This window comes from Telopea speciosissima, chromosome 10, assembly GCF_018873765.1.
Source record: "Telopea speciosissima isolate NSW1024214 ecotype Mountain lineage chromosome 10, Tspe_v1, whole genome shotgun sequence".
Lineage (NCBI taxonomy): Eukaryota > Viridiplantae > Streptophyta > Magnoliopsida > Proteales > Proteaceae > Telopea > Telopea speciosissima.
The window spans coordinates 59,157,308-59,218,255 of NC_057925.1; the positions used below are offsets into that span (position 1 = coordinate 59,157,308).

Here is a 60,948-nt window from a genome sequence, read left to right on the forward strand (position 1 = left end):
TTCCAAAGGTGATTTTGCAATCACTTCAGTCAAACCAAGCAAGGTCAGGCCTTTATCTCTAAGGAATTTATCCTCAAAGAATATAACATCCCTAGATTCTATCACCACATTGGTTGATAGATCCAAAACCCGATCTGCAGCACTGTCTTCTGCACAACCTAGATATACACAAGTGTTTGTTCTAGTTACCACCTTAGGTCTCCTAGGGTCTTGTATCCTAATATAAGCTATACAGCCTCAGACCTTAAGAGTGTCATATCTACAGGGATGATTATGCCATAGTTCATAAGGTGTAGAAGTCAGTTTTGAATATGGTAGTCTATTTAGAATGTGATTTGCAGTCAACACTGTTTCTCCCCAATAGCAAAAGGGCATGCCAGCTGTCAATAACATGGAGTTTAACATCTCTGTTAATGTCTTGTTCTTTCTTTCAGCTCTGCCATTTGATTGAGGTGAGTAAGGAGCAGTAGTTTCAAGGATTATGCCTGCAGAGGCACAGAATTCCTTGAACTTTGTTAATTTGTATTTTCCTCCCCTATCACTTCTAAATCTTTTAATTTTCAAGTTCAACTGATTTTCTACCCTATTCTTGAAAATTTTAAAATTTTCAAATGCTTCATCTTTAGATTTTAACAGGTATAAATGACAATATCTAGAAAAATCGTCTATAAATGTTATCAAATACTTCCGACCTCCTCTAGTTGTGTAGCTTTTAAAGTCACAAATGTCAGAATGTATAAGTTCAAGAAGTTGAGTGCTCCTAGAAACCGGTCTGAACGATTTTCTAGTTGTTTTGGTTTGAGCATACACTTCACATCTGTTAAATCTAATTGAAGTGTCTAATGGTAAATTATGAATTTTAACTAGTTTGAGCATTTTCCTATAGTTCACATGTCCTAACCTACAATGTAGTATTTTGAGATCAAGTGAATTATGGTTAACCTGGTTTATTGTTTCATTAGCTAAACTCGACCTAAATATACCATTCAAATTATAAGCACATCCAAAATAAAAGGAGTTAACAGACAATGTTACTCTACCACTACTAAAAGTAATAGACATGCCAGCATCAAGCAAAATTCCAATGGAAATTAAATTCTTTTCAAAACCAGGAAAGATTTTAACATTTTTCAAAGTTAATATTTTACTTGATGATAGAACCAGGTTCGCTGTCCCTTGTTGAGCCACTTCCACGATGTCTCCATTTGCAACAGTGACAGTCTTTGCTAATTGAACAACATCAGTGAGCAGGTCCTTGCTATTGCAAACATGACAAGTCGCTCCAGAGTCTAACCACTAATCTGAAGATGTACTGGCCAACCCCTTACCCTTGCCAACCATGGCAACAAAGTTAGTAGGCTCAGTCTTGTCCACTAGCATGTGAACTTCCTTCTGTGGTGTGTCAGTATTCCCTTTCTTAGGACCCCTACACCCAGATGCATAGTGACCCCACTTTTCACAGTTGCGGCACTTGCCCCTCTTTCTAAAATTAGTCTTTTTGGCCTCCAACTGTTGGGGTTCTTTCTTAGGTGGCTTGGACTGCCTAGGATATTTCTTGGGTTATGAAACCAAATTGGCAGATGCTTGTTGTTGTTTCACCATCTCCAAATTATTCCTGGCTCTGTTCTCATCTTCGATTCTAATAAACCGTTTGAGATCATCCAGCCCCACTTGTGTTTTCTTTCTGTGCATCTCAATTTTAAAGGAATGCCAGGTAGAGGGTAACTTAAAGATAATTGCACCCACTAAGAATGCATCAACAACAGGGATGTTTTCTTGGTTCAATTTTGTTCTCAAGTTCTCAAAATCTATTACTTGTGGAAGTATCTCCTTATCTTCTTAAAACTTGAAGTCCCTAAACTTGTCAACCAAGTGAGTTTTTGATAGGTCCTCTTCCTTTTTGAATTGGGCTTCTAGGTTTTTCCAAATCTCTTTTGCAGTCTCATATTTACTATAGGTCTCTGCCAGCCTATCTTACATGCAGTTCAATAGGTAGTCTTTGCAAAAGTCCTCATCACTTATCCATTGGGCTTCAGTTAGGTCCGTACAATCAGAAAATTTATTTACTATAGTGTAGAAAATATTGAGATACTTCAGTCCAAACTGAGTCATCCTTTTCCAAGAACTGAACTCAGAACCACTAAAGCTTTTCAATTTGATCATCTCAATTGGAACAGTGTGTTTCTCCATATTTATGTGATTTGTTTATATGCCCAAGCAAAAATTCAAATAAAAAATAAATGCTCAAGGAACAGTCACACCTGAGAGGGAGAACCCTGGATTTAGAAGACGGAGGAAAGGATGGTGGCGGTGCAGCGACGTTGATAGTCATGGTGGGTACCCTAGTGTTGGCAGGCACGGGTCACTGGCTGCTGTTTGATGACGGCTGGCACTGATCGCAACCCGTAGGTAGTGACCGATCTAAAAAACAAATCAAAAGTTAAAGCCTTTTGTCTTCTTCTACTTTTCCTTTGTTTTTTTTTTTTTTTTTTTTTTTTTTTTGAATAGTCAAATCAAGGAAGTAGAAAAGAGCTTTGAAAAATAGAAGCTCCTTCCAATAACGTACTGTACTCTGTCAAAAGGTAAACTTCAAAACTTCTTTTGATTTGGTTTTTTTTTTTTTTTTTTTTTTCAAACCAATCAAATCAAAATGGATTAATTGCTTTTGTCTTTATAATCAAACAACAAAATAAAAAACCTTTGATAAAGGTTTTCTGCCAAGGTCCGCAAACGTTGCAGCTTTGTTTTAAAACCAAATCAAAACAAAACTTTGAGAAACGAAAGTTGTGACGCACGTTCGAACAAAGTCGTGAAGACAAATCTCCAAGCTTCATTGATCGTTTGATAAAGAATTACCTCTCAAACTGGAACCGTGATACAAGAGCTTTGATCGATGCTGTCTTTGATAAAACAGTAACCGTGATCAGATTCTGTGATCACCAAAAGGTCGATCAAATAAAAACTCTAAAGTCAATCAGAAAACCAGAATTGAGACGAAGTCGAACGTGAATCCGAAATCCAAAGCCGATCTTGATCGTAGAGAAATGAAAATCCTAATGCTTTAAGATTGTTAAGGTTAGGGTTTAAGCATAAGGTTGCTTAAAGCATTACACCCTGAGTATCTAGTTTGGAATACCCAGACTGCTGCCTCCAGCTAGTATATATAGAGAAACTAGGGTTTAGGTCAGATGGACTAATTACTAGATTGTCTCTCACAGCCTGGACATAAACACAAGTAAAATTATATTAGAACATATGAAAAAATATTACATAAATATCCTTACAATATATACCCATAATTTCATTCCAATATCATCGTCTCATTTTTGGGCCAATTCACAAAATAGCACCCATCCATCCTTGCCGCATTGAATAAATGCATTCCTTAGCTCTGTTTCTTCAAAATAGAACTTGGCCCTGCGAAGGGTCAAAGTACTTGATTATCCCACCTTCAAGGAGATTGGTTTACTACACGGAGGGAACGGTATTTCTTACAAAGACCTATTATACTATGATAAGTTCGATTATATATTGTTAATCAACCTGACTGAATATAAACATGTCCATGCCTGGCTTAAGAGGCCCTATGGTGTAGTACCGGTGGGGTCTTAAATTGGTGGGGATTGATTAGACTTAATCGAAACTGATCGAGCCCTAGGATTTTTAGTTCACGATATTAAAACATGAATATCAATCAATTCCAAAATCAAGACAATGCTAATATATATCTGCCGGATGGACACAATATCGGTTGAATCAGCCAAAAAAATGTTCTTCTTTGAATTTTTTACCAATACCATAGAGAAGTATCGATATCATATCGTCCATAGCCAATACCAATATGGATAGGCCGATCAAATATGAATCGGGAATCACTGGAACAGGATACCGATACTTCAAGCTATGTCAGGCCCACCAGTTGACACCCCTGAAAGAATTAGCATAAATTTGCATTTATGATAATAAACTTTTGTTAAGAGTTATAAAAATTTTTGGTAGCAAGGTTCAGTGGTGGATGGGTTTGCTGTGGACATTAGGATTTATCAACCCTAGGTGAAAAAAATCTTGTATAGGGGGGGGGGGGGGGAGAAATTATCATGATAACAAAATAGAGTGGATGAGTACATTAGTCTATGTAGAGAAGTCTGGTTGCTATTTGACTTTTGTTCAAGTGGGTAGTGAGGGGTAACTCTTGCTATGTTTCATCTCTTTAATGGCGTTGGGGCATGTGTCTTGTAAGTCCCATCTTTTCACTCTCCAAAAGCTTTGATTCAAAAATTTAAAAAAAAAATCACGTCACCAGCCTCTAAAGATTATTGAAGTTACTGTGATCAGCTAACAAGTGAGTTGAGACTTGAAAACCAAAATCATCATTGAATAAAACAAGAGTCATAGAAAAACGTGAGGTGGACTGGAGTCTTGATGAGCTCAACTTGTAGCCTTCACAAAATCATCATTGAATAAAATTAGGGAAATCCACTGTCATAGAAAAACGTGAACTGAACTGGAGTCTTTATGAGTTCGACTTCGAACCTTCCTTGTAAAACGAGAAAAGGTTGTATACTTGCAGGTTTCCTTCTGGCTCTCCCATTTTTTCCCTCCATTAAAAGTTAACACTGAGAGATCAGAACCATTTTTAGTAACATCATGATCTTTGAAGGAGATCTCAACTTGATAAAGAAGAACCAACCTCCGGTTGCAGTCTTCCGTTGATGATCTCAACCTTCTATAAAAGCGAGAGCTACCTTAGACGAAAGCTGTTCCCATATGCCTCTTCTTCTTGATCTCCATCTCTCTTTGACCTGTGACCTGTCTCTCTCTCGTCTTCCACTTGTTTAATACTAATAATAATTGGTCAATTCTGTTTTAGGATGCACCAAGACAATGCGGGGCAGAGTGGAACGTAGAGCGCAATCGTCGAACAGGCCCCCTCCACAGATAGGTGCTGCCTATAACATGTATAGTGTGGCGAGAAACTCTACTCACCTCAATAATTTACCCATTTTTCAAGGTAACCAACAGATCGAACAATTTGCAGAAGACGTAAACAACCTAAACATGATGCAGTTTAACTTGACGAATCGACAACAGCAACTTCTAGTACAACAATAACAGATCTAAAATGAATAACCAATTGCAAACTGTTATGGGGCAACAACAAGATTTTATAGACCAACAAGAAGATCTCACAGAAATGATGGGCAATATGATGGATGCATTAGAAGATATTCGACAAAATCAAAGTATCATGCAAGGGGAGCTTACAAATCTTCTCCAACATAGAATGCAACGGATGAGCATTTGCAGGATCTCGATGATGGAATCAACCGGAATTTTGTGATCTTTGATCACAATTTGAATGCATTCGCCCATAACCGCCAGCATTGAGGAAATTCTAAGGCCCGAATGCATTGGCTTCGAAATGCGGAAGGCAATTTATGCGAGATCAGAACCATTTTTAGTAATATGATGGTTTTTGAAGGAGATCTCAACTTGATGAAGAAGAACCCACCCCTGATTGCAGTCTTTCGTCGACGATCTCAACCTTCTATAAAAGCGAGAGCTACCCCTTATATACTCTGAAATTTACAACTTTTTAGTTTATTTGGTGAGAACAAGTTGCACCCTTTAGTATATGTTATGCTTTCTGGACATCTTAATGGAATCTACAATGTTGTGCTCTGTATAATATTTTATTTACTTATGCCAAACTAGGAGATACAATTACACACACTTTGCAGAGTTTCCGCATCAACAACAATACAAACGTCATATTTTCCTCTCTGTTTGCAAGGCAGAGGCTATTCTTCATTTCTTCTCCTTTCTTCGCTTATACCTCTATGAAATCTTTGCTCTGCAAGCCAAGGTAGTGGCATTCAAAGATTCCCTCTCTCTCTCTCTCTCTCTCTCTCTCATACTCTTTTCTTCATTTTTTTTTATACATAGGAAGAAGTTTTTATGCACGTCCTGCATTAATTATTGTTAGATGGGCATTTATGCCCATTCAAATTGACCATAAATCCCCAACACGGCAACACCCCTCTATTGAATGAATGGTGCATGGAATCTACCGTGCACGAACTCCTTTCCCTATATTTTAAGTATCTCCATAGGGAAGCTGTTTAGTGGCCTCGTCGTTCAAGGGTTGCTTTCCACAAAAATATCCAAGAGCACTAGTGTCTTCTACAAACGAACAACAAATTCATAAAATGCCACATGTCACTCTCTCAATCCGCACTGCGTAGCACTGTGCGATTGGAGAATTGGAGAGGATTTTAATCCGATGTGATGCTACCTTATCTTAATACGTGTTGAAGTTATCAAGAGTGACCTCCCACTTTGTCCCATGCCTTCCTCATGTGCATCCTGCTTCCAATTAGGTGTCAATTTTGAACCCGAATCAATTGGACCGGTTGAAACCAATGAAAAAACTATGTTTAAAATTGAATTGGGCCAGATTGACCAAAACCCGATAAAAGTCAAAAAACATTATAAAATCTAAGGGCAAAAGATTGATATTAGGTTGTGTGGCCATTGCACAAACACGCTTAAGGGGCATCAACATTGGTGGGATTTTTTCATTTTAAGGGTGGGGGTGTCATTTTGTGTGATCATGTGTCTGTGTGTAGGCTGCACACAGCTTGACCGGGTTTTTTTGATTCTATGGTTCATTTGGGAGAGAGATCTGAGCTTCAAGAAATAATGAATGGTCATATTAATACACTTTTTTCCTTCCCCAAGAATCTGACAATACTGTCTTATTTACTTTGCTCGTTGGACTCCTAGGAATTCTTTTCGATCAAAGTGGAATGGAACATGTTTCTTTTTTATTTTTTTTAATGAAAAATTGAAACCAAAACCGTAACAACAAGATAATGGATCTAAGTATCTAACCGATGAGAATTTGTCAAGTTAACCTGATATAAGACTGACAATCGGATCCGTAATCGCATCTTAACAGTTTAGTTTCAATTTGCCTTAAGGACACCCCTACATCCAGCCAACTGCACTTATCCTTTCAAGGACATCTATAGCCGTTTAGCCGGCTGATCCCAAAGGAGTCCCCCTGATTTCCTCGGAATCAAAATATTTCTGCAACCATCAGACTAGGATCCTCACAACTCTTAACCATCAGCTTTTGGGTCAAGCTTCAAGGGGCTACTAGCATTCAATGGGTCCTAGCTTGACTAAGGTTTTTTTTTGGGGGGGTGCTGTTCTTTGCACCTGTGTGCAGGCTGTGCCCAGGCACATGAGGGTGGGTGCAATGACCACCCTACCCCCTGGGGGTCTACCATCATTCAATGGAGTCTATATTTATTAGACAATACTGTCCATTCTCATTGGCCCCCCACCGTTGGTGTAGGGGCCACATAGCCTAGCATTACAGTAAAGATTTAAAAAATTTAGGGAATTGGATTTAATAAAAACTGTATAAAAACCAAGAAAAAAAAATCTCATTTATGGTGGATCATATGATTATGTTAGATCAGCAAATCTAATAGGTGACACATCAATGGAGTCTATATTTATTGGACAATACTGTCCACTCTCATTGGCCCCCCACGTTGGTGTAGGGGCCACATAGCCTAGCATTACAGTAAAGATTTTAAAAAATTTTGGGAATTGGATTTAATAAAAACTGTATAAAAACCAAGAAAAAAAATCTCATTTATGATGGATCATATTATTATGATAGATCAGCAAATCTAATAGGTGACACATCTGGAAAATTATCGCCTCCAGTACTGGGGGTGGTCCAGTGCGCATCATGCTGCGCTGCACGATGCGCACAGGACGCCCCAATACTGGGGGCGATAAAGATCCAACACATCTAAGGCAACCCCATCTTTTTAAAGTAAAAAACTACCAATCATCAATCCATCTATCAACAATACAACATATAAAGTATATTGAGTGAAGGAATAAATGTAGAAAATGATTAGAAGACTTAAAATAACAAAATACTTCTTATAATAAAAATGTGTGCTTGGACATGGAGATTGAAATTTTCATTTCCCTCATTTTTCTCCTGTATTGCTCTCTCAGTCACATTGATTGCAGTTTGAGAATCCTAATATGTTGATTCCTGTAAATATTTGAGTTTTTGAGTCTTCTTCCCTCTTGTATCCTTTTACTCCTATTTCGATCTTGAAACCTTTCTCTCTATCTTTAAGGGGATTTGGGTTGGCGCAATCTGGTACTGTTAAGGGGATCAGAGCTTGAAAAATGAGCCAATGTCTTCGACGAACAGATCGTCTTCAGTTACGTAAGAAGTTCAAGAGAATGGAGTCTGTTCTATAAATTTTGGGAGCTCTGAGGCCCTAGAGCAGAATTACAACCTTACAAATGTAGGAGCCATGACCTGTCTCCTCCAAGAGTGCATCGCCTATCAGATTTGCAACTTTACGGATGGGAGACAAGAACGAAGGAAAAGAAGAGGAAGAACAAAGAGTTGCTGACATTCAAGCAAAAACCCTTATTTGTTATGTTTTGTTGTCACCATTTTGCCCTCGTAAACTTAAGTGAAGCTCATGTTTCTCCGAAAATTTGAAGAAGTGCTTTTCTTAGGTGAGAAACACCAATTTGGTGTTTTGCAAATGTATGTTAAAAGTGTGCCAAGTGCTCGGTTTGTTTCAAAAAAAATAAAAAATTGAACCGGCATACCATTTAGATTTTAGCATGTTTCTGTTCCAAAAAAACAAAAAAAAAACACTAAAAACATTAAAAAAGAACGTTACCATACAGAGCCATTTAATGTAGCTCATAACTCCTACACTGTATTGTTTTTCAGCCATGTTCCTCGTGCAATTCAAGCTTTGCTCTATTAATGCAACCCAGCATAGTGGCAATCTGTAGGAGTAGGGGGTAGGAGCAGGGTGGGGTGGGAAGGCGACGAGAAAGTTCGTTGCTGCATGGGGAGGGGAAGGGACGGGTGGGGTGGCAAGAAGAAGCTACATCAATCGGATCTTTGCTTCCCATCCATTTTCATTCCAAGTATTTTTCTCTTAATCTTCTCTTTATAATACAATTAGTTTGAAAATTTGTAGTTTTTGGTTACCTGGGCTTCTGGTTGAATTGATGTTGGAGATTGATGGCACTGTAGTTTGGCTAGTATGTGGTTTGTTAGAGTTTGATATATTTGGATGCCAAAAGCGGTATTTGATCATTGAGACTTCTCCTTGAATTATGACGGAGATGGATGAAGATTCTCTACTGCTGCCTGTCCGGCTGCCGGCGTGCCTCCTCACATAAACTGGGGCGCAATGACCACCCTAACTCAGAGCCACAGAGCCATGCTTCCTCGGTCCTCCCTGTCATCTTAGGCCTCCCATACCGTCAGAATTATATAGGGCATGGGGACAGCTCAAATACTATACTCATATGGATGTTAAAGTTTAGTATTTTACAATATAGCAAGCTCAGTTTATTTTAAAATGTGAAAAGTAGATAGAACAGCTAAAGTTAGGTGATTGGCTAGGTGCCACTTGGCAGTTATTAGACCTGACTAGCATTACTGCCACATCACCAGCTTTGGGATCCGGCTCCTCTCCAACGCACTTGTGCGCCGGACGGTGTCCAGTGCACATCATTCGACTGGGGAACTCTGATCCACATCGTCGCAAGCATTCTGATGCAGTGGCGTATGGATCGAGGCCTCCCCAACCGGATGATGTGCACTGAACAGCATCCCGCGCGGGAGAGGAGCTCAATCCCCAACTTTGTTCTCTTTTATGTAATAGTTTTAAATGGTTCAGTTTTGGTTAAATGGATTGGTTCGATTAGTATTGCTTAGGGGTAGAACTAAAGGAAAAAGTTCTCTGTCCGGGAGAGTGGCCTATGTCAGCACTCCCATGAGTCTATCTCTCTCCTCCTCATGTGAAAAATCATCTCTGCCCCGTTATTTTAAGGAGGAGAGAGATAGACACATGGGAGTGCTGGCGTAGGCCACACTCCCGGACAGAGAACTGCTTCCCATAGTTGTAAAAGCAAAACCTGATTCATTTATTAAATGGTTTCAGTTTAATATTTTTATTAGGTTTTTTGTAAATTTTTTTTTTTCAAATGGTTTCTTTTCTTTTTAATTTTTTTTTATTGAAATATACATAGACTTAACATTGAATTGAATTCTTAATTGTTATATGTTTTCTTTTAATAATTGTAAAGTTATAGCTATTTATATGTTTTTTCATAATTATAAGATTGTAGTTGTTTATTGTTAATTCTACCCATACATGACTTAACTTACAATGTTTATATTAATCGATTTTAAATGGTTAACTTACTTTGTTAATACTAATCGATTTTAAACAATTTTTTGTTGGTTTGAAATGGCTTGGAGCGGTTTAAACCGTTTAACTAAATGAGCTCAATTTTGAAATCCAAATCGAACCATTTATTTAACAGTTTCATGGTTTCAATTTAAACAGCTCAGTTTGATTTTGATAGACGGTTTCAGTTTAGTTTTGACACCCTTACTTCTACGTGCCTTTATTATTATTATTATTATTATTTTGGATAGATCCTTCTACATCTCTTAAGCAGGTGATATTATATCTAGCTTGGGAATGTTGTTTCCTATCCTGCCAGCATGGAAGAATCTCTTACACCACACTAATTGCAGCACCCTGAATGGTTTCTTCAACCAAGGACTCACAACGGTCAAGAAGGAGAGAGAAAATGAATTACAAAAAAAAAAAAAAAAAACCCCTATGAGAAAGGGAGTTCGATTCCCTATTTTTATAAGGTCAAATGTTTTCTGTGCCAAAGGTGTAGACTGCACCCAAATACATGGGGGTGGGTAAAATGCCCACTCTCCCCCTTGAATGATAGGCCCATGCGTTTGGACGCAGGGTGCGCTGCAGCACAGAGAACATCCACCCTTTGTATAATTACAGGAAATTTCATGAAGACTCCATATGTTCCATATAAAAATGACACATAAGGCAAGATTTCAAGCATAGTGTTAATTTTTAGTAATTAATTTATCTGAAAATTTTCCTTGTAATTAAGTGGTTTTAAACTGGAAATTAACAACAAAACATACACAAAACAAACACCTAAGAAAACGTAGGAGTATAGGAAGAGGTAGACATCCAATGTTGTTTTAAAGTGAAGAGTTAATTCATAGAAAATTATCATTGAAGAAAAAGAGTGTACCTGAAGCCTTCCTCATCAGAAAAGTACTGTTTCGGAGCCCGAGGATTTGAATTAGATTTGATTTCATGGGAGGGAGGTTTGGTGGGTTGCATGGGCAAAATCCACCATAAATGCTTTTTTCTGGTGAGAGAGAGAGAGGAGTTCTTCTTTTTTCGATCAAGTCCTTATTCACACAGTTTTTAATAACATAATAAATAGGAAGAGGTCCTCCACTCAACAACCCTAGTGGTCTAACAGGTTTGTAGTTCCAAAAAAGTTGCAGACTTGCAGACCAGGCTTCCGCGTTCAAAAGGTTGCAGACTTTTGCAGCATATCTTTTCCTTTTCCCAGTTTTTTCCATGTATTCATTAAAAGTTAAAACTGTGAGAGAAGAGATCAGAAAGAGAATCATTTTTAGTAACATGAAAATCTTTGAAGGAGATTTCAACTTTATGAAGAAGAACCCTAAACCCACCCCCGGTTGCAGTCGACGATCTCAATCTTCTATAAAAGCAAGAGCTATCCCTTCTACGAACACTCTACAAGATGAAGAAAAAAAGAGGGAGATGACCTTTACAATTTTCTTCTGTTCTTTTCAGATTGGTGAAGGCTTACTTGTATTGGAGCTGTTGATCATTAATTTTTTGGAAGGGGATAGGAGGTAATAGTGAAAAGGGAGAAAGAATGCTGAAATAATCTATTCGCAAAAGACTAGATTTAATGCATTATTCCTGATTTTACTTACCTGGCTTCTCTATCCTGTGACCTGTCTTTCTCTCGTTTTCTTAACTCGAGCTCTTTCTTCTTAAGTAGTTATAATAGCTTTTCAAATGTAGTACTAATCTTGTTGTTCGTTTGAGTTTCGGGATGAAAAACAACGAACCCAATCAGTTTGGCCTAGTAAGGGTACCGGATCCCAACGACAATCAACCTAACATAGCTGAGTTGTTGGCGTGTATAAATAACGTTGCTTACTTTATGCAAGGTGTCGCCAGGAATTGAATTCGTCTGACTCCCAAATCTGCCGGCGTTCATGAAAATCTCGAATATATTGTGCAAAGTCACACTGCAACGGCTAGGCATGTCAATGATTTTCGAGAGCAAAAATGGTAAACATGAAAATGTAAGGAATCTGGAGCATAATTTAAATGCATTATCTTTTAATGCCCAGATGTTCAAAACTGGAAATGTGTGTGTGCGTTGGTTGAGAAACAGGCAATCCCCACCACAAAATTACAATGGAGCAACAATTCAAGAACTCAAGGGGATCCCTTTACTACTATATTGGGATTTTATGGGCTATCAATTGATGGGATTTTTTCTGAACAGCAATCTCGTCTTTTACATAAATTAGGTTTATTGTATACCGCATAGATGTTTCGGTTTATCTGTTTCAAGAGCTTTTACAAAACATGAATCGAAATGTAAGTAATCTGAAACATAATTTAAATGCATTATTATTATCATTATTATTTTTTTTTTTTTTTATAATGCAATACCCACTTCAATTGTCCCAGATTTTCAGGTAATATTTTTTTCGTGAATCGCAGGGGTTGAGATTTCACTGCAAATTTTGGTTGATCGTGTTATGAGGTTTTTACTTTGGAATTTTGGTTGATCGTGTTATGAGGGTTTTAATAATGGCGGGAAATGGCGTTCACCCTTTACCCATAATTTCATTCCAATCTCATCTCATTTTGCAGACTCTGCACCATCCATGATTGTTCATTCCCCAAAAACAGTAATGAGCAGCCACAATCTGAAGTTCATATACTGTGGAAATATGAGCAAAACATGAATTTTAAATATAAATAAATAAAGTATCTTCTGATTTGTATTATCTTCTACAGTTGAACACTACAAGGAAACTACAGACAGAGGGAAACAGATTTTGCAATGGTACTGAATCCGTAGCTAAGAACTGACACGCCCGAGACATAGTTAAGACGAAATTCAAGTGTTAAGTTAGAGATCAGAAGTGGTAGAGGGTTTCGAATTGAATAGTCTGTTCTCAATCTTTTTCTTTCCAAATTCTTTTTCACATAATTGTTCCAGAAGAAAACGGAAGAAAGAAGTGGGGCTAGGGTTTTGCGAAGCCACAAAGTTGGTTTGTGGAATAAAAATCGGCAGTCCCCCCCCCCCAATACCCTTCCACCCATTTCGGCAGTTTCCCCCAAAAAAACTCGGATCCGGGATGAGGAAGACGAGGAGGAGGACGGACGGATTCCTTCTTCTTCTATCACCGATCGCATCGTTCCAGAATTCAACCCATTTGGGTTTTCTTCCCCCTGCGGTGCCACAGGAATCTAGGCTTCTGCGGCATCAATTAGAGAAAGAGAAAGATGAAGATGTTGATGATGATAAAACTGGGGTGTCTTCTCGTTGACGGATCGCCGCCACTTGAGAACGCAAGGATAATCGTCGCATCTGAAGAACAGGATTTCACGTTCGAAGAAATCAGATAGATCTGATACGCAATAGAATACCCGATTCTCGTCAACGAAGAAGGTGGGTTTCCCGCAAAAGTGACAGGGGTTTCCTGCTAAAGAGCCTTCTCTGGGTCAGAAGGACCCCCAAGAATTGCCGCTGCAATCCTCTTGTGCCACACCATCCCCGTCCTTTCCTTTCTCCTTCATTCTTCTTCTTTTTTGGTAAAGCTCCTCCTTCCTTCTTCTTCTTCACCGATTTAGCCGGTTAAGGGTTATATATGAATCAATGGCTAGGATGTAATATAAAAAAATCAATGGTCTCGATTGAATTGGTGCGTTTAGCGTTGCGTTTAGACGGCGCTCTGCGACAAGAATACCTGACCAGAACCAATTCAACCCATCCAAAATCGGACTACTTAGAAATACTTAGCTCCACAAAACTGAATCTTCAGGACCGTTTGGTTAAACAACACGATAATGGATCTAAGTATCTAACCGATAAGAGCTTGTTAAGTTAACCTGATATAAGACTGAGAATTGGATCCGAAATTGAATCTTAACAGTTTAGTTTTAATTTGCCTTAATATCGAACTAGAATCAATTCAACCCAACCAAAATCGGACCGACACAATTGACATCCCTACATCCAGCCAATTGCACTTATCCTTTCAAGGACATCTACAGCCGTTTAGTCAGCTGATCCCAAATGAGTCCCCCTAATTTCTTCAAAATCAAAATAATTCTGCAACCATCAGACTGGGATACTCACAACTCTTAACCATCAGCTTTTGGGTCAAGCTTCAAGGGGCTACCAGCAATGGGTCCTAACTGGATTAAGGAGAGGGGGGGTTTATTTTTTTGTGATCATGTGTCTGGGCAAAAGAATCACTAGATCAAGTAGTGTTCATTTTCATTTTATGTAATAAAGGAAAAAGAACCCTAACAGGCAACATTGTCTCTGTGGCTTGCAGCCTGACACATGGGAGCATAAAATTATCACCTTACCCCCATTAAAGGTAGAAATTCCATCCCTATTTATGTTTCCACGTACCCATTGTCCCACGCTGGTGCAGGGTCCACGCTTTCCTTCAAGGACCCCTCCCATAAGTTGAACTTTTGAAGAATCTCCTGAATGTGACGTGTTCAAGTGATGTCATGATATTTTTTTTTTTTTTCTTCTTCTTCTTCTTCTTCTTCTTCAATCTTCCGTGTTGAGTCATGAATGAAGGTGGTAGAAGGTAGTGGTAAGTGGTAAGGGGAGAGCAACGTGGTGCCAGTGGTCATCTCAAATTTGACAGCGTCGTCGGAGAATTCTCCCTTAGCTCACTACGTGCTAATCTACTATTCATTGAATTCTATCATCAAACTTGGAACTGTGGGACCCAACAGAGACTATTTATTTTCCTGCCCCACCATGAGCCGCATATTACATCTGTACCGTTGAATGAGTGTAATTGTCAATCAGGTCCTCTCAGACTATTTTCAAACTGGTAAAAGTGGAATCTTCCCATTGGTCTTTTAGGTGAGACCCACCATGCAATTTGGAAGGTGGGGTCCAGTTCATAAACGTGTCTTTAATACTGGTAGTACCTACGCTCTTGGCAGGCACGTGGCCGGAGGAGGGAAAGACGACCTTTTGCAGTTTTCAGGAGCAAATATGCCTAATATCTTGCTTACCTGGCACAAGCTAAGCGATGCCTGGATGACACGCAAGCATAGACTGAGTGCCCACGTGTACGGCACGACGATGACAGAGAGTGACCGTTCTGAATGGACAAGAGTCGGTCAGATTGGGCGGCTAAAAGCTGGACGTGTTGCAGGGGATAATTTTACAAAGAAATGTCCCGTCACAAAACGGTGGGCTACTTAGGATGGTTGAAATTACACTCTTGTCCCTCACCATTGTAACATTGGACCGTATATTTTAAACACAATTATTTACAACTTCGGTGGGGCCCTTCTGGGACTGCAAATGTGTTCCTCGCCGTACTTGGTACTCCCCTTCACTAATCAGCAATACCTTAGCCGGCCCGACCATAAGCAACCGTTAGGCACATGGGTTGGACTAACTTGAACGGACCAACACCAAATTGGTAGGGGTTTCAAACTGTCGGTTTGGACCGTTTTTTGGTGAGGGCTGAATCTGTTTCGGTCTGGAAATGAGTGAGACTGAAACCAAAATGTTAAGGAATTGAGGTTTCGGTTTGATACGGTTTTGATTTATTTCATTTTTTTTGTATCAGATTAATACCAATTTAGATCAATTTGTTTTCAGAATTGAATAACAATAAAATCTTACATTCATAACTTGTAGTGAAGAAAGATTCGGTAAAAACACTTTTGAGTCATTTTCTCCAATTCAAAGAAATAAACAATTAGAAATAAAGAAATTGATTTGATGTATCCATGTTGTAATTAGAACAATAAATAAATAAATAAATTGTAATGGGAAAATAACTAAAATTAAAATCAAATAGGTAAATAGAGTTTGTAAAGAAATCATTTTGAGAAGAAATATAAATAATACTAAAATCAATGGATACCTAGTCAATAGGAAAATAATTAAAAATGAAATAACAAAATAAACCCTACTATCAAATCATTCATTTATCGTCTAACTAATTTTGAATAGTGAACAAGGAGATCAATAGAAGCATTGTTACAAATCGATTTCTCTATTCTAAACCTCATACTCGTTGATTTGTAACAATTCCCTTTACAACCTGAAATCTTCTCAGTAACATTGAAATCAGTGGATAAACAATTCACTTATTCATAACCTAATACTCAATGGTTTGGTTATCAATTTCATTTTGTTCAATTTTTTGTCTAGATATGAATAGATTCGGTGCAATCCGGTTTCAGCCGGTCGCATCATACACTAGACCAAAAGCGATTCGATAAGGATTGGGACTGGGAGTGATTGTGGATGAACCGGATGGGTTCAACCGTATCAGTGTATCATCCGTGGTGCATGCATGAGTGCATCACCATTTATTATTATTATTTCATTTTGTCTAGAGTTAAAAGTTGGAACACGTCAGATCTGATGCAGAAAGCAGAAAAAGGTTAGTGAAGGGGTGTAATGGTAAAATCAGTGGTAGGGAACTTCTGATGCGCGTTCCAAAGTGGCCCATTATTCCATAGCCATTACCGACCTTTGAATCCCATAAAGAACCCCAACCCCCAACTTTACCCTGCGTTCCCTAGCCAACCCCCCTGGCCTCCAAGCTTCAATCCTATCTTTCCTCCTCCTTTCAGATCGAAAATCCATCAAACCCAGAAAGGAAAAATAATGGCTCAAAGGGAGAAAGAAGAAACCGAATTCAAGGTCCATGAAACCCTTACCCTCTGCACCAACGGTTGTGGTTTCCCTGGTAACCCAGCCACCAACAACATGTGCCAGAACTGCTTCAAGACCACCGCAGAAGTCCTCAAGCCCCTCAATTTCTCCTCCTCCTCTTCCGTCCAGGATAAGAAGAAGCTCAGATCCTCTCGATCGCCGAGGAGATCTGATTTTGAGTCTGATCTGAGGCAGACAGAGACTCGGAGGGAACCAACGATGCTAGAGACGACGATGGCTGTGGCGGCGGCGGCGGCGGCGGCGGTATATGCGGAGGGGACAGCTTCGACGAACAACCAAAGGCGGGAGCTGAATCGGTGCTCCGGTTGCCGGAGGAAGGTAGGGTTGACGGGGTTTCGTTGCCGTTGTGGGGATTTGTTTTGTTCCGATCATAGGTACTCTGACCGCCACGTGTGCAGTTACGATTACAAGGCTGCTGGTCGTGAGGCCATAGCTCGTGAGAATCCGGTCGTCAAAGCCGCGAAGATCGTTAGAGTCTGAAAGATGAACCAGAGAAAATGGAAAAAAAAAATTTGTATTTTATTATTTAAAAAAAAATCGAACTTAGTTGAACCAAACGATTTGGAGACTTTATTATCTTGGAATCGTTATCTCCTCCACCGAGAGAGATTGTTACGTTGTGGACCAAAATCATATGATATGATGTTGAGATTCTCTCTAGTTTGCGATCGATTTTGTTTATTTCCTTTTAGAGTTGACGAAGTGGATGGCATGAGAACATAAATTTGAGGAATGTAGGGGGTTATAAAGGTCATTTGAGGATTAAAGGTATAGCTTTTTGTTGAGATAAGGAGAACCGTTCAAGTAGCCTGACCTTTTAACAGAGTAGCGTTGAAAAGCTAACAACCATTCCCACCATATCTCATGCCTTTATTGCCCTTTCCCATTAAATTTTATAAAAAATAATTAATTAAAGGAATCGTTAAAAACGTCAAGGGAGAACCAAGTCCGACGTACTAAGTTCCGAGGTTGTGGGACCCATTGTGGAATCTAAGGCTTAAATGCACGTGGCCCATTCCGCTCTTCGAAAGGCACATTTCGTGCTGTGTCACTTTCAATGAAAGTTGGAATCGATAAGGCCCACAGTTTACACTCATTAGGGGCACGTTTGGATCTTATTCTAATTTTCAATTTTTTAAAAAAGTTTTTAAAATTCAGAATGAGATTTATTTCTCAGTTCTTCTCTTCTTTGGTTGTTGATTTTTTTCGCTCATTTTGCTCATGTTTCTTATGTTTTAATTGAACATATCAATATCGATTCCAACGAGTGTCGGCTAGTTCCAAATTGAACATATCAATATGGATTCCAACGAAACTCTGCCTTATCAATATGGTGTAAGAATTTTTGGTTAGTCCGAAGGGGAGAATATGTGTCAGTCTGTATCGGCAGCATCAGAGTTTTTGCCCTTAAAAACATCAATATCTGTCATATTTCGACCATTTTACCAAGTTTGTATTATACCATTGATTTGATATCGACTAGGTATTAGTATCGAATTTGGCCAATACAATACACTACAAATTCCTAAAACTCTACCCTTCTCAAAGTGTATGTAGTGCAGGTCATGGTTTTTAAAAATAGTATTGGGATCAGCTGATCCGTATGTCGGCGGATATAGATTGGATGGTTTTTGCCTTTAATTTCGATTAAAAATTATTCATTCGACAACTATACAACCAAGAACAGTTCCATCGATACAAAAAAAGTGGTATCGATATCGAACACAATCAATACTAATAAGGGTTGGCCGATATGCTTGACTTAGTACCATTTTCTAAAACATGAGGAATTTAACGTGGTTCAACATAAATGCCTAAATCCATATGAGAGACTTAGATAATTTTTCACTAACTAAAAAAGAAGCTCTACACCTCTCCACCTCATAATGTGATATCTATTGCTTGTGTTTGGGGTTTTTCTTATAGGGACAAATACAAGAAACCCTAAAAACATCAATCTGACACACAAGTACACATTTACCCTTGTATATACAATAGGCCCAAAAGTTGACTCAAACGTGTACAAGTTCAATAATAATTATGTAGACAACTATATAATACAAGACATAAAACCCAACAATCTCCACATTGGCTTGGATTTTGCAAGCCACCTTGAAAAATACCAGTGTTGATGTCGATTCTGCAAACTCCACCACTATCTATGTCTGTTTACCATATCCAAACCAGCGTGGCCTACAATCTCACCTAAGGTAAGGTGCCCCTACACAGCTCATTGCCATATGATATGATGTGGCTCCACCTCTCTTACTACTGCAATCCAATCAAAGAGATCACTTTCATTGATAAATTCAAAGCAAAAAAGACCCGCTTTTTTCCAACCTTGTATGTGTTCACAACATGAACCGTCTATAGCCTTTGTCATCCATCTGTACCTCTTGCCTAAGTTCCAACGATGTCTTCACCTGTTTCAACACTCCGTGCAATTCTTTATATATTCTCAATCATCCATCCTTACATCACAAAAACGGCTATGTAATCAGTAGAATGGACACGCAGCCTATGTGTATAGGCATCATACACGCCAGAGAGGAGAAGAGGCTTGGGTGAGTTACGACTTATGAACCGCATAGTCTTTATCCGTTCTTTTATCCTGATATATTGCCTTGTTTTATTTTCCACACAAGAGAATAATATTATAATGGGCCGAGCCGAATTGCGTTCTCAGCTGTAGGCCCATATTATTTTAGGACATTGGGCCCTATATCCCCATGTTGGCCCAATAACTCCTCTTATGATTAACCTCAATCCCTGGTCCTTAGGGATGCTAAATATGCCTAAATTCAACAATTAATTTCAATAACTTCTTATCATTATACATTCTCTTTGAATTGCCTAGCTGTATCTATAATTATCAATATTATTAGAAGAGAAAGTTGTCTACTTAGGTTAACTTAATGAAGATTTGTTAGTTTGGTGACTTTGGTCACTGCTTTGTGACGATTTAGCGGGTAACATGAACTTTTTCACTCTTTGATGGATTAAGAAGACAAGTTAAATTTTGTAGCTCATCTCAATCATATAATCCCTCGTTTATTACATTCCTTTTGATTTAGTGTGTAATTAAGTTTTTTTTTTTTCAAAATATAACTTGGGCAAGAGATCGTTGTCTGGTTATGTAGCACCTATACTGGCAAGAGGCTAGTGAGAGCGCATTCTAGGGCATCAACATAAATGCGATTTGTATTTCATGGGTGTAGGGCGGTACTTTCACACGCTTCTACGTCTAGTCACAAGATTAGATGACTAGACCATGTAGCATTTTTTTTCCCATTTAAATTTTCATATTTTTCAAAATTTTATTTTACAACATAATATGTATAGATTTTTTTTTTTGTGTGGATATTTTACGAATCATTATCCCCTCTAATTCGTCACATGGGGGTGAAAATGATCACCCTACCCCCTGCTCGAAAACACTTTCCAAGGTGGGGTTCACTCCCCCCTATTAGAGGAATTGGAGGTGATAATTATAGGTACCTTTGGGGGTGATATATAATAAAATGGACACATTCAATGTCAAGAGGAGAAATTGAGGAGGAGATGGAGAAGAAAAAAGAGAAATGTACTTTACTAAATTAGATACACAAAACATAAAAGTAATTCAATTAAAAGGAAAAACAACATGTATTTTTTGTTCTACATGGAATTCGATAAGAATAAGATTTCATTAAGCCACAATGAAGGAGAAATTCTTTCAACAAATGGTAAACAACAACCATAACCTTATCCCCACTAAATGGGGTCAGCTATACGGATTCGATAGATGCAATGACAGTAATGGAAGTAAGAGAAGTAAGAGAAATAAAAGAAGTAAAAAAGAGTTAGAAGAAAATAAATAAAGGTAAAAGTCGAAGCAGTAGTCAAAACACCATCCTAAGAACAATCCTCTATGAGGGGTCAGCTACACGGGCCTTTGTTCTCCTAACAATTCTATCTGCGGTCATATTAGGATCAAGCCCTATCACATGCATATCCTTTCTTATCACTTCTCCAATAGTCATTTTAGGTCGGCCCTTATTTCTTTTAGCTCCGTCAAGCTAAATCTGATCACTCTTCATTACTAATGCATCTATGGGTCTCCGTTGGACCTGCTCATACCACCGCAACCGACTCTCATAGAGCTTGTCTTGGATTCGTACAACTCCTAAATCGATTCTAATACAATCATTTATTACTCTATCTCTTCTGGTGTTACCGCATATCCACCTCAACATTCTTATCTCCACGACACTCATCTTATGATGATAAATTATTTATTGAAAAAAAATATGATGGTAAATTCGTCTGTAGAACCTTTTGTCCTTGGCGAAAGAAACGTTCCTTGTAAGAATAATAATGAAAGACTAATAGCAAGACGAACTACTAATTGTTTTTTTTTTTGGTTAAACTACTAAGAAGAACAGATCTGGTACTGTCATTATTGATACAGTGATGAAAAAGAAATTCACAATCACAGTGGTGAATTTAAACTTTGGTTCGCAAACTATTTGTACTCAAATAATATTACATAATTAGTCATTACCCAAAAAATAAAAAATAAAAGTAACCACCCATACACCTGTGACCATGGTTCGTAATCTCAGATCGGATCGGGTCGAGACCGATCCCGAGATTAGACCAATAAGACAAGGTTTGACTGGATCGTTCCTTGGATCGATTGTTCTGATTCGATCCTTGACCAATCCGACTGAATATTTTTTGGATTTTTTCAAAGTTTTTAAGTTTTTTTTTATATTATCTTGATCGATCTAATCTAGATAATATCAACCGATCCGATCCCGAGATCACAACACCCACCAACTATGACCGATACATGACCCGATCTATAAAAAAATGATTTTGGAGGTTTTTTTACCCATCCGATCAAGATCCGAAAAGACCGATACCGAGTCTGATACCACCATGCCTGTGACCTGTCTCTTCATATTGCACTCTTCAAATTTTTAAACGGGAAAGGATTTGCAGCCCAGTCTCATGGGTCCTACATCAGCGGGAACTAATGAAGGGGTATGTAGGAGCATCCAACAAGAGGGGCAGTGTGGTCATTGGCCCCCTTATATGTGGCAGCAGGGAGACGTGGCCAGACAATGTTCTTTTTTATATAGGAAACAAAAAAGTTCTTTGAACCGCCAGGATAGAGTACAATGGCACAACTCTCTCTCTCTCTCTCTCTCCACATTAAATGATGATACTATTTTATCGTATCTCATTGCTCAGCGAACCGTCTTCCAGAAAATAAATACAGCAGTCTTGAGTATCAATCAAGAAGAAAGAAAAGCTGTAAAAGTGAAATCAAAATTTACCAACAAAAAAAACGAAAGTGCAAGGTGCAAGGGACCTCACTGAGCATGTAGTTACATGACATTATTACCCTTTACAGATTTGGCCTTAGAGGGGGACCAAATAACCAGTATAGTATTGTTCTTAGCTGGTTTGCACTATTACATGCAAAAGTTAAGGCTCATGGTTGTCCATCATAACTCATAAAAAAGTAAGTTTCTGCAGGTTTGAAGTTTAAACTTCAAACCCTCTAATTGCCTTGTCTAGTGATGAGGTGGTCCCCTAAGCATTTCGCCACTCACTAATCAAAGCTAACATTTTTACCCAAAAAAAAAAAAAAAAAACCTAATCAAAGCTAACAGTTTTACCCCCCAATCCCCCCCCAAAAAAAAAATAAAACTAATCAAACCTAACATTGAGATATGAAACTACACTAAAGATCCATTTGTTTAGAAGTTAAGTGAGAAAAATAACCAAACATTAAGTTAAAAATATCAAAATTTCCCCCCAAGGTCGTATTTGACTTTAGATGAATAGATATTATTTTCCAAAGTGAAGATTGACTATTATTATCTGCCTTGAGCATCAAATATAAAAAGATAAAATTGAGTATTAATTTTGTTTCCAATAAAAATACAAAAAAACCATTGAAATTAGGAGTGTCAAATACTAGCCTACATTTTACCCCCCCCCAAAAAAAATACTAGCTTGCACCGATAGGCCCAACCGGTTAGTAATGGCTTAGTGTCGGATTAGGATCGTCTCCACAGAGGCATGCGCCCAGGGTGCTGCAAGGGGGCATCCAGCGGCTGAACTGTGTCGCACACATCTTAGCGCACTCCTAGGGATGTGTGTGGCACAACTCAACGGTTGGCAACACCTGGGCATGCTAGGCTCCCTGGAGTAGGGATGTAAATGAATAGCCAAAATCCGTTTCCGTATCCGTGTCCGTATCTATTTAGCACTATCCGAATCCGTCTGCAAGCTAAACGGATACAGATACGGATAGGCAATAGCTATCCGAAAAGCTATATTTACATGTAAACGGATAAAATATTCGATCTGTATCCGTGTCCGATCCGTTTAGCACTATCCGAATCCGTCCGAAAGCTAATCGGATGCGGATGCGGATGCGGATGCGAATATAGCACTATCCGAGCCGAATCCGTTCCGTTTACATCCCTACCCTGGAGACAAGCTAAATTCCTTAATGTCCGGTCTATCATGTTTGTTTGTAGCTTGGCGGGCGCCAGACCAAGACTGATTAGCACTTTTAACCAACCATTTATATCAGCATGTTTAAGCCCATTTAGCCTCTTTATAAGTCGATTATCATGACCCCAATAATGGACCGATAACCAATCGACCAACTAATTTAAAGCATGTCTATTCGTTAGGGATCTAAACGGATCGGATTCGGCTCAGATTGTGCTATATCCGCATCCGATTAGCTATCGAACGGATTCGGATAGTGCTAAATGGATACGGACACGGATTCGGATCGGATATTTTAAGCATGTCTATTCGTTAGGGATGTAAACGGATCGGATTCGGATAGTGCTAAACGGATACGGACATGGATTCGGATCGGATATTTTATCCGTTTACATGTAAACATAGCTTTTCGGATTGCTATAGCCTATTCGTATCCGCATCCATTTAGCTTTTCGGATTGCTATAGCTTATCCGTATCCACATCCATTTAGTTTTCAGACGGATTCGGATAATGCTAAACGAATACAGACACAAATACGGAAACGGATTTCAACTATTCATTTACACCCCTACAGTATTCCTTAGCCTATGAGACTCAATTACCCAAAGAGTCGGTAACAATGTGGGACCTTAAATTGATAGGAACCGATTAGACCTGACCAAATCTTTTTTTTTTTATATAAAAAAAAATAAAAAAAATTTGTCAATCCAGCCAAGGGCCCATAAGTCATTAGGATGCCCTCCCACGGGTGGCATCCCAAGTCAAGAAAAGGCGGCCAGGGATAGGGATGGGGGTGGGGAGAATGGTAAAAATGACCTCTTCCTTGGACTTAAGCCAGAACTCTATTGCAACTGGCTGTCACCACCACGCCAAGAGAGGCTTCATAACTTGACTGAAACTGACCGTGACTGACCAATAGACACCCATAATTAGAATGCTTCCTCATCTCATTTTACTGTAACTAAAATCTTAATTCATGTTCCTAAGTTGTAACAAAACGGAGTTTGTGGGAGTTTGTGGGTTTCAATTTTCTGAGTCGTTTTCAAGAGTTCAAGTGAGGGACAAGAGTCATTAAACGAATCGCTTAGGTATGTCTAGTGGATCAAATTTATTTCTTGTGGTGCACCTAGTGCTGCAACAGGGTTGGATTGGACTGGACCTTTTAAAATCCCAGTCCAACCCTGCGTCCCCTTAACTGGGCCTAGGCCCGGCCCAACCGTAATTCAAGGTAAAAAAACAATCAAACCTTAACCCGCCCTCAAGGTCGGGGGCCTGACTGACCCTGGTTGGCCCTGAGCGTAGGGGGAAGGGATATGCATGGGCTGACCAGGCTCAAATCATCAAAAGCTTGCTGGACCTGATTTGGTCCTTGTCCAGATCATTATTTTTGCCGTAGCAACTAGGGGTGGCAAATGATCAATTTGATCAGAATCGATCTTACGCAGGTACCGGCTTAAACCGAAGCCAAATTGTTACCCAAAATTCGGTTTTCGGTCTAGTCGGTTTCAAGTTTTCTTATGGGAGCTCTTATCGATTCATTATTGGTTCGGTTTTTTTTATTTTCCATATTTAAAATATATATATATATATATATAGGTTTTTTTTCTTCAATCCTTATCAAAAACAATTTTCCGATTTTTATGTCGGTACAGGTTCCTAAAAACTTCAAACCGAACACGACGGATAAAAGAATCAGTTCAATTCGGTCCAACCGATTCAGGTTGATTTTTGTCATTCTTATAGCAGCCCCAAGGAAAGGTAAGAGAAGATTGACCGGTTTGTCACTGATTTTTATGAGAGCTCACTTTATTTTTTCTGGTTATAATCAGTTTTGACTGGTTCATAATTTGTATGGAATCAAAGCCCATTGATCGATTTTGAATTTCAAAAAAATCAATCACTTCAGTTGGTGTAATAGTGTTGCATGAGGTGTAAAACCTTGTTTGGAAAGGGGGAAAAGAAGATACAATGACTTTGGACTCGGCTAAGTAAACAGGTATTTGATGCTCATTGTCTCTCTTAAGCACAACATAACTATTAGATTCTCTATTCACTTATTCCTAAAACTTCCTTTATCTAATCCTCCTCCAATGGATGCAAAATATATGTATTGGCTTTCAAATTGTTTATCAACCATCATCATTCCACTAGAAATTATGAAAATAACAATTTCTTCAACAACTAAATAGTGTCTTTGGAACTATTGGCTTTTAAGAAGTAGGTAATTAAGGTGGGGGGTAACCTTGAAAGGTTGCAACCACTTGGGCCCTACGATGATTATATAACAGTGCACTTGTGTATATAAATTATTATTCCTTTAAATATTTAGGGAGAGTGTTTTTCATACTGTCAGTGTGGGGAGGAATCTGCACACCTCGCCAATGGTTGCTTAAAAAAAAAAAAGTATCATTCATATGAGAACCATATATTCAGAGTATGTCAAAGAAAATTATAATGTAATTCTTGTGAGATGGAATCTACTCTACGACATTTTGGGGAAGTTTTTTCCTACAAAAAAGATATTATGAGGTCTAGGATTGAGTTTTCCTTCAGCCACATTGAATGGAAATCCAACCATGGGCCTTCAGATGCAAGCAGGAGGGTATTGAGAGGGTATTTTGGGGAACATACTAAAACCCTATAGCATGGTGTGGTGAAAGAAAACTTTCTCCTAAAAAGTAAGCAAAAGGTTTTTTTTCACAGTCAAGTGGAAAGAATCTCTTGCCCACTGGTGATGTGACCATAGATGGGACTTTTATCCGATCAATAAACTCCTCATCCCTACTTTCCATTAGTCATCTGATGGTACTATGAGCAAGGGATTCTCCCTTTACCATCAATGTAGAGAAACTCGCTCCTTAAAAGTGAGGGAAAAGATAGTACACTCTTTCAATATCTATCCTCTGTCCCTTCTTTCCTCATTAAATATATAAGCCTTCCTTCTTTCTCCTCATTAAATATACTGTTTAATTAGCTATCTATTACTAGCTTGGCATGTAATTTTTTTAGTATAAACTAGCTTGGCGTGTAAGATACCAACATAAACACATATACGGGCAATGTGTAGATCCCTCTCCCAAAAAGTAATTACTATTACGAAGAAAAAAGAAAATACTGATGAGCACTTGTGAGGTCAAAATTTGTACTTTAAAAATTCATCATCAACTTAAATGCGTAGATTAAAAAACTATCAAGAATACGCAGATGAAGTTTATCAAGAGGCAGTATATAGTCAAAAAACAATAAAAGAAACTTCTTTTATTTTCTTTTAATTAATTAAACTGTTACATTCAATATAATACAAGATCTTATTTCCAAACATTAGAGAGAGGGGGTGAAGCAGCATCAAGAAAAATGTGAATAGGTAGTGCACCATTGTAGAATTTTATCAAACATATAGACTACCACATATATTATCCCTCATGTCTCCCTTTAAATGATCAAAGAACATCTTTCCTTGATAAAAACAAAACATTCTTTTCCTCAAATATGTAATTGATTCTTTTCAATAGTAAAATCATGGCCGACAATTGCCTCATCAAAAAAGACACTCTCTCTCTCTCTCTCAATGTCTATACCTAACTTTATCTTTTAAAGTACCTAAGTTGCTAACTTTGACATAGTTGAAGGAATATAAAGTAGTAATTCTCCTTACTTTAACTTGGGTAGAGTCTTACATTTTCTCCAACTTAATGACAGCAGACCGGACCACATTTTATGAAACTTAGAAAGTTTAGGGTTTTGAAAATTTTTTGGGTGGGGCTATCATGTCCATTACACACTCAAAGCACCACCAAAAAGAAAACATTTCAAAAGATTTTTGTCACCTAAAGTAGAGAAGAGGGGGACCTAAGTTGGACCTCCCTTTTTCTCAAAGAAACCCATGATATAGAGTGGGCAACATAGACTAGTTTTGACTCTCTCTCTCTCTCTCTCTCTCTCTCTTTAATTATTTCAAACCAAATAGATAAACCTTAAGCAAAGAGCCAACATATCCTCTACAATGCTTAAGTAAAGATATTTTACAATGGCCTACTCGACCCATAAAATTTGGTCAGGCACATGGGTTTTTCATTTAAAAAATAAATAAATTATTCTCTTAAAATTAATGTCCCTTCTAAGCATCTTTTTTCGATTTGGAGTTTACTAGCTAATTAATTATTTTCTTAGTGGTAAGTAATAGCTAATCGTAATCGTCACCTTAAGATTCTTTTCGTCTACGTCGAATTCCACTTGAAGAATATGACTATGATAGGTACTAATTACCCTTGTTTACCGTAATTAGGGTTCATTGATGAAGCCCATCACCATATCTACACGATTAGAATGATAGAGCTTTCAATTTTTCAGTATTAGAGAGAGAGAGAGAGAGAGAGAGAGAGAGAGAGAGAGAGAGAGAGGGGTTACTTACTTCAAATGAATACTAATCAGTATTACCACTTATAATGAAATAATAGGAATTCATGGATGAGCTTGTTGGTTCATTTTAAACTTAATTAACCAACTAGGGTCTAGTAATCATAAAATATTCTATATATATATATAACTAAGCAGTGTTGATTCCTGCAAAGGATTTAAAAAAAACACAAAAAGGAAATTAAGAAGAAACTGAAGGTGGAAACATTAGAGGTTTATTGGTTTAGAGTGAAGCATGTGAGTCAAGTGGGGAGTCAAGTGGGGACTATATCTGAGACTGACTTGATTAGAATGTAGATGTGAATTTAGGAATAAGTTATGAACCTTTGTATAGGGGAGGAAAGACAAGCCTGAGCTGAATACTAGGCAAAAGCACATGGTTTGGAGAAACTCTCTCTCTCTCTCTCTTTTATAGAGGGTTTAGAAAATTCTATTATGAAGGGACATCTCCTCTTTTAAAAATGAATATGGAAAGAAATAGCTTTCTTTGTATTGCACAAGTTGTGGACATTATTATCAATTGATATCCAAATAAATGTAGCCGTGTGGAAGACTCCAATATTGGGTCCTAATTAAGTATCTCACAATTACAATACTAACAAAATACATCAATCATCAGATGGCATTATGGATAGGCCCTTCTCTTCACTCTTCAAGACATTTGAGACCCATCTAATGTCCCACCATTTTTTTTTGGTTTAGAACATTGAAATGGATCTAATCAAACTAAACCAATTAATAGGACAATCTAATGCGTCATGACAAAAGAAGTGGTTTCCCCAAAATAACCTATGGGGATAGCTTCCCCATGATGTTAATATGCAATTTTCCACTAATAGGCCGGTATCGTGGGTGATGAATCGTTCAATAGGGATGGGCATGTCATATTGAATCACTTGTTTCATAGTGACATCGTACGTTTTCTTTTCCCATAAGTTATTACTACTCTGCAAGTCCTATGAATAGATGAAAATTATACTTCGCCCATGGTGAAGGAGTCACCTACGAATCTAAACCCGTCATTACTACTCCCCACCCATTTGCCCAATTACCGCTAACCCTATAATGATACTCTAATGACCCCATTAATGTCATTGGTGAAAGAATTCCTCCTTCACCATAGTTTAAAGAAATCTTTGTCCATTAAGATATCTGCATAAAAGTAATAGTGGAATCCTTTAGTTGGATTTTGGAGTTTTCTACTTTAACTTTTTGTCACAACTGGATGTGGAATAAGATACCCAATAAGAATCAAATCCCAAGTTGACACAAGCAATGATAAGGAAAGCCAATAAGATCACAAGTGAACTCTAGGCATCAACTTGTACCTTCTAGGGTTTTTTTTTTTTGCATTTTTTCCTTTGTTATTTAAATAAGAAAAGGATATTCCATTTGTGACATTTAGCAGGAAATTCAATTCAATATATTCTTTACCAAGACTACCAAACTAACTTTGAAGGAAAAACACCAAACTCAAACCTAATGGTTCTGGCTTAATGTGCAAAACACCATTAAATTCTTCTACAAATCTCACTTACCAAGTACTGAATTCCTCCCTATTTACTTAACATATGTTTCAATTTTTAATTTTCAAATAAACATCTTCTTCATCTTCATCACCATCACCTAAGACTTTTTAATTACAACATAAGATTAACTATCTAACCCCAATTATCATTGTATATTAATCCTATCTAATGTGTATGTCATCAAATCTTCTCTCAGAGTCTCCAATCATAATTATTTTTGATAAAAAAAAAAAATCTTCACCAATGGTTTGTGGAGAGGGAATCCACAGGTGAAAAGATCTCATGATTGGGCTCTGGGGTCATCACTACCACCCAAGTCGAATATCAAAACTACCCTTCCCCTTGTCATATGATGATACCATACTAGTAGTGATGGTGAAGGAAAAACCGATCATTTGTTTTTTGTTTTAGTCAAGCTTCACTAGATGATTATACTCTCAGTATAACTAGGCATAGCTGCACTGAGAATATTTCTAGGTTGTTTTATATTCAAGGTCCTCTATATAATCCAAAAAAAACACACATTATCTAAATAGTTGGTTTTTTATTTATTTATTATTATTATTTTTTGTCTTATTCAATCCGGTGTAACTAGGCATGGTTACATTTAGAATATTCTTAAGTTGTTTTATATTCAAAGTTCTGTACATAATACCAAAGGAGAAAAAGAATCTGTTCGTTTATTATGTTTTAAACTTTAAAAATCAAACTCGTGGTTGAACCATATGAGGCAAGACAAAGGGATCTAAGCTGGATTATACCTTAATTAATTTTGATAAATACACTTTTAATCATAAATAAGTGATCTCTTTACTAATCATGTGGTTTATCCTTACCAAAGCAAAATCCGATTACATGCTTTCATTTATCTTTTTTGTTATACATGTGCCATCTACTCATAGTTATGTAAGGCAAATTATTAAAACAAAAAAACAGGGTGGAACTTCACCAATTACACTAAAAATATTATAATAACTTCAAAAAATTAGGGTGTGTTTGTTAACAAGAAAAGAAATAATATATATAAAATTAAACATAAAATAGAGAAAAGACATAAACAAATCATAGGTTTTTATCATTACTTTTATCTTAATTGTTTTTTTTTTTTTTTTGGTCAAACGTCAAAAAATATCTATTTTACCATGTGGATAGATGATGTATCTATTCTAACAGTTGGATAGATTAGTCATGTATCAAATTAAGAGTCTAAATTAATAAAATGCCTCCTTTTTTTGTGTTTTTTGTATTGACATACATCTCATGTATATTAATGGATGTGTACCAGTTTGTTGACATTACTATGTACTCTCCCAATGCTAAATGGAAGCAGAGGATCTCAGGGTTTTAGTGCACAATATTGACAGCAGTATTGGTCGTTGCTAATACGGATCAGTCATATCGGTCCAAATTGGACCATTTTGCACTCTCGAAATAGCGATACGAGTAAATCATTTTACCTCTCTTGTTTTGATACCACTGATACAATATCAATGAAGCTCGATCATGATACCTAAAATTGTTGAGGTCTAGACTTTAAAATAGGACAAAGTTTGCCTTCACCGTGCCGGGGGGGGGGGGGAATGGTTAAACCACTATCCTAGGGTCCTAAAACATCCCCCCCCCCACTATTGCGCAATACCCTCTCTCATCCATTTGAAAGCTACGATCATCAAATTCCCCGTTACTGTGTTTTAAGGATAATTTAATTTTGAAATATTAAAAATGAATAGTTTAGATTTATGAATTTTGGAAACATCACCTTTCATTATTTTATAGATAACTACTATTTGGAGAAGTGTTCTATGTGGGAGTATAACTCCTACACACGAGGCATGAAGTGGGAGTATCATTTGCATATTTCATGGGGGTGATGTAGTCATTTTACCTCTCCACGTGTCTAGGTGCAAGACGTACACATCCTGATAGAGTTCTTTTTCCCCTATTCATATCTTGCCGACCCAAATACAACCTTAGCGAGTGTTTGGATAGAAAGCAATGGAAACAAGCAAATAAATGATTAAAATAGTAAATAACGACATTCCAAATTTGCCAGCAAATCTTTAATCTCCTCACAAGTTCACAACGTACACGTTCAAGCATCCCCCCCCTTAGATTATGGCGAACCCCATGTGGCAGCCGTACAACTCTCTTTTATCTCTATCATCTCTGACTGAGTTTTCTAATACCATCTCACACGTGTGCTTTATTCCTTCACTTCCTCTAAAGTCTAAACCAACTCAACCGAAGTATACAACCCAGAAAAAGCTACTCTCGTTATTGTACTTCTTATTATAGGCAAGTTAATTAATCTGAACCGTCCAATTCCTTTGATTTCAATAAACAATCCTAAACCCTCGATAAAAGTGGGGTATATGTACCTTAAAGATCAATTGCATTGTAAGTTGAACAGGAGCGAAACACATTAAAACTTCCCAAATCCCAATCCCTCCAATCGAAAAAAGCAAAGCTTTAAATGCACAAAAATGGCGTTTTTCCAATAATTTAAACATAAAACTACATCAACCCAAGAGCTACGAAACCCATCAAAAGCTCTTCCTTTCCCTTCCCTCTCTCTCTGTTTCTCAAGTCCACCTTTTCTTCTTCCTCGTCCTCCTCTCTCGCTCCATTGTCCCCTTCTTCTCTCCGTCCTTCTGTGTCTGATGATGGAGAAGACATCGCCGGAGTTAGACCTAGACAAGCTGAGAGCGATCAAGGTTCTGGGCAGAGGAGCCATGGGCACTGTGTTCTTGGTTCACGACCAAACAACAGACCCAGATGCAATTAATCCCTTCGCTCTTAAAGTTGTAGAGAAATCGACCCTCTCCTCCAAATTCGATGGTGAACGACGGGCAAGATGGGAAGTCTCGGTTCTATCTAGCCTGAATAACCCTTTTCTTCCAACCCTTCTGGGAACTCTCGAGACCGATGAGTACATGGGTTGGGCTGTGCCGTACTGTCCCGGCGGCGATCTCAACGTGCTCCGCTACCATCAGACAGACCATGTATTCTCCCCCACCGTCATCCGCTTCTACGTCGCCGAAATCGTTTGCGCACTTGAGTACCTACACAGTTTGAACATTGTGTACCGTGATCTCAAGCCTGAAAATGTTCTCATTCAACAATCCGGCCACATCGTCCTCACCGATTTCGATCTCTCCCGAACCCTCAAACCCAGATCAGCCGGATCCGCCGGCTCGTCCCCGGATCCGGCAGTTCTGGAGATAGAAGCGGCAGAGGTGAAGAGTAACGCAAAGCACCGCAGGAACTTGACCCGGCTTATCTCCGTCGCGACGGAGGTTGCCATGTTGAAGAAGGTGAAGTCGGCGCGTGTCTCACCGGTGAGTCGAAAGAGACCGAGCTTCTCCAACGGAGAACGATCCAACTCGTTCGTGGGTACGGAGGAGTACGTGTCACCCGAAGTGGTACGGGGTGACGGACACGAGTTCGCCGTTGATTGGTGGGCTCTGGGGATCTTTACGTACGAGATGATGTACGGTACGACGCCGTTTCGCGGGAAGAATCGGAAGGAAACGTTTCGGAACGTTGTAACTAAACCACCGGAGTTCGTGGGAAAACGGACGGCTCTCACGGACTTGATCGAACGGTTACTAGAGAAGGACCCCACAAAAAGGCTCGGGTACGGTTACGGTGCGGTGGAGATTAAAAAGCATCCCTTCTTCAAAGGGTTGAGATGGGATTTATTGACGGAGGTGTTACGGCCGCCGTTTCTGGCGTTGAGAGAAGAAGGGGAGAAAGTAACGGAGCAAAGAACAGAGTGTGGGACCGACATTAGGGAGTACTACCGGAATCTTAGGTCTCCGCCGTCAATTCCTCCGTCGCCGTCATCAGAATGCCGAGATCGGGTAGATTTGCCGTTGGCAGAATTCTGACCCATACTCACTTACCAGTGTAAGTATTTTAATATGAAAGTTAATAGCAAAAAAAAAAAGATAATAAAATGAAAAATTTATTAATTTCGCCGTTTGTACAGAGAGAAAAGACAAAATGATAAGCCTGAAAACGACGTTAGAATGAGAGTAGCTCTTAGTATTGTTTAAAGTTAATTTTAATTAAGGCTGTCCTACTTTAGATAGGACGAAATTTTGCTGCTACCCGTGTTGTACGAACTTTTTTATTTTCTTATTGCTCGATCTAGCAGCTAAAGAATTCGAATCTTGAAAAAAATACTAAAACCTAATAACCTAAAAGAGAAATGAATTATTCCATTTGCCAGCCTAGGTAATATGAAAGTCATCCAATCAAATTGGAATAGGGTAGGCTTTTGGAGTACGGAGAGGTATTTATCCGAATCGGTTTTTTTATTTTTTTAATTGCTTTGTCAGCAATGTGTTGCATGGTTTTAGGAATTTGGATACTCTACGTTGAGCTGCCTGGTAGGACCGTACTATCTAGACATGGTATTGCACGTAATATCTGTCTTATCTCTGCTTAAACTCCTTATCCGAGTGAGGGTAAGATTATCCGTATACAGCACTGTGTCTGGACAACACGGTTCTATTGGGCAGCTCGACAGTAGAAGACCTGGATCCTAGTTTTAGTGTGCAATATCTCCTTACAAACCCTAAAAGTCGATTAACTCTTTCATCAAAAAAAGATATATATCTCCTTACAAAAAAAAAAGAAAAGTATGCAATATCGATTACAAGGTGTACCATGCACAAAAATGCTAAGACAAGTCAACAAAACCTACAAACTACCAAAGATAAGGGAGGGGGGAGAAATGTGATCATGAGACTCAATACCATGACCTCCGAGGGGGCATGCAACCGACCAACCAAGCAAGCGATTGTTCATGTGTGGAGTGTGATTGTATATGTTGTTTTAATCTTAGGAATGGTCACGGGACATCGATCTTTCATGAATCCGACGGTGAAAACTAGACCTCTTGATCTCAGAGTGACATCATAAAAAGACATAGATGATATCACATACACACACGCACACATAGAAACAACTATGACTTCCCACTGTGGGAATGTGGTATGGCTATGGCTATGATATGAGTTTGCATGAAAAAGAAGGGAAAAGGAGGGAAAACAAAATGAAAAAGTGCCTCAAAAGGATAGAACATGGAAAACAGAGGTGCGAATTTTGGTTTACCCACAGAACTGACCGGCTTTATCATGACTTTGTTCAATTGGTTCATTGATGCTTTAGTTTGGAAAGAGACATTTCTCACACATCAGAATTTTAAGTCACAGTGAATGAAGCTATCATTGCATTAGAAACTAGGAAGGGTGTTTGGGTGCCAACAACAGTAAAGGGTATTTTGGACCTTCAACAAATAGATTCGTCGGCCTTTTCTTTACCTTTACTCAAATGCTTTTTGAATTCTTTTCTTTCTTCTCATGTTTGTCTACACCAGCTCATCTTGATTGCAAGTAAATTTGGTTTAAATATGTTAGCACTTTCATATATCTATATATCTCCTCCTTTCTATAAAATAACATATCTAACCCCTATTGTGGGAGGAGAGAAATAGACAAAGGAGGCATTAGGTACGCTACATATGTAATCAAACAAGGACTGTTCACTTCGAGTTGAAGATTCACCACTCCTTCCTATGGTTCACAAATTCCTATAGGGTTTTAGTATGTTCCCAACAATACCCTCCTGATACATTCTCCCACCCATCCAAACCCCTCAATTAATAGATACTCCATTGATTATGGGATTAGGAAAACTCGGTCCTTATATTTTTGTGATGTAATATTTATTTTTCTTTTTAAATCCAAGCGTTTGATTTGGTTACGAAGTAAAATTAAATTTAATAATGTCATGATTTGGAATTAGTTACACAATCATTAGGTAATGACAAAAATTTCTGTTTTAGTTTTGATTTAATTCCACTTCCCTTCCCATTATTTACTTTGCAAGCAGAAGTCGCCGTAAAGAGTTACTGTGAAGGATTTCTTTCATTGTTAATGAAAAAATTGCTTTTGTTTGTAAATCATAACAACTGTATCCACCGGGTAGAAGAAGTATTGAAAATATAAGGAAAAAAAATCCAATACATGATGGATCATATAATTGAAAATGAAGAACTAAATTCAATATATTCCCTACTTAGAGGATACCATCCAATTGTACTAAATCAACTCCACATGAAGCAAAAACAAACCATTAGTTGATATGGGGTTGGGGCCTTGCTCGCCCCTCCTATTGAAGCCTTCACCATTATGATGGATTTAAAGCTTCTTTCTTCACGCTTTGAGTCTATCTCTTTCTCTTTTGTAGGTAGAGATGATAATGTTTGTGCCTACAATAGTTCTAAGTGGGCGTTGTGCTATTTTTATTTGGGTTTGTGGAAATCTTCATTTCCAAAGGACCTCTTCAATATTGTATCTTCTCTTTTGCCCTCTGGACCCTAATATATTATCCTGCTTGTAGGGTTTTTTGTGCCAAAAAAAAAATATAGGGTTGGGGGACTTGTTACAAAGGACCTAAAACTGTAGTGTTTGTTAAAAAGGATGGGGGAGATTATAGATTAGCTAAATTAACCATTAATTTATATTTATTTCATAAAAAAAATGACCATATAAAGATCAACAACAACTTCTAGAATCCTCCAATAGATAAGATGTGGTCACAGTCACCCATTGCAATCTGCATATCTACATATGGGCCCAAACCTTTACTCTGCTTACAAGAGCACATCACATGTTCTCATAGAACCTAATCTTCATCTACAGTGTTATAAGGACAACAATTAAAACCATGTCTCAGACTTTTTTTATAAGTCTCATGATAGAACAAAGGAATTTCTCTTCCTGATTATAATGAATTTGTTTCTGCTGTTACTACCCCACCACTTCTGCTATAAAGCCTTGGTTCCACCAGCTTCTTCTTGGTTTACAGCAATTTATTAAGCCCTGGCCCTCATATCAGAAAACCTTTGTCTGATTAGGGGGAGAGGAGAAAGGTAGGAGGGATAGGGATGGCTCATTTGGCCCCTACATCTCTTATTAATGGTTAGTTACACACAGAAAATGCTCCCTTTTGTGTGTCTCTGCACTGGGATTCTTGCATTCCTTTCTTTTTCTTTTATCTCAATCAGGGTTTTAAAACGTGGAATTGGGGATGGTATTGGTCGAAATCGGTCTCCCAGAACCCTAAATTCAATCATCAGATTCAAAAATCGGGAATTTTTAAGGTTTTTGGGTGTGGATAGACCGTATCAAGTCAGTCAGAATCGAAATTGGTGATGGCCGAGTTCGATACAAATCGTCTTATTCACCGATCTGATTCTCAATTCTTGAAACCCTGATCTCAACTTTCTTAAGCTAACCTAGAGAAGACAGAAGAAATGTCATGTGGGTTTCCTCCCCATGACTCCAAATCTGTCGGTAGGGATTCAGTTGGTATCACATGCAATGATGGTCTATGAAGGCATAAAGGGACAAGATGAAACGAAATGGAATGTGAATTGAGGGGTTTTCAATGTTTCGGTTTTTTTCACTGAACATAGATCATATTTTTATGGTAATTTTGCATTTCCGTAATTATGATACCATATTTTGGTGGTATGTTTCGATTTTAACCATGGTTATTATTCAAATCAAATCCAAAATCTTAAACTTCTCTTTAGAAGTTCATATTGAGCATATATACTTAAAGGCTGTTTTTGGTATGCATTTTAAGTTAACTTTGCATTCTTGGGTGATAATTAATATTTATTTTTATTGTCTGAGAATGTGAAATTGACCAGAAATACATTCCAAGAATGCATATCAAATACCTAAATGTAAATTTCAGAGATAAAACTGAAATATTATTCACAACAGATAAATCCAAAGCCTCACCCATACTCCCTCGTGAACAAGATAACATCCAAAACCAAAGGGACAAGAACAAACAAAGACTAAACAGTAAACACCATTTGGCTTAGAGAAGCCCTTAGGAGGGTTCCAAATAAGAGTGGGATTCGATCTCCCACACTGAGATATGTTGTACAATTGTAAGGGCCCATCCTACAAACTCTGGCACAAGATATTTCTTTTTCACATGTAACACCAAAATAAATAAATAAAAAATTAAAGCCAGCAATGTACGTGAAGCTCCATTTGGTCCAAATATAAAATAAATGCTGAAAATTAGATTTCTTGGAAAACCTTGTTTCCACTTTGAATTTCTGTTTTGGTTCACATATAATTTCTTCAACATCTCATGAAGAGAGACTTCTTTATGTTTTGTTTGAATTTTGAGCAAGTTGCATAGTATTAGTAGCTATCAAAAGGACCAGAACAAGAACCTTTAATTTTGATACCAATTGATGCAGGAACCAAAGCTTTTAAACTTTGAATCGAAGGTTAATTGAAATTGGTTTTTGCCGATTCGGATCCAAAATAGCAACCAAAAAAAAAAAAAGGAATTCTAAAATTGACCCCACAAATCTGAAAATCAAGTGATCCGGTCCTAAAAACCATAGAATCAATCACTTTGGGACATCCAAAACCAGGATTGGTCACAGCCGATTTTGATTTGAATCGATCAATTCAATCGATTCATTTCGATTTTTGGAACAGTGTCACCAACTTCAAAAGACACTCATTGTGTCAAAACCCAAATTTAAATCAAAATAAAGCTAGTCTTACTTGGCATTGAAAAAATTTACCAATTATTGTAAGAAAATTAAAGTTTGTAGCAGATTGAAAGATGAACACTTTTTTTTTTTTTAAAAAAAATTCAGCTCAATTGTACCTCAAGAAAAGAGTTCAGCATTCCAGTTGATTGGTCATATGAAGGCCAATCTGAAACTTTAGCTAGAATTGTTTGATCCAGTTGTCGGCAGGTTTAAAGTACTTAATGTTGTGTTTGATATGCGTTCTAAATCAATAATGTATTCCAAGAAATCAAGCCAAATGTAACCTTATTTTCAAAAAGTCTACTATATAATCCCAAATGCTTTCAAATATAATTTGTATATTTCTTCTCTTTAACCACGATTTAGAGTTGAGATTTTCAGTGGGTGAAGCGCTCAGTACCCACAAAATATTAAAATTGAGAAGATGAGATGATAAATATTTAAATAAATAGTGGATCCAGATATTTAAGATCATGGATGAAAGACTAAGAGTGTATTTGGTATGATTTCTTGGAGCACATTATCGGCCCAAAATACTTTTCAAGAGTGCACACCAAACACAGCCTAAGTCTACCTTGATTTTTTTTTTTTTTTGGGGTGGGGAGGGAGGGAGGGCTGTTGATGTATTACTAATTTTTTAAATTTATTGGTTTTCAAACCAAACTTTTTAAAAACAGTCACATTCAACGGAGGCCGAGTGATGCCCAGTAAAGATGAGTGATATGATTCCGATTGAAAGAACTAAAAGAGCTAGGGGCAAACCTAAAATGACCATAAGATAAGTGGTAAGAAATGACATGCATAGGCTAGGGCTTGTCTCATGTATAACCTCGGACAGAACCTATTGGAGGGCAAGAATCCACGTTATAAGACCTCATTTAGCTAAGATTCTCTTGATGGGTTGGGTTATGCCTATTTCCTCTTGCTATCTTTCATCGTTCATTGTTTTATTTATTTTTCATCTTTCATTTGTTTGTCATTTTTCTTTTTCATCTCTTCGTCGCACCCCTTTTCCTCTTTTTTATTTTTTTTAATATATATATATATATAGTTAAAACACTATTTTCTCTACTTTGTTTTGCTTGGATCCATGTAGCCGACTCCATTAAGTTGGGATAAGGCCGAGTTTGTTGTTATTGTTGTTATGTATTATCCCTTCCCTTTTGGAGTTTTATTTGAGTTAAAATTATAGGAGGACCATTATCTATGAAGCTACTGCTGCTTAAAATCTTTTCAGTTTTGAAGCTACCAACAAAATTTGGTAAGTTGTTGTAAGGAAGTTTGGAACATATTTTAAGGTCATAGTGAATATAATGTTTCACTATTTGCCACTCAACAATATTTGAGTTAAACCATGTTATAGAGAATCACACATACATCCGAATGGTAAAATTTTAGTCCAAAATAAGCAAGGGAAGTTACTCAAGCTCTGATTCAAAGTCAAATGGAGATGAATATAAAATACAAAAGGACATTTTTTGTAATTTTAGCTACTTCCTCTATTTAATTTAAGTTGAAATTATACTAATGATATGCTAGTCTAGTCCAGTAGTCCTTTATCACATGGACTAACTCATGTATTACCCATGTGGTAAATAATGAGGCGTTATACTTCATTAAACATAGTGACAAGGAAGAATACCCTTTTCTAATTTAAATATGAGTTTCAATTCTACCTCTTTACCTTTAGAGGAAAAGAATGCTACTTGATCTTGTGGCTTGTGTGTAGAGATGTAAATGGATAGTCGAAAATCCGAATTCGATTCACATTCGTATTCGTTTGGGGGTATCCGTATTCAGAAAATTACTATCCGGAAACTATCCGTATTCGTACGAATATTAATCGGATACGAATTCGGATATGCCAAAATTCGATCGGATATTATCCGATTCGTTAAGCTCTCTGTTTATAGACTTAAGTAAATATTAATTTAATAATACCATATATTGTAAAACTTGTTAGTGGACAGTTGGACATCATTAATTTAATTTTTTAAATTAAAAAAACCATAGTGGAGACGGGGTGGAGTACTAGGGTATTTTTTATTATTCCTTCTTTTTCGTACTTCGTTCTTTCCTCTGTTCCTTCTTCTTCACTTTTCCCTTTTTGATTTCCTTATCTCTTCCTCTTCTCGATTCAGACCCAAGATTAAGAGGAAGAATGCAGGAGGAAGAGACAGCAACAAGATTTACCTTTACTGGCTTGGAATGTTTCTGATCTGGAGGAGGTGCTGCTATTGGATGGAGAAGCTTGTGGCTGGAATCCCTCTTGTGGCTGCTGCATCCCTTCCTCTCCTTCTCATGTTAACTCTTTTGCAGACATTAAAGTTGCAATATTTTCAATTCAAAATGAATATCAAGCCATGCATCAGAAATATGATAAATGTCTGCTACATATATGAAGATTTACTGGGGAAATTAGATTCAGCGGTGACGATCAACAAACGCCTTTACTTCACAGATTTGTCTTATTTTACCACTTTCCAGTAGATGAACCATCTTCAAATTTACGCTTTACAGCATTACAGGTCCCTGTAGTCGGAATTGTGGGATCTCTTCAAGGGAATCTTGTCGCAGGAGATGGGTATTCACAGTTCGAATCAAATATCCGGATGTCCAGGATATCCGCAACGTTAACGAATTCGAATCTGATCAAGGTTTTTCATATCCGTTCGGATAAACGGACGAATTCGGATATTGAACTTGTTAAACGGATTCGGTAACGGAATTGTCATATTCGAGCCGTTTACATCTCTACTTGTGTCTCCTCCGTTTAAACACAGAAACTCGTGAAAGTACCGTGCTACCTTGTGGAAAGGTAAAAATCTTGCCTAAGACGATGTTTGCGCTTGCACTCCCATTGGCCACATCGTGCGTGCAAACTAGAGGTCTAGTCAACGATCTCTTTCCACTATTTTTATTAAGAATTCCTTTCAATTAATTTTTGAATTTATTGCTTAAAGTTGATGGCACACGTATTATCATTTCCCATTGACAAGATCGATTGGATCAAAATCACTCTTAGCAAAAATGGAGTTTTAAACGCGTTCCCATTTTTTACTGTTTTAAACACGTTTTTCCGTATGTCTCTCAAACATACGGAAAAAAACAACACACAACAAGCATTCCCGTTTTAAACGCATTTAAAACACGTTTCCCTTTTTTTTTTACATTTTTTAAGACCTTGGACTTAAATGTCCATATTTCTCTCTCCTGAACTTTGATCGGCCTAATTCGTTCACCAACGTAAAGATGACTCGAAGGACTGAATTTTTCATGATATCACCTTCAACTCAAGGACAATGCACGGATACCAAAATTAAATGCATGTATTTCCAATAAAAATTCCTCAATTTAAATGAGAATAGTGCTCTTTTTTTGAAATATAAACGTTTAAAACCCGTACTGTCCTTTTTCTGTTTTTTACTGTTCTTTGCTTTTCTTATTGTTTTATTTGACCGTTTGTTTGTAATTTTTTACCGTTTAAAACTCGTACCGTAAGACTCCGTTCTCGATCATAAGAACTCTAGAAACGACACTCAAATTCAAAAACAAAGCAATTCTAAGGTTTTTAGGTGTAAATCGGTCGTATCGGATCAGTCATAAACTAGAACCTTGCCTGGATCAACTCGGACGGTTTGAATCGCCACTCACTAACAGAATAATTTGGAACGATTACAAAAATTTCTGCTAGTTTTATCTAATTTCACTTGCCTTCCCTTTCTCCCTTGAGAAAGCCATGGCCGCCGTCCCCGAGATCCAAAAAAGGAGCGAAAAACTGGCAATTTGAATATCCTTGGCGGCAGCGAATGTACATGGCTTCCCTGCAAGCGTGACGAAGAGAAGTCTCGCCTATTGCTGTTATCGATCTCTTTTATATCTTATTGTTGCTGCAGTGCTGCTTAAGGCTCAAGTAAGTTGATCTCTTGTCCCCTTTCTCTTCCTTCAGACAATCATAAGTGCTTCACTCGCTTAATTTTAAATTAGATGACCTACCGTGTTGCTTGAATTATAGGATTTTCTGTTTCTTCGATAAAAAAATGGTTAATCAAGATAGGGAGGAAGGGAATAGGGTTGATCGTGACAGGAGTAAGAAGGATTACAGAAGCGAAAGGCGTGAGAAGAGTAGCGAACAGATTGAAGACGGTGAAATTAGGGAAAGTAGAGATAGACGGGCTAGAGGCGAAGATAAGGATACCAGGGTTAAGGATAGGGATAGGGAAGATAGTCGACGCCATGAACGTGAGGAGCATAGAGAATCTCGCCACCGAGGTTATGACAAAGATATGAAGTCATCAGGGAGAGAGAGGGAGGGGAGATTGGAGGATGAGGGTAGGAGGCATACTGATCGTAGAAGTTCAAAAGCAGATGCTGAGGGGGGTGACCTGAATGAGAATGACCATGATATTGAAAATAGTCGACGCCATGAACGTGAGGAGCAGAGAGAATCTCGCCACCGAGGTTCTGACAAAGATATGAAGTCATCAGGGAGAGAGAGGGTGGGGAGATTGGAGGATAAGGGTAGGAGGCATACTGATAGTAGAAGTTCAAAAGCAGATGCTGAGGGGGGTGGCCTAAATGAGAATGGCCATAGACAGCGGCAGACTGAGAGTCGCAGGGACAAAGATAGAGACAGGGACGGGCGGTTTCATGAGGATTCAGACGTTGATGTTGGGAGAGAAAAAAAGAATTACAGGAACAGTGAAAGTAAATCTCATAGAAATTCAGACTCTAATGATAGGGGACGGCCCAAATTAGAAAAAGAAAGAGATGGAAGAGATGATGATAGGCATAACCGGATGCATAGAAGTGAACGTGAAAATGATTACAATGACCAGAATCATAGGAGACGAGAGGAATGGCGAGATGATCACCGGCATGGTAGAGAGAAGAGTAGAAAGGAAATCGATGAGAAGGAAGGAGATGGTAAGAGACTGAAAGATTTAAAATCTCAGAAGCCATCAACATTACAAGATGGGAACCCGAATGGTGATACAGAAAACTTGGGGAGGAGTGGAGGAGTTTACATTCCTCCATTTAAGTTGGCTCAGATGATGAAAGAGGTCGAAGATAAAAGCAGCGTTGAATATCAACGAATGACATGGGATGCTCTTCGCAAGAGTATAAATGGACTTGTGAACAAGGTTAATGCGACTAACATTAAGAATATCATCCCAGAGTTATTTGCTGAGAATCTTGTTCGGGGAAGAGGGCTCTTTTGCCGGTCATGTATGAAGTCACAGATGGCATCCCCAGGTTTTACAGATGTTTTTGCAGCATTAGTTGCTGTTGTCAACACAAAGTTTCTTGAAGTGGGTGATCTTCTATTGAGAAGGATTGTTTTGCAGCTCAAAAGGGCATATAAGAGAAATGACAAGGTATACATTACCTTTCTTTATTGTTCTTTTTCTGTGTTCTTATTAGTAAGAGCATCAATGCACTGATTTTTCTCATGATCGTTCTCTTGATACATAGTTTTTCATGGACAGCCTCAATTGCTGGCCGCAGTTAAATTTATAGCTCATCTTGTGAATCAACAAGTGGCCCATGAGATTATTGCTTTGGAGTTGCTCACTCTGCTGCTGGAAAATCCTACTGATGACAGTGTTGAGGTAGCTGTTGGGTTTGTCACAGAATGCGGTTCATTACTTCAAGACCTTTCACCACAGGGCCTCCATGGTGAGTGTGCTGGTCATTATAGTTAAATTTTAGTGGGATGGGAGCTCCATTTTGTCATGGTTATTGAACTTCCATATCATTCTTCTGTCAATACTTGCATATTTGCGATATTTAAATATCTAATATATTGAAATTGGCTGCAATCTTAAAATATATTTTTATTGCTTAGAATGTGACTTTTTTGTGTTTGTAAGAATCTTATTTTCAAAGATAATTTCTTGTTCATCTAGTGGAAAATTAGCCTTAAAGGAGAAGAACCACAGAAAGAATTAAAACAAGAGGATTCTGGGTGCTTCAGTAGCAAGTCGTCCAGAAAACTATTGTGAAAGGACTAATCTGAAAATGTGAAGGCAGATTGCTGGATATGAATGGAATCACTAATGGGGTTAAAGCATGCATGGCTGGCCATTTGTTTCATGTAAAAAGTTAAATGTCTAAGTCTGATGGCCTTGGAGATTGCCCTATCTCATTAGACAGACCTACCATCTCGCTTCTATGTCAAACACCTCATTCTGATGGAGTTCTTTGTCTTAGATTGGATTGGGGACTTCATACCATCATTAGGTGTGGCATTTCTGTTTTTTTACTTGTTTTTCTCTGTGTTTGCTGCTTTTGGGTGGAGCTAGGCTCTTGGCTTTGTATTGTCTTTGTCTCTAGTGAAATTCCTATTTATCTAAAAAAAAAAGTGAAACTGCCGAGTAGAATTTGATGGTGGGGGGGGGGGGGGGCGCTTATAAAAACCTTCACACAAGATGGCACAATGTTGTTTTGATGAAGATACCCTTTTGCAGCTTTAGGGGCATGAAAGATGTTGCAAGTGCATAAATGACATTCTGTTCAGTATTATGTACATTCGATAACTAACTAGTGCATGAATAATGGACTTATTAGAGGTATTATTCACTTTATTTTCTATGTGTTTTCCAATTCTATTCAATCGTCTTAAATGCTGAACTAGTCGTTGCCCAGGAAAAAAATCCATCACAAACACCTCACTGCTGAATGTGATAAATTGATAAGTATTTTATGTGTAAGATAATAAATATTAGCATGATGGACTTCTTAAAGTTACCATAAGCTTCTTTTTGCTTGCATATTTTGATAATGCTATTGAATTTTGGTAAATCTGGACCTGTTCTCTGATCAGAAAGAAGCGAGATTCAACCCAATCATCTGACTGCTTGGTTTGACATGAGGGATTTCTTAAGATTTACCATAAACCTCTATTTGCCACTTATGTTAAAGATGCTGCTGATTTTAGGTTGAAGTGGAACTGGTTTTGGTCAGGAAAAAGAGATCCAACCCTAAAATCTAACTGTTTAGTCTGATTAATTATCAAGTACATAAAATATGCTTATAAATTTAATTGGTGTTATGGCAAGAGGAATGGGTTGCATATGCTCATGTCACCATTGGTTGCAGTGTTCCTTCTATGTTAAAGCAAAATAACAACAACGACGATGACAAAGATACAACAACAACAACAACTCAGCCTTATCCCAACTAAATGTGGTCGGCTGCATGGATCCTAGCGAACGCAAGATAAAGATTAAGGAAAAGAAAAGGGACACAACAACAACAACAACAACTACAACAACAACAAATCAGTCTCATATACACTAACCGGGGTCAGCAACGCGGATCCTTTCCCTCCAATCAGCTCTATTCGATGTTATACTTGAAACAAGACCTAAACTATGCATGTCTTTCCTCACCGCTTCTCCTGGGGTCATTTTAGGCCTGCCCCTAGCTCTTTGAGAACCTTTAATCAGGATCAAGTCACTCCTCCGAACTGGAGCATCCGAAGGACTCCGTTGAACGTGACAATGCCACCTCAGATGACTTTCTCATAGCTTATCTTGAATTGGGGCTACTCCAGACCAACTCTAATATTATCATTCCTTATTTTATCCTTCCTGGTTGTGCCACTCATCCATCTCAACATCCTCATCTCCTTTACACTTAGCTTATCTACATGACGCTTCTTGAGAACCCAACACTTCGCGCCATACATCATAGCCGGTCTTATGACTGTCCTGTAAAATTTCCTTTAAGCTTTAAAGGAATCCGTGGATCACATAACATTCTAGATGCACCTCTCTACTTCATCCAACATACTCTAATCCTCCGTGAGGCATTATCTTCTATAGCACCTTCCTTACTACTGATTGATCCTAGATACCTGAAATGGTCACTTTGCGGAATCTCCATCTCATCAACTTTTACCCGCTCATTATCCATCCCGGCGTTACTGAAGTTACAAACCATATATTCTGTCTTTGTTCTACTTATCTTAAAATCTTTTGATTCCAAGGTTGATCTCCATAGCTGTAGTTCGGTATTAATTCCAGCCTTTGTCTCATCCACTAAAACAATGCCATCAGCAAAAAGCATACACCAAGGAACCTCACCTTGGATGTCTCTAGTTAACTTATCCATGATAAGCGCAAAAAGATAAGGGCTCAAGGTTGATCCTTGGTGTAACTCAATTATAATTGGGAATCCACTACCTTGACCCCTTACTGTTCTAACACTAGTCACCACACCATCATGCATATCTTTAATTAAGTCCTCATATTTACTTGAAACATTTCTCATCTTTAGAACATGCCAGATTAAATCCCTAAGAACTCTGTCATAAGCTTTCTCTAGGTCAATAAAGGCCATATGAAGAGCCTTTTTTCTCTTTTTAAATATTTCCATTAGTCTCCCAAGTAGATAGATAGCTTCTGTTGTGGATCTTCCCAGCATAAAACCAAATTGGTTCTCCGAAATAGTGGTCTCTTTTCTCAAGTGTGTTTCAATAACCCTCTCCCATAATTTCATAGCATGACTCATTAGTTTTATGTCTCTGTAGTTGTTGCAACTTTGGATATCGCCTTTATTTTTATAAATCGGGACTACAAAGTTTCTCCTCCATTCATCCGGCATTCTCTCAGTGCATATAATCTTATTAAACAGTTTACTTAACCAAGATAAGCCATAGATTCTTAGACTCTTCCATACTTCTATGAGGACCCCATCTGGTCCAGGAGCCTTGGCTATTTCCATCCTTCTTACTGCTTCTTTTACTTCATGTGGCAACATAGCAGATCTCAATGGCTTTCATGGATACTTTCTAAGCAGTTTCCAATCAATTTTGTACAGGCTGTTGTTGTTCTCTAAGTAAATAGTTCAACGGGTGGCAGCCTGTAGAAAGAAACCAACTCCCACAGCACCACTCTGTTCACTTAAAGTGCCTAAGACAAAGAGGACCTCAATCTTCAAAAACAGGAGTAAAATGAAGAATATCTTTGCTTGTAAAATAAAGAGGACACAATTAACCAATATTGAACTGTGATAATTAATTATATACACTTCTAAGAGGAAAATTCATATTGCGTGGGACATGTTGAGCCATGCAAATCTGGGGGAAAACAATAGACAATCATAGCAGGTTTTTACTGGGGATCCCATGTCTTAAAATCTTCGACTCTACTGCTTTATTCTGATCCCCGGTTCTGTCTCTGTCAGTGAGATTGGCAAAGAATTCACCTCCCAGTTGAATGTCCTGTTTTAAGAATGGGATTCCAAACCTTAGTACCTGAAACCAGCTCCGCAAATCCACAATAGGGAGAGGTACTGTTGCCTGTTGGGAAACATTTGGCTAAAAAGGGCTATTTGCTGCATGATAAATCCTCTCAAAACAAGTTCTGATTCCCATTACCCACATCACATGGATGCACTTAGAAGAAGCTTTGTGCTTCTTCATAAATTCCTTCCAAAAGCTGCTATCATGAAAAAGATGAACCAGATTGTTGCGCTATGTTTTTTCATACACCACGCTTGGCTTCGATTACTTGTTTCAACTCTTGAAAGTCGGATCCTCTTGACACAAACTGCTATAAATACTTTATCCACATTATATGTAAGCCTCGTAATATGAGCTGGTCTCATGTTTGGACATGTTTGGTCATTGATATTGACACATCACAACAATTTGCATATATATTTTTACATAGGTGTACTCATGATAGGAAGTGCAAAATTCTTTTTAAGCTATACAACCCCTAAAATAATAAATAAACAATGTCGTTGTGCACGCGCAAAAGAGAGAGAGAGCATTATATTAAATCAGATACAAGAATATAAGTAATGATGAATCATGGAGGAAAAAATGGAATTGGTTATAAGAATATAAATTTCTTAGGTTAGGTTCAAGAACACAGAAAGAACAGGCTATGTATCAAATCTCAAGAATCTAGTTTCATCTAATCAGTAATTGATAAAATCACTGACAAAATGGCGAATTGTAGCAAACTCATTTGAGGAAGGTCAAAACAGAACTTTTTAATCCAATAGTCTGACCCTTACTTGAAGAAGAATGCATAACCAACAAATATTAATCACTGGTAGTAACATTGAAAAGCTTTAGAGCAGCAATTCAAATCTGAAATCATGTAGCAGTGGCCTAGTTTCTTCAGTATCCACAAGTCTATAGTTTCTTGTTTATTCTGTAATTTCCCAATCTTTATGAGAACTGCATCTAACATCTAGCATTCGTTACGAGGTGTACCTTTTTCCTGTAGAAAGCCTTTGGTTTTAGTTTTTATTTGTATCCCTGGCTATTTTACGAAGTTACTAAGATAATCAAATTTTCAAGCTAAGCTAGTGCATGCAAGATAATCCAAACATTTATGGTGCTTGCAGTGCTCTTTGTCACTGATTGCGAATCAAGGTTTTAGGTCTCGGTTTCGCCACTGGTTTCACCAGGCCACGAAACCGTGATCTCGGCGAGATCATTTATTTTTTTTTTTTCTGAACTCAATGGTAGGTTTCGGTGGCCATTTGGCCAAGATAGGGGCTGAAACTTGACATTCCCCCTATTTTAGGCCTTCTAAACACAGTGGAACCATTAGTTTTTACATTCAAACCCAAAATGGTACTTTGATTACGGACCCTAAGTTGGTAGTCTACGGCGTGTGTGAGGTCTACCCTAGGCTATTCCACACAATATTTAGAACTCATATAATTAAAGTAGAAGTGCAAAACAACTTAAATAAGCATTAGGAACTAAATACATCAAACCATAAACCATTTAACCATTACATACTACATAGTCACAATGTCACATAGATTAAATAAATACAAGCTAGTACTGAAATGAGTGTCGGGCCGGATCATCATAATGACCACGTAGTTGTTGTTAGTGTCGAATCAAGCACTGCTCTGATTGCGCCACAAAGGCTGGCCATGACATATGTTGGTGGAAGTAATGCCAACATATAATAAATTCATTGTCAATAAACAAGTTTAGATCATGTTTCTATGAAAAATATAGTTTTTGAGATGAATAGTTACCTTAGGTTCTTCAGATGCAGCTTGGAGGAGATTAACAGCTTCAGTCTTCAATGAATCAAGCTTTGATGAGGTGTTGGAGATGTGATTTGCCAAAAGAAATGAAAAAAAATACCCAAAGATGGAGTTTCCCCCTTCACAGAGGCGAGACAAGCGAGAGAGAGTTGAGATCTCTTCGAGTTATGGTATTTTATGAGCTTTATAAAGGTCTTGGTTCGATTGAGTCGAACCGAAACGAGAAATACCAGGATCTTGGTCGAGATAGGGTATTAATTCTATATCGCTTGTAATCTTAATTCGAGATGCTACGAAACCGAGATAAAAGCGAGATCTCGGCGAGTTCTTGAACTATGCTGCGAATTATGCTGTCTTCTGATTTTAATAGTTTTTTTTTATGCTTAAATATTTTAATACTGATTATTTCACTCAGTGGAAATGTTGATACAAGATAAGAAAAATCCACATTGATCTTTTATCACCATATATTATGGTGTTTCATAACATGTATAGGTATCTTTGAGCGGTTTCGTGGAATACTTCATGAAGGAGAAATTGACAAGAGGGTCCAGTTCTTGATTGAAGGCCTTTTTGCGATAAGAAAAGCCAAATTTCAGGTATAATCTTGCTATACTTTCTGGTTTCAATACGAAGTATGGTTTTGAGATGAGGAACAAACTGAAACTGTTAAATGTGGATTTGGTACATTTGCAGGGATACCCAGCTGTCCGCCCAGAACTGGACCTTGTGGAGCAAGAATATCAATTAACCCATGAGTTATCCCTTGATGATGAGATCGGTCAAGAGATTGCTCTAGGTATATTTTGGAAATAAAACATCTGTTGATTTAATAAATTGCCCTACTTTTGATTATATTTGTTGAAGTTTGCTTTGTTTGATATGTCTTTATAAATTCAGATATTTTTAAGCCGGATCCAAATTTTCTGGAGAATGAGAGTCGCTATGAGGAGTTAAAGAAAAGTATACTTGGGGATGAGTCTTCAGACGATGAAGATGGCTCTGATGCAGGCACAGATGATGAGGATGATGAGGAATCTGAAGAAGAGCAAGATGAGGAAATGGAGATAAATGATGAAACAGAGACGAATCTTGTGAATCTGCGGAGGACAATTTATCTGACAATCATGTCGAGTGTCGATTTCGAGGAGGCTGGTCATAAGTTGTTAAAAATCAAACTAGATCCAGGTCAGGAGGTAAGATGTACATGCTCTGTCTAGTAACTTGCAATATAAATTGAAGGTACAAACTAACTAAAAAAGTCCCACTATTTCGTCTGTCATAAATTGCCATTACACTCATGATGTGCATAGGATTGAATTGTTTTGGCATCATTTGTGCTGCTTATCAAAATAAATTCAAGATCTTGAAATTTCAAATTTTTATCAAAATATGGAATATATTAATTTGTGTTGTTTACTGATTTTTAGTTACTTGTATTAGTTGCTTTAGAGTTCCATTTAGATAGAACTCTATCTTATCTTCTTTAAGTGTTTTATGTAGCTAGAATACCTTTTCTATCTCTTCCATGACTTGACGAGTTTTGCTTTCTTTTCTTTCTTTAGTTTTCCCACTTAGGACATGTTAAATATTAGTACTGAGTGGTACATTGGAGTGTAACTCGATAGGGGATTTCTCCTCTATCGAGATTTGAGTCTGCTAGGGTTTTGGAGTCCTAGTTTACTTAAGTCAGTCTATATTGTAATTTAGTCCTAAAATTGTATTTAGACTTTATTTTAGATTCCTATTACGAATTGGAGTCTTGAGTTATGTAATCTGTTGGATATAAATAAGACATTGGGGAGGGGGGACTGCTAAGTAAGGGTGTCAAAAGCAAACCGAAACCGAACCGTTTAATAAATGGTTGGGTTATGGTTTCAAAATTGATACCGTTTAGTTAAACAATTTGAACCGAACTGAATGTTTAACGAAATAAACCGTTTAACACTCTTAAATGTACATTTATCAAATAGAAATCGTTTAACTTACTGAAACGAACCGTTTAAAGCCGAAACCGTGAAACCGTTTAATAAATGGTTCGGTTATGGTTTTTTAAAATTGAGACCGTTTACTTAAACGGTTTGAACCGAACCAAACCGAACCGTTTAACCGAAACCGGACCGTTTAACACTCTTATTGCTAAGTATCGATCTAAGCTCTCTAGACAGTCCTCCTTTCCACCATTCTCTTCTCTTCTTCTTCTGATTCTTGTTTATATTATATTTTGTTACATACTTACATGGTATCAAAGCGATGAAGAAGGAGAAGAAAAAAAAGGTGTTCTATGTTTGATTACTGCTGGAGTGGAAAAAAAAATTATTATGCTTACCTGCTGAGGTTCTAGTGTTCTGTGTTTGATTACTGCCTTTTACTGGTTGCGTGAGATCATGGTTTGCTGAGGTTGAACCACTACCTCTCTCGGCTGTATGCTTTTCCTCTTTCCTCTGTCGAATCATACTCCCAGGTTTGATTCCCCTTATTTCTGGTCAGTCTTCACCCTCCTTTCCCTGATTATTTGGTTGATTTGTTTTTTTGCTAATGAGTAAATCCCTGTTACCATTACTGTTGGGTCTGCAACGATACACTTGCAGAACCTTTAAACCAGCCCCATCGAGCCTGAGTTTCTGGGCATAACTTGTCCTTCCTTGGGCGATTGATACCCCAGAATTTTATCTTCCAAGGACCCCTCTGTTGGGAGATATAGACGTGACTGTAAACCTGGATTTGAAGTTAACGCCTTCTCTGGTCTCAGCAATTTATCTTTAAAATTTAGCTGACTGAAACGACTTCAGCAATTTATTTTTAAATTCTAGCTGACTGAAACGAGTGATTGATGGTTGAATCTCAGAGGGTTGTGGATTAGAAACCTAAATCTAAATTTTCACTTCGATTGAAGCCCATCTGGAAGAGTTATTCTGATCGACAGTGAACCAGGTTTCCGCTGGTTTGTGGTGTTGGAAGGTAGGGGACGACACCTCTCTCCCTCTTATTCGGTTAATTATTTTATCTTTTAAAATTTAAATTCCTATATTGCCCCTCACTTTCTCTTTATTTCACAAATATCCTTTAATTATTTTTACTTCCAAGTCTGCCCTCATTCAATAGTTATAATTCCTCTTTGTCCATTCCTCTATTTAACTACCAAATTGATCCATTGGCAATTCTGGTTTATTACCAGATTGCCACCCTTCCTTGTACCTTGGATATATTTACAAGATAGCCATTATTTACCAGATTCACCCTGTTACCTATCAAGTACCCCCTTGGACATTCTGGTTAATTACAATACTGCTATTAACCCTTGTTATTGCCTATTGTGTACTTGGGTGGGTCCACAACGAACCCAATTGAGTATTTTGACCTGATTTTCGCATCACTTGGAGATTGCATGAAGTAATTACAGAATTGCCACTGAGCTTATATATCTGCCATATTATTGATATGGGGACCCTTGATCACATCAATTTGGGATTTACAATTTTTGGATGATTGGTACTTGCATTGAAATTATTTACACTACTATGAAGGGAGATTGAAGATTTTTCTGAGATCATTTACAACTGCTCTTGATTATGGGATTTATTTGTGATGCTCATCCTTTGAGATGTTGATTATTGGTGGTCGTTATTTGTCCATGTGTAATGCTACACGTGAGGGGGAGATTGAAGATTATTATTCTCTTAGTTGTTCAAGTCATCAACTCAAGACTATTTTTATCTAAAGATTATTACTATTTATTGGTTCGTGTCCACCTCAGCAACAATTTTATTTCTGAAGATAACATAGTTATCAAGGCGTCGCCATGCCTTGGACGCCTTGGGCACCGTGGTGGGCACCTTACCGCCATGGCAGTGTTGCCTTGATTTTTTGCCCCTCTAAAACGCCATGGTCGCCTTCCCACCTTGATAACTATGGAAGATAATTTTCAGCAACAATCCATAAATACTTAGTCTACAACAACCTGATGTTGTCTAGTCTGCAGTAACCTATACTTTCTATCTTGTTCGCAGTAACCTATACTGCCTATTTGGTCCACAGTAACCTATACTATTTATCGGTTCTATAGCAACCTGATGTTGTCTGGTCCGCAGTAACCTATACTGCCTATTTATCATTGGAGTTTCTATTTGAGACCTCTGTTTGGGGCTCAATATCAGCCTTTGTTTGAGCAGAATACTACTTACTACCTGCCTTCTTTGAGAGGGCTTTTGATGTAGCCGTTGGATGCTACACTTTTTATCTTTCTTTGGGAATATGACTACCTACTACTGGCCTTCTTTGTGAAATGCTTTTGATATTGTTGTTGTTGTTGATATGATATTGTGGATTGCGGTTAGTGTTCACTACCACCTATTTTGCTTGTTGCTGATTGGATTTGTTCGACACAATGGTTATTTTCTATTGATGTTGTTGATGATTTGTGTGCTTGAATTGATATTGCTATCTCAATGATGCTTGTCTCTCTCTCCGTGCTCATTGGCATCTACAACGGCTATTCAAGACTGGTGCTGCTTTTAATATCTACTTTTATTGATCCAAGTTGGAGCCTTCTTTTGATATATGTATACTCCAGCTTGAAGGGGAGTGTTAAATATTAGTACCAAGTGGTACATTGGAGTGTAACTCGATAGGGGATTTCTCCTCTATCGAGATTTGAGTCTGTTAGGGGAGTGCTAGTTTATTTATGTCGGTCTTTAGATTAGTTTCTAATTTAGTCCTAAAGTTGTATTTAGACTTTATCTTAGATTCCCATTACGAAAATAGGAGTCTTGAGTTATGTAATCTGTTGGATAAAAATTAGTCATTTGGGGGGGGGGGGGGACTGCTGAGAATCAATCTAAGCTCTCTAGACAGCCCCCTTTCCACCATTCTCTTCTCTTTTTCTTGAATCTTGAGTTATGTTTCTAGTTAGAGTGAGTCTCTAAAAGTCATCTCTATTTATTTGGTTGTAACTTGTATGTAAGGGTGTTGTTACCGAATGATTTTATGAAATAAAGAGATGGCTTTGCTGTTCTTCTTCTGTGGGGTTCAGAAACAGGTTGTATGATTCAACTGCTACCTTGGTGGGACTCCAAATTCTATTGGTGAGACTCCAGCAAATGCTCAGTGGAAAACTGAGTACATATCCTCTTCTTCTCATTCTTCTACTCCATTAACCCTTCAAATACTGTTCTTGATCTATGTTGGTATTACAATATTTTAAAACTCTTCTATTTGGGCTAATACATCTGAGATTTCAGTTCTGATCGCAGATCCAACAACCGCAAGACATCCTACACCTGTCCACGGTTTCAGTTTTTGGATCAGATATCAATTGATTAGAGTCCAAAAATTTTGGCACTTTTTCCAATGATCTTTTGTCCCTGTTAGACTAATAAATTCCTGCTGCAACTTCTTATTATTTGCTGATTTAACAGTAGTTCTGTTTACTGTCTATTATTGATATTACACTTCAAGTCTGATTTATTTTAAGCCCTATAGCGTTGTCTAAGCTCTTCCATCGTTCAACAGGCTTTTTGCACATCCTACCTCAAGTAAAATACTTTCATAACTCCTATTCTAACCATCAGATTTGCTTGATATTTTGTTATATTGTTTGATAGCCTAAGGACTGTTGGTGACCAGAATCATATCTACATCAGTTCATTAGTTGCTGAGATATCTGAGTTCCTGGTTTTTAGGACTTGCAAATTCTGTAACAATGCTGGTTCCAACCATTGGATCGAGTCCATCTTTTGAATAGTTGTTCCTTGCTATTCTATAACTTCGTATCAGAAATTTACAATCATCTGAGTTGCTGATCTATTTCTATTAATAGTTCTTGAATTTTGATTATTATCACATCATTTTGATTGTGGTTAATCTGAGTTTCTGAAACCTAATCCTTTAGACTTCTAGAAACCCATCAATTGGTATCAGAGCCATGGCTACTTTAGGCTCTAATCCATCTGAATCAGAGGAAAAGCAAGTATCCATGAGACAACTGGCTGAATGGATCAGAAGCCGGTCCGATCGTATGGTTTCTCTAGAGCAACACATGGATACTATATGACAATCTCAATACTATCCTGAAGATCATAGAACTCAACATATTCCAGCACCAGCCACTTCTTTTGAACCCCCATTGATTCCTTGGCAGAACCATAGTTGTCACGGCGTCACGGCGACCCAAGTCGGTGGAGGGGTGTCACGTCGATATATCGACATGTCGCCCGCCATGGCGTTGCCATGGCGAGCATGTCGACCATGTTTTATTTTTTATTTTCTCTATTTTTAATGTGTTAATAGATGTATACTCAAGCCATGTTTTATTTTTTCTCTATTGTTTCTCAAGTTTTAAGAAGAAAATTCAGAAATCGAAGAAGAAATCGAAGAGGGAAAGAAGAAATCGAAAGAAATCGAAGAGGGAAAGAAGACAGGAAGAAGAAATCGAAGAAGAAATCGAAAGAAATTGAAGAGGGAAAGAAGAAATCGAAGAGGGAAGAAGAAATCGAAGACAGGAAGAAGAAATCGAAGAGGGAAAGAGAGTCAGGAAGAAGAAATCAAAGAGGGTCGCCATGGCGTAGGTCGCCATGCAGCCCTCTCCAGCGCCAGGACGCCATGACAACTATGGGCAGAACGCCACAGAGAGCTCCCACACCACAGGCACCACCAGTATCATTTGAGGATCATGTGAGATCCTATTTTGACAACAACATTGGTTTTCCTCCTAGGCACAATGATGATTCACAAAAGGTTAAGCTGGACTTGAAGGAGTATGGTGGAAAGCTTGATCCACAGGTACTCCTCAACTGGTTGAATGCTAGTGATGATTACTTTGACTGGTACGACATGACTGAGGCAAGGAAGATGAAACAAATCAAGACTAAATTAGTTGGGACAGCAAGAGAATGGTGGATACTGCAAGAACGGAGGATGCAAGATCGAGGCACACCCCTACTACTTGGCATGAGATGAGAGACGAGTTAAAGGGCAAGTATCTTCCACAATCTTTCGTGAACCACTTTCATGATCAGCTGAATACACTACGGCAAGACACTTTATTCATGACTGAATATACAAAGAAGTATGATGCATTGTTAGCACAAATAGGTGTTGAAGAAAGTGATATACAACTGATGTCATGATATAAGCTTGGGTTATGGCCGGAGGTTAGACGAGCAATGGGTACAATATATGATATTCAAGATTGCTATCAAAAAGCTTTGGAAGCAGAAGATTTGTTGAAGATTCTTAGTAGACCTTTTGGTAATCAAGCCAGGGATTATAGGAGGCCATTATCTCCTACTCAACCATCCACATACATTGGGTGACATAAAAACACCTACACGGTTGTTGCATAGTTGTCAAGGTGGGTGTGTCATAAATAAAGAAGGTGACATAGAGGATGATGTTTCGTAGCAAATTAAAGTGGGATGGTTGAAGTGGAGAGGTGAGTCCAGAGTACTATGTGACAAACGTATTCCCTTAAAGCTCAAAGGAAAGTTCTATAGGACTGTTGTATGACCGACAATGGTGTATGAGGCTGAATGTTGGGCAGTTTTGAAGTGTCATATTGAGAAACTATGTGTAACAGAGATGAGGATGTTAAGATGGATGTGTGGAAAAACTAGGAGAGATAAAGTACGGAATGATCGTATTAGAGTTGACTTGGGAGTTGCCCCGATCAATGACAAGCTCCAAGAGAGTCGTTTGAGATGGTATGGTCATGTCCAACAGAGGCCTAGGGACGTCCCAGTAAGAAGGAGTGATATGATTCCGATTGAAGGAGCTAAAAGAACTAGGGGCAGGCCTAAAATGAGCATAGGAGAAGTGAGGAAGGACATGCATTGTTTGGGTCTTGTACCAAGTATGAACTCGGATAGAGCCTGTTGGAGAGCTAGGATCCATCTTGCGGACCCCAATTAGATGAAATTCTCTTAAGTTGCTGGGCTGTGCCTCATTCCTCTTACTTTCATCTTTTATTTTGCTGTTGTTTTCCATCTTTCATTTGTCATTTTCAGTTTTTCATTCTCCATCCCTCTTGCCCCATTTCTTCATCCCCTTATTTCTGTTTAGACCTTAGTTTTCTCTGCTGTGTTTTGTTGGATCCATACTCTTCCCCATGTCCTTTAACATGAGGTCAATATAGTGGGCTACGCATGGTCTCCAAAAGAGTTGGTACCTGTTATTGTGCATCAATCTCTCCCCAGCCTTCTTAAAGTTGCTCCCGTTGTCCGTCACCACTTGGACAATGTTCTGTACCCCCAGCCTTCTTAAAGTTGCTCTCGTTGTATGTTACCGCTTGGGCTGACACCCTGGTTTAAGCAATTATTTCATGGTGGCTGTCGAGGATTGGGAAAATCATTAGCTTCTCCTAGGTTAAAGCAGTTATGGTGATGGTGGCCACTAAAATGTCAATAACTTTTGAAAAGAAGAGATGCACATCTCGATCTTCCCATGTGTAGAAGGAAGTTGAGTTGATGAATTGGCTAACAGAGATTACTACATCCTTTTGGGTTTTTTTTTTTTTTTGGGTGGAATGCTTTGTCGTATTTATTTTAACCAAGGATTGATGGGTTGATAGAATGGAATACACTTGGTGGAAGCATCATCTATGAATCTAGGCTTGAGGCCATGTCATGTTGTATTCAATGAGAGAAGTTAAAGCATTTTTTGTAGTAACTGTTGAAATGCTTGAATAGCATTAAAGGAATGACGAAGGACATTATCCTAGAAGACAGAATCTCAATTAAGGTTCAGTGGGTCATAATGCATCCAATTTCTTGATTTGCACCCTTAGGTTGGTTCTAGAATCTAGAAGTTCAAGATTAGGTATTCTAACATTTGCCACACGATTTCAAGAAATTAAGGTCAGGGTTGTCAGAATTTCAAGAAACTTGAAAAGAAGGGTTACAAGGGTTGGCATTTTTTTTTTTAAATTTTAATGGTGAGTTTTATGTGAACAGTTTTTTTGTTTGCATCTTTTATGACAAAGATCATTTTGCCATGGCAACAAGATGGGCCTTGCAGATTGGTCTGCACTGGAAATTAATTTTTTCATTTATTGCAGTAGAAGTTCCTTGTCATTATTATATCTGTTACGGTTTTCTGGTACCTTCAGCTGATTAACCACAGGATTTGAGTTTGTCCTGCATCAACTGGGTGATAAAATTGCTAATGCAGAGGCAGAGCTCTTCTTGCTTAACTGGGAATTGGAGAAATGATAGCTATAGGGCTTTGCCTTTATTCCATCATTCTTTCTTTTTTTCCCCCACTTTTTTGTTTAGAGAGGGGCTGTAGTGTACAATGCTCTTAGCACTCTTGAAACTTCCTTTTCATCCTTTCCCGTGATGTATGTATTCTTCCTTCCAAGCTGATAAGGAATAAAATGCCCATAGCTAGAATGCAAATTATTATATACGGGTTTTCAGCTGGTGGTGAGGCAGAACATTAATTGGGGGTAAAAGTGGTCTTGGGAGCTTTGAGCAGAATGTTGTGGAAACTTCATTAATATTTCCAGAACGCAAAGTGTAAGCTGTCTGTTGTGTTTAAGGGCTGGTGAATGTTTTTGAATCTGTTTCTCACATCTTTCTCAAGTACCCTTTTTTGCTTTGTGCTGTGGATGGGTATTCTAGTAGGGTTGGAGTTTGTTGGATTATTCCAAGAGAGTATGCAATAAACTTTGGTCCTTAATCCTGTGGCCTGCAAGTTGTAATCTATGAAAGGATAGAAATGAGATGGCATTTGAGGGACATTTGGAGCCAATGTACCAAGTCACTAGTAAGGCTGAAGGACCCTTTTTCGTTGGGGTTGTTTGATATGAATATTGGCTCTCTGTGTTTGAGTCGTGTGTGTTTACGTGCACATGCATGCGAGTTTGAGGGTGTAGTTTTGTGTTGTTTGTGTGATTGTAGTTGAATTTTTTACTTTTTAATACTAAAGGGAGAAAAAATGCCTTTTGCCATGTGGTGGAAACTATTTGGTGAAACTTGCCACATGAAAGTGAGCAAAATGTCAGACCCATTCCAGGCTGGAACTCAGCTGCTTTATATCCAAATAATGTATAGATAAAGTTTTAGATTCGTCTAAACCATGGTTCTAGGTATCATATTGGCATATTGGCCGATACGTAGCGGTATTTCTAGAGCCGATACCGATATGGATTGGGTGTATCAGCCAAAAAGTGCATCAGCCCAGCCAAATGGTACGGATCGACCCGATACCACCCAATCCGTATCGGTATTGGCCAAGACAAATACTGACACCGATACCGAGTACTTATGGTCTAACATCAAACCTACCCTTGGTTATTTAGTGATCCAGTAGAGTTGTGTTCGAACTTGCATTATATTTTTATGCCTGTTCTAATTTGGAATTTCTCAATTGTATTTTGTCTTTGCTTACTTAGGTTAAGCTTTATGCAGCGACATTGATGCTTATAACTGTTTTGGTCTGGTTTATGCAGATGGAGTTGTGCATCATGTTGTTGGAATGCTGCAGCCAAGAGAGAACATATCTTCGATATTATGGCCTCTTGGGACAGCGATTTTGTATGATCAACAAAATTCACCAGGAAAATTTTGAGAAATGCTTTGTCCAGCAATATTCAATGATTCACAGGCTTGAAACTAATAAATTGCGTAATGTGGCCAAGTTTTTTGCTCATCTACTTGGAACAGATGCTTTACCTTGGCATGTTTTAGCCTATATACGTGTGACCGAGGAGGATACAACTTCCTCTTCACGTATCTTCATTAAAATTCTCTTCCAGGTATCTCCTTTGGTTGCCATCTGCATTATTTCGTTTGTTCCCTTTTTTGATGATTTTGTTCTTACCATAATGTGCTCTATGTAATGGCAGGAATTGTCAGAACATCTTGGCATTCGCTTGCTAAATGAACGTCTTACAAATCCTACCATGCAAGAATCTTTTGATTCTATTTTCCCAAAGGATAACCCGAAGAACACAAGGTTTTCAATCAACTTTTTTACATCCATTGGTCTGGGTGGACTAACAGAAAATCTACGCGAGTACTTGAAGAACATGCCTAGACTAATTATGCAACAACAGAAGGCAGTTTCAGAATCAGAAGCAGACTCCGGATCAGAATTAGATTCTGGGAATTCAAGTTCCTCCGAGTCTGGGGACTCTAGTTCTGAATCTGAATCTGAGGCATCTAGTTCTGAAGACTCCAAAAGTAAGAGGGACAACAGGCGTCACAAACGTCGGAGGAGAGATTGAGGTCATCTTTTTGTAACTTACGTAGTGGGCTGTACCATATGTTCTTTTTACAATGTAGATTGCGCAGTTCTTGTTTTCAGTCTTTTGATGCACTGTTTTGAATGCCTTCAAAATATTTCTTATAATGACTGATCACCTGCTGTTTCCTGATGGCATTTGAAATATAGGTCCAGAAACCATCACTTTAGCATAATTATAAAGCTCAACCCCACCCCCAACACCCTTCCCAACACCCTCCCCCTCCTCCCCCCCCCCCCCCCGAAACAACACACATACATGACACACTCCTTGAACAACTGCAAACCCATACCTGACCTGCATCAACATACATGAATGGGCTTCACTAAATTTATAAAGTAACTGGGGCAGGGTAAAGACAGTCTTTTCTGCCCTAGGAGTCATGCACCTGCAGCACTGTCAACCTGGGTTGAGCTGGTGCCTTCCTAGATTCATGTCACCCCATCCCCTTACCTGATCTGAATATGCATCTTTACCAACCACCCATGACCCCAACCTCACCCCGCATATCCCTAGGATGATCGGGATCTTTACAAAAGGCTTTATAAAGAGCTCAGCCCGACCTTGGTGGGGTGACATGGATCTGCGGAAGACAGTTTTTATGGTAAAAGAGTAGATATTCCTCAAGTCTGCAGGTGATCCTGATTGAATCATGATCTTTAATTGGGATCATCACACC

The 60,948-nt window shown here is 38.1% G+C and overlaps 4 protein-coding genes across 4 annotated transcripts; all 4 read left to right on the top strand.

Moving 5' to 3' along the window:
• The first annotated feature begins 11,291 nt into the window (after positions 1-11,291).
• LOC122642550 (zinc finger A20 and AN1 domain-containing stress-associated protein 5-like) lies at positions 11,292-17,486 on the top strand. The gene is made up of 2 exons (XM_043836058.1): positions 11,292-11,297; positions 16,853-17,486. The coding sequence occupies exon 2, from the start codon at positions 16,861-16,863 to the stop codon at positions 17,407-17,409; it is 549 nt and encodes a 182-aa protein (XP_043691993.1). The 5' UTR covers positions 11,292-11,297; positions 16,853-16,860; the 3' UTR covers positions 17,410-17,486.
• A 14,478-nt stretch (positions 17,487-31,964) lies between these two features.
• On the top strand, positions 31,965-33,365 carry LOC122641451 (serine/threonine-protein kinase UCN-like). The gene has a single exon (XM_043834687.1). The coding sequence runs from the start codon at positions 32,052-32,054 to the stop codon at positions 33,279-33,281; it is 1,230 nt and encodes a 409-aa protein (XP_043690622.1). The 5' UTR covers positions 31,965-32,051; the 3' UTR covers positions 33,282-33,365.
• An 8,627-nt stretch (positions 33,366-41,992) lies between these two features.
• On the top strand, positions 41,993-42,438 carry LOC122643821 (splicing factor U2af large subunit B-like; the record flags this gene model as incomplete). Its single annotated transcript, XM_043837396.1, has 1 exon — positions 41,993-42,438. A coding segment is annotated over exon 1 (402 nt), but the record flags the coding sequence as incomplete, so codon positions are not given.
• Positions 42,404-60,409, top strand: LOC122642344 (pre-mRNA-splicing factor CWC22 homolog). Its single transcript, XM_043835780.1, has 7 exons — positions 42,404-43,374; positions 43,486-43,675; positions 49,523-49,626; positions 49,724-49,826; positions 49,928-50,223; positions 59,475-59,780; positions 59,871-60,409. Exons 1-7 carry the CDS (start codon positions 42,472-42,474, stop codon positions 60,249-60,251), a joined length of 2,283 nt encoding a protein of 760 aa, XP_043691715.1. The 5' UTR covers positions 42,404-42,471; the 3' UTR covers positions 60,252-60,409.
• The last annotated feature ends 539 nt before the right edge of the window (positions 60,410-60,948 follow it).

Bases quoted from the DNA above. Each gene is read 5' to 3' on its own strand.
- LOC122641451 (XM_043834687.1), top strand. From the start codon at position 32,052: ATGATGGAGAAGACATCGCCGGAGTTAGACCTAGACAAGCTGAGAGCG.
- LOC122642550 (XM_043836058.1), top strand. From the start codon at position 16,861: ATGGCTCAAAGGGAGAAAGAAGAAACCGAATTCAAGGTCCATGAAACC.
- LOC122642344 (XM_043835780.1), top strand. From the start codon at position 42,472: ATGAAGTCATCAGGGAGAGAGAGGGTGGGGAGATTGGAGGATAAGGGT. The intron at 50,224-59,474 runs GTAAGATGTACA...TGGTTTATGCAG, and splicing joins AACTAGATCCAGGTCAGGAG to ATGGAGTTGTGCATCATGTT. The intron at 59,781-59,870 runs GTATCTCCTTTG...ATGTAATGGCAG, and splicing joins TCATTAAAATTCTCTTCCAG to GAATTGTCAGAACATCTTGG.